General features: G+C 31.9%; 10 protein-coding genes and 1 long non-coding RNA gene across 22 annotated transcripts in view; 8 read left to right on the top strand and 3 right to left on the bottom strand.

Annotated features, from left to right (window-relative positions):
* LOC102664053 (protein HUA2-LIKE 2) overlaps positions 1-2,158 on the top strand; it is a 12,018-nt gene extending 9,860 nt beyond the window's left edge. For 2 of the 4 annotated variants that reach the window (XM_014767331.3, XM_006575024.4), the window contains 5 exons: positions 1-385; positions 481-919; positions 1,043-1,210; positions 1,312-1,364; positions 1,456-2,158. The exon at positions 1-385 is cut by the window's left edge and continues 81 nt beyond it. In XM_014767331.3, coding sequence (XP_014622817.1) covers positions 1-385; positions 481-919; positions 1,043-1,210; positions 1,312-1,337 — 1,018 coding nt within the window. In that variant the 3' untranslated portion in view covers positions 1,338-1,364; positions 1,456-2,158. Of the gene's footprint in view, positions 386-480; positions 920-1,042; positions 1,211-1,311; positions 1,365-1,455 lie in introns of those variants that run through there. The other 2 variants (XM_006575025.4, XM_041007010.1) reach the window with 2 other exon arrangements.
* Positions 2,159-3,817: 1,659 nt separating this feature from the next.
* LOC100527283 (uncharacterized) lies at positions 3,818-6,799 on the top strand. The gene is given in 6 exon segments (NM_001250593.2): positions 3,818-3,947; positions 4,152-4,228; positions 4,383-4,444; positions 4,536-4,654; positions 6,000-6,167; positions 6,564-6,799. Coding segments are annotated over 6 exon segments (513 nt in total). The 5' UTR covers positions 3,818-3,893; the 3' UTR covers positions 6,597-6,799.
* Positions 6,800-10,351: 3,552 nt separating this feature from the next.
* LOC112999516 (uncharacterized) lies at positions 10,352-10,884 on the top strand. Its single transcript, XM_026125582.2, has one exon. The coding sequence runs from the start codon at positions 10,461-10,463 to the stop codon at positions 10,596-10,598; it is 138 nt and encodes a 45-aa protein (XP_025981367.1). The 5' UTR covers positions 10,352-10,460; the 3' UTR covers positions 10,599-10,884.
* A 3,456-nt stretch (positions 10,885-14,340) lies between these two features.
* LOC100789476 (uncharacterized) lies at positions 14,341-18,759 on the bottom strand. 2 transcript variants are annotated; one of them, XM_006575021.4, is made up of 9 exons: positions 18,673-18,759; positions 18,139-18,213; positions 17,526-17,688; positions 16,650-17,425; positions 16,277-16,450; positions 16,050-16,166; positions 15,616-15,795; positions 15,296-15,342; positions 14,341-14,890 (listed from the first exon to the last, which is right to left on the bottom strand). In XM_006575021.4, the coding sequence occupies exons 2-9, from the start codon at positions 18,184-18,186 to the stop codon at positions 14,584-14,586; spliced, it is 1,812 nt and encodes a 603-aa protein (XP_006575084.1). In that variant the 5' UTR covers positions 18,187-18,213; positions 18,673-18,759; the 3' UTR covers positions 14,341-14,583. The 2 variants fall into 2 exon arrangements, with proteins under 2 accessions (XP_006575084.1, XP_040862935.1); XM_041007001.1 differs by having other exon boundaries at positions 18,524-18,744.
* Positions 18,760-19,440: 681 nt separating this feature from the next.
* LOC102663666 (uncharacterized) lies at positions 19,441-20,911 on the top strand. The gene is made up of 2 exons (XR_413131.3): positions 19,441-19,841; positions 20,431-20,911. It is a non-coding gene; the product is annotated as an uncharacterized lncRNA (long non-coding RNA).
* A 6,393-nt stretch (positions 20,912-27,304) lies between these two features.
* On the bottom strand, positions 27,305-28,745 carry LOC100799145 (adenylate isopentenyltransferase 3, chloroplastic). The gene has a single exon (XM_003518882.4). The coding sequence runs from the start codon at positions 28,593-28,595 to the stop codon at positions 27,612-27,614; it is 984 nt and encodes a 327-aa protein (XP_003518930.1). The 5' UTR covers positions 28,596-28,745; the 3' UTR covers positions 27,305-27,611.
* A 6,468-nt stretch (positions 28,746-35,213) lies between these two features.
* Positions 35,214-37,708, bottom strand: LOC100788949 (transcription factor bHLH7). Of its 5 annotated transcripts, none has more exons than XM_041006988.1 (8): positions 37,577-37,708; positions 37,005-37,375; positions 36,830-36,904; positions 36,555-36,695; positions 36,377-36,442; positions 35,994-36,059; positions 35,709-35,771; positions 35,214-35,576 (listed from the first exon to the last, which is right to left on the bottom strand). In XM_041006988.1, the coding sequence occupies exons 2-8, from the start codon at positions 37,365-37,367 to the stop codon at positions 35,385-35,387; spliced, it is 966 nt and encodes a 321-aa protein (XP_040862922.1). In that variant the 5' UTR covers positions 37,368-37,375; positions 37,577-37,708; the 3' UTR covers positions 35,214-35,384. The 5 variants fall into 5 exon arrangements, with proteins under 5 accessions (XP_040862922.1, XP_040862921.1, XP_006575082.1 ...); XM_041006987.1 differs by having other exon boundaries at positions 37,455-37,695; XM_006575019.4 differs by having other exon boundaries at positions 37,458-37,695.
* A 4,410-nt stretch (positions 37,709-42,118) lies between these two features.
* Positions 42,119-44,425, top strand: LOC100798090 (uncharacterized). The gene is given in 6 exon segments (NM_001254038.2): positions 42,119-42,199; positions 42,299-42,502; positions 42,697-43,008; positions 43,336-43,497; positions 43,961-44,044; positions 44,129-44,425. Coding segments are annotated over 6 exon segments (906 nt in total). The 5' UTR covers positions 42,119-42,163; the 3' UTR covers positions 44,237-44,425.
* Positions 44,426-49,245: 4,820 nt separating this feature from the next.
* Positions 49,246-52,888, top strand: LOC100797560 (uncharacterized isomerase BH0283). Of its 2 annotated transcripts, none has more exons than XM_003518879.4 (7): positions 49,246-49,337; positions 49,743-49,813; positions 49,898-50,122; positions 51,164-51,478; positions 51,782-51,943; positions 52,280-52,363; positions 52,434-52,888. In XM_003518879.4, exons 2-7 carry the CDS (start codon positions 49,784-49,786, stop codon positions 52,539-52,541), a joined length of 924 nt encoding a protein of 307 aa, XP_003518927.1. In that variant the 5' UTR covers positions 49,246-49,337; positions 49,743-49,783; the 3' UTR covers positions 52,542-52,888. The 2 variants fall into 2 exon arrangements, with proteins under 2 accessions (XP_003518927.1, XP_006575078.1); XM_006575015.4 differs by lacking the exon at positions 49,246-49,337 and adding an exon at positions 49,371-49,504.
* Positions 52,889-60,677: 7,789 nt separating this feature from the next.
* On the top strand, positions 60,678-62,311 carry LOC100797018 (probable aspartic proteinase GIP2). Its single transcript, XM_003518878.5, has one exon. It carries the CDS (start codon positions 60,750-60,752, stop codon positions 62,055-62,057), a length of 1,308 nt encoding a protein of 435 aa, XP_003518926.1. The 5' UTR covers positions 60,678-60,749; the 3' UTR covers positions 62,058-62,311.
* Positions 62,312-67,069: 4,758 nt separating this feature from the next.
* Positions 67,070-70,658, top strand: part of LOC100787886 (F-box protein At2g27310) — a 3,740-nt gene continuing 151 nt past the window's right edge. Inside the window, exons 1-3 of one of the 3 annotated variants that reach the window (XM_006575013.4) lie at positions 67,070-67,458; positions 68,934-69,056; positions 69,665-70,658. The exon at positions 69,665-70,658 is cut by the window's right edge and continues 151 nt beyond it. In XM_006575013.4, coding sequence (XP_006575076.1) covers positions 69,047-69,056; positions 69,665-70,658 — 1,004 coding nt within the window. In that variant the 5' untranslated portion in view covers positions 67,070-67,458; positions 68,934-69,046. Of the gene's footprint in view, positions 67,459-68,933; positions 69,057-69,641 lie in introns of all 3 variants that reach the window. The other 2 variants (XM_026125577.2, XM_003520164.5) reach the window with 2 other exon arrangements.

Below are 70,658 nucleotides of genomic sequence, written 5' to 3'. Positions count from 1 at the left end.
TGGCGGGAACTTTGAGGCTGTCACACCGGAGCATACACTTGAAGTATATGAAATGACTTCTGCAATTGAAAAACACAGACATATTTTGGAAGATGTTGATGGTGAACTTGAAATGGAAGATGTGGCTCCCTCGAATGCAGTAGAAATGAATTCAATTTGTAATGTCGATACAGGAAATGCCAAGCAGTGTGAGAAGAATCTGCCTCTGTCCTTTGCTCCTCTACATCAGGATGTGCGATCTTCTTCCCCACCCCCACCATCATTCCTTCCTCCACCCCCACCACCTCCTCGTCCTCCACCCCCACCTCCTATGTCACACCACATGCCGTCCACCTCTGATCCATATGACACCGTAGTTAATTCAAAAGGTTGTACTGTTTCACAGGTATGTTTCTCAACTTTGTAATGATTTTCGGCACCAAGTAGAAAATGACTCACGGTTTTACTTTGTCCTTCCATTCTACTTGATCTCATTTGCAGACTCTGAAAGACAACCCCCTTCACTCTGTGGCTCAGCCCATGGCTGCACCAAGGCATAGCCAACCTATCAGTGATGCAGTGCACCATCTGGTCCCTGAATACCGAGAAATGCAGATGCACATGCCAGAATCTACTTGCTGTTTCAACAGTTTTCCTGTGCCACCCCCAGACAATTTTCGACATACTGATGGTGTTACTATGCATAATAAAGGATACTCTATACGGCCACCTCAACATGTGCCATCCAATCAGTTTTCTTTTGTTAATGGGGAACAGCATGTGAAACATCAAAGGGAGGTTCCACCACCCCCTCCTTACTCCAGTAGTCAACACTTTGTGCAGAACATGGAGAGAGAGAACTTCTATAATAATCATGAGAGATTAAGGCCACCTCCTTATGTTTACGAAGATAGATGGAATGGTCCTGCATCTTATCCCGGTAGGATTAGCGTAGCTGATAATTCTTATGATATTAGTCATGTCTACTCGTATTAATCAACCATGCCCTGGTTTCATTGGTTTGCCGTCATTTAGAGTGAAATCAATTTTCTTTCTTTGGTAGGTCCTCGGTATCAGGAAAAAGGTGTGCCTCCTCCTTATGTTTGTCATCCATGTGAATCAAGTAGAATACCAGATCATGGGTGGAGATTTCCTCCTCGGTCTATGAATCAGAGGAACTCAATGCCATTTAGACCACCCTTTGAAGATGCAATTCCAGTTGCAAACAGAGGTGCTTTCCCTCTTAACCCACCCTTTTCCTTCTAGTGTGAGAAGTTTTTAATTTGGTGATATTTTTTGCCCCATTGAATTCTCTAAATATTTCTATTTCAGGTCCGGGCTTTTGGCGGCCTAGGTGATCAGAAAATTCCCAGAAACCATGGCTGGTATACTTCTATTTTTCCTCTAGACTATAGTAGTTGTCCTTCAATTATTAGCGTTGAAGTTGGTACTCATGTTTCCCTCGTGGATTGCTAGGTATAGCCCACTTTTTGGGCTGGGCTCTGGTCTTGTTTAGGAAAAGGTGATTTATGGTCCTTCATTCTTTACATGCAAGAATCCTTGGAGGGGGTTCGGCGGAATCTGCACAGGACATGTGAATGATCTGCTAGGTTTTGTACATATGTATTATAGCCTCTTCTGCAGAATGCAGGGCAGGAAGTGTAATCGTAGAGTTTTTGGAGAGGGGTGACCTATTTAGGTTGTCATGTGTCAAAATTTTTTTGCTCCAAATTTTATAATTTATTTCATGGAAGCCCTTATAGAAGTTAGATGAATATATATATATATATATATATATACAAATTTTCAGGGGATGTTTCTTGAAATTGTTCTCTTGATATTTGGAAAAACTTCCTCTAGCATTTTCGGTCAACTTTGATTCACTCTTTAAATGCGTTGTTTCCGCGTCGAGTGCATGGTCTTAGTGGCCATCAACTATTGGGATGCTTGGGGCCCCTCTCATAAAAACGTGCTGGCCTATGGCAGTGGTTTGTTAGAGTTTGTAGGTAGAGTTGGCGTGTTCAACTGTGATGACAGCGTTGAGAATGATGAAGGGTGCATGGCTATCTTAATTCTAAATTTCCAGTTATAACGTGTAATACCACTAATATTCCTTTGTATTTGGGATAATTGTCTCTACAATGCCAAATTATATAAAAAAGAAAGAAAACTTTGAGAATTTTTTTTGGAGCTACAGATATATCTTATTAACATTTAGTATACGGGAATGAAGACACTAATCAACATTGATTAGGTATTGTTTGGTTTAAAGGGGTGAATTTGTGCTTAAAGTGAGTTCAACTGAATTGGAGAGAAATGGGTGAAGTGATGAAGTTTGGTGGGTGTGATAGGGAGATGAAAGTTTTAAAAAATTGGTAGGATGTAAGCTTTTAAACTTTCACCCCAAATTGAGATGAAATGGGGTGAAAGGCGTTACTCACTAGGGGTATGGGAGAACAACTTCTCACTTGTAAAAATTGGTCATCCCTACATCTTCGTGATGGTTAGGTTGTTACATAATTATGATGTTAGTACAATTAATTATTTATCCATTGTATTGTTTAAATTTGATGAAGTTGGTATTGGGTTTATAATATTAGGCTTAAAACATAGTTGATTAGGGTTGATCAAGATGTATAATTGATTATGTAATTTGCGTAATCGACTAATAATGGTCAATTAATTAAAAAGGAAAAAAAATTATGTTGCACCTTAATGAGGTAAAATGAACATTTACTCTATTTCTATTTTATTTGCTTTTTTATTTTATATTTACCTACAACTTTTATTTAAATCTTTTAATTGTTTTAAATTTCCTTTCATCTCAATCAAACAACTTTACTTTACACTTTCTTTCCACACTCTTTATCTCTTTTTATTGATTTTCATTTCTCCACTTTCATCATTTTTTATCCCTCTACCAAATACACACAGAGAATGTGAATTCTTTTTTTTTTTTTAGAGGAAGAGAATGTGAATTCTTAGAGAACTAAAACTAACAATAAAGAAAGAGAGGAAGAAGAATATTGGGTAGTTGAAATCAATATAATAGTTCATATCACAACTTTTATATATTTATAAATAGTTTTAGGAAAATTAATATTGGAGTTTTTTTACCAAATTAGTAATGGAGATTAATTAGCTCTATCGTCTTTCTATTTGCTGGGAACATTGAGCTAATAAATAAACCATCATAAATTAGAAAATTTTGATGATATATACATAATTTCAAATATATTTTTCTCTTTTAATCCATACTTTTAGTTTATATTAAATTATCTTTATCGTCATCTTATATTAAATTATCTCTATCGTCTTCTAATATTAAATTAAGCATATCTCGTTTATAATTTTTGATATATTTTTTAATTTTTTAGAATAACTTTTATTTTACCCAAATTCAAATATAGCTCATGTAGTGGTCTTTAGCTTTTTTTTTTTTAGAGTAAATAAAATTCTATATATCATTAAAAGGAACTATTTTTAAACTAAATTTCTTTGTTCCCAGCCCGTAATACAAGATCATGCAAGCCATGATATGATTCCAGAGTGTAAGCTGATGAGTCAATGGTTTAAAAAAATTGAAGTGCGCAACATTGATTCATTGACGAGTTGAACATATTCGTTATAGCCGTGTTAGAAAAAGAACGCATTATTAAAATATTGGTACGCGTAGATTTAGTATCTGGAATCATGTTAATCAATAGAAAAAATAATGTTCAAATGGAATTTTTGTTCACTTCATTATCAAAGAGAAGAGATTTTGTGCCAACAAGTTGTTGAATCAGAATCCAGAATGAGAACACTATAAATGCTTCAACTCCTAAATTTGCAAGACAAACATAAAACAGACTTGCCTGTAAACCAGCAAAAGTGGTAGGAAGAGTCTTGAACATCTTGAAGACAGACAGAAAATGGGTGCTTCTCAATCAATCTCAGAAAAATCCTTTCATGAATTCACTGTCAAGGTACAGATAGTTAAACTACAGTCTCAAGAAACAAAGTCTAAAATCAGGGTGAAACTCATTAAATAAGTTGTAAAATCGACATAATTTTATAATTTTCAATTAGTAGAAAGTGTGTTTAAAATAAAGTACTATATTAATAGCATTTTTCTTATCATTATTATCTGGAAAATGTGTTAACATATTTGTTGATTGTGGGTGGCACAGGATGCCAGGGGCAAAGATGTGAACCTCAACGCCTACAGGGGGAAAGTTCTTCTTGTAATTAATGTCGCTTCAAAATGGTAGTTTTCATTTACTAACTCAACTTTCTTCTAGTGTTTCCTAGTTCCTTTCTTGATGACCAAAAAAAGAAAAGGGAAGAGAAAAAAATAGACTTCTATTCTTCTCCTTCTGTGGCTAACTGAACTCATACTCTTGAAATAAAATATAAAACAGTGGATTTGCGGATGCCAATTACACCCAGTTAACTCAGCTTTACTCCACGTACAAGAGCAGGGGTATGCTATTCATTTTCAACTTATTTAGATTGGTGGGCCTAAAATGAAATTGATCATAGTTGAGAAAATATCTTTTTTTTGGTGATGTTAGGACTTGAGATATTGGCATTTCCATGTAACCAATTTTTGAAGAAAGAGCCAGGGACAAGCCAGGAGGCACAAGACTTTGCTTGTACAAGATATAAGGCTGAGTATCCCATTTTTGGGAAGGTATGTTGTTTTTGTTTGTGTAGAATCGCATACTGACTTTATAATTTATGTCTACTTTTCCGTGAGATTTACATTACTGGGTATTTTATAGAAAAATGAATGAAAGGCAATAGCATAGAGATTTCTTGGTTCGATTTTTCTCATTGAGTGCAACTTGGTCCAGATATTTAAGAGGATGAGGATGTTATACTGCCAAAGGATAAGTTTGTGATATCTCTGCTGGACAACACTATATTATAGGAATTTTTTTAAGTATTATAGGATGTTATTTAAACCATATATATATATATATATATATATATATATATATCCACAACAGAAAGAAATTATAGGTATTTAGTTAGCCTTGGACTACTAAGAATATGTTTGGAAACCTTTCAATTCACGTTTAACAGAAAAATATGACTTTTTGAGACACAAAACGTCAAAGCAACATGAGAAATTTTTTTCCTTGAACGCCAATTGTGTTTGGTTGAACTCTTACGCAAACACACTCTAAGTGTTTATAGTCCCGACTAATCTCTATATAAATCATGTATATTCATAATTTTTTAATTTATAAGAAAGAGATAACAACATTTGATTATACGTGACAAGTTCCAACTTTTAATTTGAGTGGTAGACAATTAGAGAAATATCTTATTCTAAAGATATCTAATTATAACATTAAACATTCTGTTGCATGCCTTACTACTCACCTGTTTGATCCAACCCTGCAATTGTATTAGAAATTGAACCGACCGACACGCACACATGAGCCAATAATGTTCGATGTTTGTCGGAAGATTAGATGATATCGTCTGTGTGACAGTAACGAATAACAACAATTATGTAAAAGAAAAAAGAACATCGTTCATTATCTTTCCCGTCTAAACTAAACAGAGGCTAAAAAAACATAGTAGTTTTTTTTGTCAGTGAACACTAAACAACGTGAACAATACCCTACTGAATCTAGCAATTTTTGGTTAATTTTTTATAATGCTTGTTATGGGTAATCATATCCCTAATGAAATACCATTGACACAGTTACGTTCCAATTGCACCATCAAATAATTGATGAAAACATTTTGTAGTTTAATGATTTTCCTATGAGGAATGTTAATAACATTCTTTTCTAAACATATTATTTAATGTTAATAACATGTTAAAAAAAGTGTGTGAGAGCATATAATTTATATCACATTATGATACAAGTACCACGTGGGGCAGCAGTTTTACCCGTAACTTTTTAATCACCTATCTATTTTTTTTTTTTTTTTGGATACTTTTTATCACCTATCTATCTATCAAACATTGGGTTATTAACCTTACCATACTCTTTAAATTTGTTTTTAATTATATGTAGATACGTGTGAATGGATCAGATACTGCACCAGTCTTCAAATTCCTGAAAACGCAGAAATCTGGAGTTATGGGGTCAAGAATCAAATGGAATTTCACAAAGTTTTTAGTCGATGAGGAAGGCCGTGTCATCCAACGTTATAGCCCAACCACCAAGCCATTAGCCATTGAAGTACTCTCTCTCTCTCTCTCTCTCTCTCTCTCATGCATGTGAAATACTAGAAGGGAGAACGCTAATTATTAAGAAATTAAAAATATTTTTAATATAATACGTAAAGTTATTAATATACTTTACCATAATTTATAATATTTTTTTGAGTAAATAATTTATGTTCTAATGTAAATTTTTTTATATTATTATTCAATCATAAATTATTATTTATAGCAAATATTGCGTAAAATTTTTATATTGTTAATATATAGAAATTAAACTCTAATATTTTATTTACTAGCTCTTTAATATCAATTAAACACTTGTTATTAGCCAGATTCATATATACCGAAATGTGCTTATTATCCTTGATACTTGAAATTAATTGGCAAGTTGTTGTGTTGTCATCTTTGACAGAATGATATCAAGAAGGCATTGCGGGTGGCTTGAAAGACGACTGCACAATTATTTCAAGCCATTGTTCGTGTTGAAGATATCTGAAACCAAAAAGAAGTAAAAGAAAAGATTATGTGATTGATGTTTATTCTATTGATTATTTAACGCATATTTATGTCCATGGTTTTATTTGTGATGTTGTATGAAATTTATTTTCAGCCTCTCGATATCAATTATCTGTTAAAGTGGATTCCAAGGAAATTGATTATTCAATTTTTTGTCAAGTAAACGTATGTCACTATGGGCATGTTTTGTTGGGGAGGTGCTATCTCTAAGTAGTTGCATGTCAACAAAAACTCGTGAAATAAAACAGTGCTTCATTTTCTCTTTTTTAAAAATAATTTTTTATTCTAACCACACCCTAGTAGAAATATGAATTATTTTGGCTGGAGAATGCAGTATATAATTTTCTTTATCAAGATTGCGGGGGTATATCTTTCTCTTCTTTTGGTGTGAAATTAGTTAACTTTAACCGCGTGGTATTTATATTGAATTTTGCGCTAGTATAGTATGCCCTCATGAAACTTTTTTTTTTCTTATTTCTTTTAAGAAATGGCCACATGAACCTTAGTTTACTTGTTTATCCATTCATATATTTGGTTTTTTAGCCTTTTTTATTTTAAAACTTTGGTTATTTTATAATTTCAAGATATAATTCTACATTTTTTTTCAATTATACCATTTCATATAATGGAGTAACTTTTTTTTATAAATACATATAATGGAGTAATTAAAAAATAAATTAATAATTTTAATATCACAAAAGCATTTATATTATAATATTAATACTTAGTAGTATACTTGACAAAGACATGATTCTCGTAATGATTGAAATACTTATGAGGCGTAGGTACGATTTCTTTATCAACAAGTTTCATGAAACCTATGCATAATACTATTGCAAGTGATGATTCAAGCATACATGCAAGATATCGTTATCTTTATGTGAGATAATATTCCTTCTCCCTTATTTAATTTTGTTTTATTTTCAAGAGAGGGATAGCATCTCGGCCGCAAATGGAAATTCCCTTGAAATCTACGTCCATTAGTGTCCTCAATTATTTTGTTTTCTTTTCTTGAGTCTAGAGACAATCTTTTAGTCTTCTATGTATCAAGACAATCTAACTGTGACTTTAGACCAAAGTTATAGTTTTCACCCGGCAAATGGGGTACACAATCACACGGCTGAACCACAAATATCTTATCCTTTCAATTTTTTTTACTCATCCACTCAAGGACATGAAAAGCTTTGTTTGCACAATTTCTCTTACTATTTTTTTTCTCTTTACATTACTACTTTTGGTCTTTTTATTTAAAAGATGTTTTAATTCTTTTTTTTATAAGACCGTCCAAATAATCTACAACATTAATTACCTTTTTTTTAACAAAAATATTCTTAAATAGAGATGCATCATTAATTAAGTGCAAAGAAATGAGAGAATGGAATCTCAATAGTTTTATTTTTTAAAGATAATTCTGAATAAAAATTATATAAATTGTTGAAAATTTTTATGTTACCAACTGATTAAGCAAATTTCTTAATTTAAAGTAGTTAAAATGATGGTATATATAAGATTAGAAGTAATAACTCAAATATGTACACTATGTTTGTAGTGAATGGAAGGAAAGAAGAGAGATAAAAAGAAAAATAGAGAGAGAAAATAATAGATCTAACAAATGACATAATGAAAAATTATAAAAAAAGAAATAGAAAAAATAAGATGAAAATGAGACATGAAATAAAATAAATGCATAATAGTAATAACCCTTCAGATATTAACAAAAAAAGAAAACTAATGTATGCATGACAATGTAAGTAATGAATGGATTAATTAACAATTATTTATTGTTAATTGATCAACATCTTGACTTACTTCGCCAATGCATAAGTTTTTATTATTATTTAGAATGAAATGTTCTTATATTTTAGGCCAAGGAAACCTACTTGAATTTTCGAGTTTCTTCCCCACACGAAAAATCAGAAAAGAGTGTTGCACGTGGGCCGGGTCCCGTGACAGAAAACTCATAGCCAGAGACACACGTGTAAGTGTGAAGACGCATAACCCAATAGCTCAATCTTATCAAGGCTGGCCCAATAACGTTCACGATGTCTACTTTTGGAATAGCAGACACAGCGATGTGGGACTTAATCTATTTAAATGTGAGAATGATAACACGTTTTTGGAAGATGAAATTCACCACGACGCTCCTCAACAACATTAAGGAATTTGACGTGGTTCATTGATTCCGGCAACGACAACGACTTGGTTCTGCTTTGAGGCAACACAGTACACGTGATCATGGCCACTACTAGAGGGCACAGAAGAATTTGGCTTCAACAAAATGTTCTTTGAGAACACATGATTATGTTATGGCCTCGTGTGGAAAAAAGCATGTTCTATTTTAGGTGTATTCAACATCAATATGAGGACTAATACATTAATTGTGTCACCAGTAGTATCCAAGTGTATGAATGTTATTCACCCCAACCAAATTTTATGTGAAATCTCTCTCAAGTTCTCTTCTTTTTCCTTTACTTTTTCTTTTTCCGGCCGGGGGGTAATGTGCTATGCTAGTAAAAGCTAGTGCTTTTGTGTTTGGATTGTCCTTCACTGGGGTTATGATATCTGAGTGATGACAGTGTTAGTTAACTACCAGTATATGAAAAAAATGATATTAAATATCATATGGAATTTGAGGTCATTAATTTTAACTATTCCTGAGAGGGGGAATATTTTAACATTGGCACAAGGGACAAAAGGCAATGTCGTCAGTATTCTACAAGAATCGTGTACAACTGTACATGAGTCAGCTTGTTCATGCAGAATAATTGTGGTTTGTCATGAGAAATTGAGAATCATGTCAACCATGGCTTGGACTTAAACACTGTATGTAGCATCATCATGTTGAGAAAATTGTTATATATATCCTTCTGGAGTTTCGTACTCTAGAAACAAATTTCCACCTTTAGTTTTTCTTAATCATTCTTACTTTTCCACACTTAAAATCAAGGGCTAAGATATTTTCGTAGAGGAAGAAATTTCTTACTCCTGGACCTCTTGTGCCACATGGGACAAGTGGCAGCTCCATTTAAGGATCATAAAATATTTCTTTTGCATATACGAGTCATATGCCTTTGAGCCTTTTGGTAGTAAGATAATGTTGTTATTTAGTCATGATGACATCTACCATATTTCATCCACCGACTGGTTTAATATTTTATTTGACCCATAAATGGGCAGATTAAGAATGGTTAGACCTATAACCTATTGTATAACAGCCATTAAGAAGAAGAAAAAACTGTCATTAAGAATGTCTTAATTTGCAACCAACTTACCACACTGAATGTATTCATATTATTTTACATTATCACCATTCATTGGTCATCCTTTTTTTTCCATATAGATACAAGGGGCTCCCATTGATGTCTTATTTAAATACGCAAAAGAAAATAAAACAAAAAAGAAGATAACATACAATGTAGCAAAGTAGATGCAGACACATCCCACAAAAGAGATAGGCATTAACAATGGGGGGACAAAGGGTGACCCTTGGGTTAGTAATAGTGGATGAGTAGTCCCTCTCAAGCGTGTTTGGCAAAGGAGACAAGCTCATGGGTGTAACTTTGTCATCTTAGGTGGATTAGTGGGACATGTCCCAATGCTGCAACCATGGGCCAGAACATACCATCCACCACAAATTTGCTTCCTTCATATCTTCAAATTCTTCCCCCTATATATATGTGGTTAAGTCTTCCCCCTTGAGAGCATTCAGACCACATACACACACAGGTTTAGTTTCCAATTAATTATAAGTCCTGAGAATAACATCACAGTTCACACAAATTAACAAAAGCAAATGGCAGCTAATATATTCTCTGTTAGGGGTTCAAAGATTCGGTCATGGGAGAGGTGTTCAAAACAAGTTCGGCAGCAGAGGACAAGGCTTTACATAATCTGGAGATGCACTGTGTTACTATTGTGCTCGCACGAGTGAATTATCATTAATCAGAGCTTGGTCTTGGGTGGTGCCAGTGTGCCACACTATGCTCAAGCAGAATTTGGGGTTCGTTTTTGCTGAAAACCATGCTGAGAGAGAAGAGATAATTGTACCCTCAGGGAACTTTTGGGGTGTCAGTACAGTAAAAGAGTCAAAAGTGGCATAGTTTATGTTAGGGATAGGGTAGGTAGGTAATTAAAGGGGCTATATGAAGCAGGTGTTCCTGCTGAACATGTATATTACAAATTAGCCTTTTTATAATTCAAGTTGAAGATACAACTCAGCCTCTCATGTCTAATTTTTTTTGTTAGTTAATCGATAAAGGTTAGTTTATTAGTTTTGTTAGAAATATCATTAAAAGGAATTTGATCCTGTCACCTCTCCCTTCTCCCTTCACACTTAAGCTCTTCTTTCAAACTATCAAGCTAACATTATATCTTAGAGTCTCATGTCTAGTTGTTTTTGATATCACACACTTACATAATGACACACAAACACAACCTTACCTTTGCCTTTTAGTTTTATCACTTTTGTGCGACAACATCATATTTCCCAGGCTTAATTTTTCTAGAGTGAAAAAATTACAATCCCTTAATGTGACTCTGAAACTTGTTGACTTATTCAGAGAAGTTTCTTGCTGAAATAAATAATAAATCAATCCATAAACCAGTTGTCCATAATTATTTGCAACTGTTTGGAAGTCAATGGATTGGCAACAGTTCCTTACCAACCCATGACTAGGGATCACGTACCACTCGAGTCACTAGGCCAAAATGCTGATGTTCAAAGTTCTCTAATGAGCCTTCAAGTCGGATGCACAAAAGAAGTTGTTACCTGCAAAAATTCCAATGCTCAAGTCACTGAGTGTGAAATTACAGTCGATGAATTATAAGGTTTGTTTGGTGATTGAAAATAAAAGGGGGAGAGAGGTCATTAGTTTGAATTCCTCTTGCTAACATCCTAACAAAACTAAATATTAACATTTGTCGATAAAAAAAATAAAAATAATGCAAGAATGAAAGTCTAAGAGGTAGTAATTGGGGTTCAAATAATATCTCCTTATGTGTTGTTAGGTCACTTTTATTGGTCTTTTTACTTATGTTGATAAAATTTACCCTTAAGCGAGAAGGTAGAAGGCTTGAGTTATTCCAAGGTTGTTTGACGGCAGTTCACCTTGTGTTGCTTGGTTCTGGTCTCAGGCGACTTGAGCTTATTGAGTCAAGTTGGACATGTGCTAGGTCAGGTTTGGAGCACCAACAATTTCTAATGACACTAAGTCAAATATAATGGATTAATTTGCAATTGCATTTTACCTTCAGTTTTGATATTCAAATTTATTTTGTAAAGTGTTACTGAGCTTACTAGGAAGGAGGAAGCTAATAAAGTTCATAACTTTCAACACTAAAGTCTTGTTTAAATAATTTTTTTTAATAGATATTTATAAGAGAAGAAAATAAGAAAATAAAATAAATAAAGTTTTTCTCATAAATTAAAATTAGCTTAACCACGAATTAATTTATAGAAATTCACTAGGGCCGGCCTAGTGATAAAAATTTGGATAATTTGTACAAGCTCATTTATTCAAATCAAACCTTATTGTCACCGTTTGTGCACTAAAAGAACTTAACCTATAGAAAATTTTATTTAACTTTTATAAAATTCAAATTTAATTTATATAAGTTAATTTTAACTTATCAATAAAAAGACTTAATTTATTTTATTTTCTTATTTTGGTTTCTGAAAAATGATTATTAATAAGTTTTTATAAAAAGACCTGAAAACTAACCACTTTTTCTAGGAAAGGGAGAGACGGGGGATTTAAGAATCTAGAACAATTGATATAGCATTTTGTGTCATTTTTCACGAGCAGCCAATGTAACTTTAAAGCTAGCAATAAAATATATACCAAATTACTTTGGAATGGAATATGATGGCATCCAAAACATAAGTAGCAAATAGCCGAATAGCAGAAGGCATGAAAAACACGAATGTATATAAAAAGAAAACCTGCTCTTTGGTCACACACACGAACCGGTGGTGGAACAACCTAATCATCCACACACAAAATATCTCTTACCTGACCTGCAACAATCTTTAATTCCCTTCTGTCTTTTTCTTTCAGTATTTCATTCACAACACAATCAAATGGACATGTCTGATAAATGATGTTTTTAGCTTCGCATAGCAAGAACTTACTTTGTCAGAGTTTGCAACTAAATTCCACTCCATGTTAGTTAAAGATTGGCTTGATTACAATTTTGTTCTCCTTATCATTCTCAATTTGCTCCCTCTTTTCTTTTTCTTTTTCCCAAAATGTTATTTCAATTGTGCAATTTTAATTTATATGTTAACTTACCACATTATTCTTGATATACTTGCATAATAGTTCAATAGAGTATCCCTCCAACATTTTCATCAAATATTAAATGTCAAGTTAACGCATGAATAAAAATTACACGATTAAAATAGTAGAGGAACAAATTTTTGAAAAAAAAAAAGTGAGACTTATGAAATGATGATAGTTAAAAGACTGTCTAAAAATAAAAAAAAATAAAGAAAAAATATTGGTCGACACCTCCAATCTACATAATTCCCAGTGAGAGAAAAGGGATGCTATTTTCTTTTTGTTACACGGATAAATGTTATTTATACAACAAACTTTTACAACTAAAAGAGAGAAAATGGAGAAATTTGAGATGCCAAGCTGCCACCATACCAAGTTTGAAGCAAGCAAATTTCAAGTTCAATCAGATAGCCAAGTTAAGAAAAATTTGTTTTAGATAAGCTTAAATATTTTTTCATTTTTAGAATTTAATGTTTTTTTTCATTTTTATTCTTGTTAAAAAAAATTATTTTAATCCTTACAAAATATGTTTCCTTTTTTTTTAGTTCTTGTTTTAGATATTGTAAAAAAACACTATACATATCATTTTGAGGAAAAAAACAAAACAAACATTTTGCAAGAATTAATACCAAAAAAAAAATAACAATAAAATGAAAAAAATACTAAATTATTATAACGAAAAAAATATTATTTAAATCTTTTATTTATAATCATTTAACCGAGTAGATCAATTCGATTCAAGTCTTTAAAAAATAAGAGACTCATTGAATTGACCGAATTTGCAGTTTTCCAATGTGAATCAATCCGAATATTTCTTTTTGAATCGGTTCAGATCGATCATGTTCTCGGTTGATTCAGACCCATGATCACACCTGCCATTATATACTCAAGCTATGACAGTTCTATATGAATTTGACTAACGTAGGCTCATGCACCAACCGGATCCAGATCCTCTGCAATGAATCTTAACAATTGATCATTGATGTATATTTTTACTTAAAACAAACATTGATAAATAAAATTTAAAAAAAGTGCATTCTCTGCAGTTACTTTCCACCCGCAGGAGTTTCGCACGATTCTCTCTACAGTGATATAAAACAACGGCACAAATTATTTTCATATAATTTATATTTTTAGCAATAGTTGGATGCAACTGCAAGATGGTTGATCCTGCATAATTCACTAGTCACATGTTTATTTGGTTTATCACGACGTTTTGTAGGTACACTTGGGTCACCAATTATTCCACATCGATCATTCACATCACCCAAGTTTTCTGAATAGATCTTACTGCTTAGTGCTTAGCAGCTTATAAACCCAGAATAGATCATTCACGTCGTTCGGTTGTACAGCCGTCTCAGTAATTAAATGAAGATAAAGATAAATCAATCACCATTACAGAAGAGAAAGAAGTAATCTAGTAATTCCCTGTGACGTTTTCTATACAAAATCTGGAAAACAATGAGAACCCAACCTCGAGAACGTATATAAAAATTGTATGCATGCTAGTATGCTACTGAAACATAAAGCAAAATCATCCAAGGATTCTAAGGTTTTATTTTGTTGTATAAACAATATAGCATTAACTCCTATGTTTTTCCACTCTCAGCAGAACAAATAGTCAGTAAACTCCGGAATTCAGTCCGACAAAATATACCACCCATCATCAAGAAGAGCATTGTGATCAGCTTTGGATTTTTCTTCCTCGTCGTGCCCACTCTTGGAAGAAAGGCTTTCAATTGAGGCTGTCCGGCTTGTCTTCCGTATTTCAGATGACTCACTATGCTCGGAACCTGCATCAGATGCCAATGTTTTGTGGGAAGATCCTGATGAAGCTAACTTGCAACTAGTCTGGCTTGAGGTGAAGGATTTACTCAGTGGAAGATTTGCATCAAATTTCTCTTTTAGAAGCTTAATATCCTGACATATAACAGAGATTTCTCCTCTGTAAAGTTAAATGAAAAGTAAATATTAGATTGGAAAGTACAAAAATATCACAACCACAAAAAGTCAAATTTCATAATATAGTCACAAAGATATGCATGCTGAGGGAAGAAAGGAAAGAATCCTTAAGTCCTAGTTAGGCTGGAACAACAAATTCAGAAAAATTAGGTAAAAAAATTGCCTTCCAGTACAACAGAATGATCATATAAAATGTAACTTCACGGCCATAATGAAGATTAATTTTTACATAAAAAAGGATGACAAACATTCCTATAATAATCTGAAGCCGACAGTAAGTTTCACAAAGAATTAACAATTAACAGCAAAGGCAATTGGATTAAAACAATATTAATACCAGAAACAGGCAGAAAAATGCAACTACATTTTAAACAGAAAAACAACTTACTGCAACATATCAACAACCCGCCCACGATCAATTAGGAACTCCTGTAACTGAAGATGGAAAGGAGGAAAAAATCATAAAATATTAAAAAATTAAAGAAAGAAAAATGGTCTCTAAATTGAGTTTGCCTCTAAAGTGAATTAGGGTGTACCATTCCTTAATTTAATTTAAAGTGAATTATGATCTTAAGTTCTTAACCCTCTACTAAAGATTTAAGGGTTGGATGGATATACAACTCTTCACTATAAAACAAGCTCACATTAAAGGAGTTTTGTCCAAAATATTACATGAAATGGTTTAGAAACCAGAGAAACACTAGTAACCTTTGAATTCTCCTCTGCCTCCTGCTGTAGTCTTTGTGATTCGTGTACTACCTTCTCCACCAGTCTCTCCTGTTCAACAAGAGCCTTCCGTGCAGATTCCTCCTTTTCCAGCTTTAGTTGCTCAGCTGCTTTCCTCAGTTCTTCTGCTGCAGCTAGTCGCACTTCAAGAATGTGGCGGATCTGGAATCAGGAGATGAACCACATAAGTTGCTAGTAATTTTATTTCTTTAACATCAAGTTAAGAAATTAAATTGCACAACGAAATAGGCTTTCAATTCATAACCAATATTTTTAAATTGCATGCTTTCTAACAGAGATGATTATGATTATTAACAATAGTCAGGAAGGAGTTCAAGGTATTCTGAAATGCAGGAATATGTGCAGCAATGGTATGTTGATTAAATTTCAAATGAACACACTAAATTGTAAATTACCTCATCGAGAATTGCAAGAGACCTGTCCCTTTCATCAGACAAGCCGAGCAAGCGTGATTGAAGTTCCTTCAGTTCAGTTGTGAGAATTGCTTTTTCCCCATAAACTTCTCCAGAATGCTGTAAGAAAATGTCAAGGATAAATATTTTTTGTTCATCACATAAAAAAATAATGATGCCAAAGATTTTTGTAACTTTTAGATCTATAAATTTTGTTAATATATACAAACCATGTCATTCGCTTCGTTAGCTTGCACCACCATAGTTTTGTACTCTTCTATCCTGGCCAGAATATTAGACCCTCCAGTAGCAGCTTCCATATTAGCCTGCTCTGCAGCTTTCTCCTGAAGTTCCACTTCTCTCATTAAGTTGATAAGAGATTCCATTGATGAAAACAACATTTTCTGCATCAGTGACAAATAGTCTTAAGATGGCAGAAGTATTAATGACATACACATAGATACTCTATCATCTAATCATCAATAAGATGCCAAGTTATCATTTAATATAGGAGCGATTTTAATGTCACCTTCACAATTTCTCCCACATATGATATATCATTATAAATAACATCCAAATATAAAAATCTAGGACTAATAATACCTTGTTAGTTTTTGCCTCATCAATGATTTCCTCAAGCAGATCAATCCTGCATACATGACTATATTGGCTACCTGCATTCTTTGCACCAATATCATCTTCGACATCACTAGTATTGTCACCAGTACTAGAAGAACCAGCAACCAATTCTGATTGAAGACTATCTTTATAATTTAATGCATCGCCTTGAACATGACAAACTTTTGGAGCCTCTGAAGTTTCCAACTCAATCAAGTATGTTTCACATTCTTCCAATCTGTGACTTGTAGTGGCATCATAATCATCAACTAAAGAACTTACAACTTCTAACCACCCCATTTCATTTGAATCGTTTCCAATTCTATTGCCATCACCATTATTGGAAGCAGCCTCCTTGCTAAGGTTATTATGCTTAGGTTCCATCTCTTGACAAATACCAGAAGATATCAAATTTTCACAATCAACATCAACAAATCGTCTCTCAAAATTTTCATTATCTTCCTGACTAAAGCCATTTGACATCTCCTGAGCAATCTCATTCAAGGTCTCTCCACTGAAGTTATCTTCAGCATTCTGGTAAATATCTAGCTCCTTAATATCATTCATTTCAAGAAATTTATCAGTACCATCATTTGACATTGTAGACTTGTCCAGAGCCTCATTCAGATCTGGTACAAAAGAATAATCAGCTGTTTTGATAACTTCTACAGATATAGAATGTGGAGCAGAGGAAGGCCCCACAGTTACGTCATCAACAAGCTGACGGTGCCTCAACCTATTGCCTTCCTCCTCACTTTCAACTACAGATTAAACATGTCATGAGAAATATATCAGTAAACAAGTTCAATGCAAACAAGGTACAGTTACATAGAAATGAATGTAAGTAATAAGCAACTGCACCTTCAACATTTAGTGAGGCTACATAGTTATTGTGCTGTGGAGGAATTGCAGCAGGTAATTTTTTGGACATGAATGGGATGACTTCTGCAATAACTATTCCAGCCGCTAGATCAGCATCCTTTGGGTGTTCAATAGCCACAGCTCTCAGTAGCCTGGGATCAACCTGTTTAGTGCAAAATGATAAAACACATGCATCATTTAGGATGAGGTATTCATATCAAGTCAGTCACATTCCTAGATTAGTACATCTTTTTAAATACTCTTAAGATTTCAGAAAGTTCGATGATTTAGATAATTGTTGGCATCTGGAAGCTCATTCATGACATATTTTTTTGCTGATCATGTTTTGTGACGCAACCAATTACCAGTCCCTCCCACCAAAAACAGGAAGTAATAGTTACAATAGAAACAATATTCGTTCATCCAAATTATACCTGTTCATGCACATAATGATCAGCTAGAGAGTCCAATTCAAAATCTTTAATTTTATTTGATTAATTTTATATTTGAATTCCCTATCAACTTCACAATTCATAACTATAATGCAAAAACACTAGATCAAAGAGCAACCAATAAGTATATTTCAAACAAAATAAGAAGTGAAGAGTTATACCTGCGGAAATATCTCCTGCAAGCTTCTATAGACAGAATTGAAACCCATGATCAAGATTGGCTGTCTGCAAAGCACCTGAAAAAAAAAAGAGATTTTTATTTTTATTTTCAAATCGATATTTTAATTGTATAAACAATAGAAACACGTAAAACGATTAAAACCGAAAAGCGATGAAAAATTAGGGTTCATGAAATCATGCATTGTGAATGGAATTCGCGTAAAAAACGACACTCAGGAACCCTAAGTTAGGTGATTGAATATGCAAAATGAAAAGTTCTTTCTTCACTCTCCCCCCCAAATAGTTTCTCGTTTATTTTGCTAAACCCGTTGTTGGTAAATAAAAAAATCGCTTGCTAATGTTAAAGTGAAAAACCCTGTGACTCACGTAAGAAAGGAAAAAAAAAACGAAACCCTCAGAATCGGATAGCTTAATTTCTAGTATATGGCTAAATATGATATGAGAAGCAAAGAAATTGGGAAGCGAAGATCGAGAGAGAAAGAGAAATAGAGAGGGTGGTAGAGAAGGAGAAGGACCTTGACCAGTGTAAGAGTGGAATTGAATTAAGGAGCACACGTAAAATGCGCAATTTCCTATTTCTCTGGAAATACGGAAAGTTACCAAGCTAAGGTATTGGATATTTAATCTGAATTTCATCAAAACGGAGGGTGTTTCAGTCCAAAATATTGTTGCATGGCCAAAAAATACGGGGTCAAATCAAAGCATGGTGCTTTTATTTTGATTATTTAAAATAAAGATAAGATATAGAGATCGTTTATCTTTTATTTAAAATATATTTTATTTTTTAGTTAAAGCCTATAATGATATTGAATTTATCTTTATAGTATTATAATAAATCTGATTTTTTCTTTGCATTGAATGAGTGTGTTTGCGAGAGTCATTTTTATTTCTAAGAAACCATTTTTATGAATTTTTTCTTAAATGAAAATGTTTGAAGGAATTATTATCACTTATGCATATTGTTCTAATATCAGCACATTTGTTTTTTTTTTTTCATTTTTTTTTCTTTTTAAATACAGTATTACATTTTAAGATTTGTTTGAGAATGGTAAAAAGTTGGGCGTTTGGTCTGGTCATAAATTTGAAATTATACCTGAAATAAATATAAAAATAAAATCTTAACGAATTAAAATATTTTTTTGATATATAACAAATCAAATTATTATTTCATTAAAATTGAACTATTTTAATCTAATGAGATCTAATAAGTTACCCAATTAATTTTGAACTAATATAAAACAGATCTATTAAACTGAACTAATTATGTGTTGAAAATTCAACATCAAAATCTCTTATCTCTTATCAAGTTTTTGAAAGAATGTTTCTATCATTCCCATTTTCTTCTGAAAATACGTGAATTAGTGACAGCCAAGCCCATTTCTCTCTCAGCTTCCCAGTGTCGTTTCTGGAGTTGGTCAATTGAGCGAAGGGCTGAAGAGGAGAGTGGGCGTTTGGGGATTAGGGTTAGGCCTAGTTTCAACGTGGAACTTCCACCGGGGTTTGTGTTGAAGAAGGAGATGAGGATGTGTCTGATTTGGACCAGGCTTCTAGAGAGAAGGAGAAGAGGTCCGTTGGAGTGTTCCATGAGCTGTTCTCACTTTCCTTGCACAAGAGGATAGGTTTTCGAATGCGTTTTCCACCACTTTTACTAGGAATTCGGGGATATTCTATTTGTCCTTGAAAGGTTGTATGATTGTTAGTCTTAAGATGCATGAATTGTTGCAGAAAAATTGCATGGTTGCCTCTTAGGACTCTGTTATTGAAAAATGCTCCAGTAACAAGTTTTTGGGTTAGTAATATGTCTAGGGATCATTTTTCCCCCATGTTTGCATTGTTGAGACCAATTTTAAATATGGAGGGTAGGGAGGGATTGTTGTTTATATAATGTTCCCTTTTACAGTTTTACTTGTGATGGTGGTTAACACAGTTAACATAATGTCAAAATGTCAGAATCAGAAATCAAAGTATTACATTGTATTCCTTGAAATATTTTTTGTTTCAACTTAAAAATATTCCTTGAAAATGTTGGTAGCTTAGTATTTTCAACATATTCCATCTTGTTAAACTGCACTTATATCGTAAATTTGCCATAGTACTTGAACTATTTGACAACCAACTTTATCAGTCTTTGAGATGCATGATAAAATATCTAAGTTGGACTTGCTAGAAGGAGGTTGTGAATGAACTTGTATTTACCTTTATCCAACTCATTGGGCTATGAAATTTACGAATTTAAGAATACAGTACACCAAATAATGCTTCTGGTCTCACAGATCAAGCCTGCAGTATATCGTTGGAGGTCACAAATTGTGGAAAACGCTGAAGTTCTGCTGGATGTTCCTCTGATAATTCAGAGGGTAGGAATACACATTGTATATCTGCTAAGGATGGAAGAAATGAATTGCATTATTGGAAGATGATCAAATTCTTCTACCAAATTACCTTGAGCTGCAATGACGTATTTGCATTTCATGTTTCAAGAAACAGCTGGAAACCGGCTAAGGAAAGTGTAAAGAATTTAAATTTGCCATGCTATCATGCATGTTACGTAATGGTAAAGTTATTGCCTCGTAGCTTGGAGGTTACAAGTTCAAATCCTAGAAATAGTTTGGGGATAAGGCTCTGGATTACCCTGCTATATGTTACTTCAAGAACGGCTGTTTCCTAACTGTCATCTAACTACTATTTGAAGGCTCTACAATAACACTTCTTTTGTTTGTGTGCTTGTGTGTATTAACAATTTTTCTTTCAAAAGGATATAGTTAGAAATCTTCTCGTCTTTCTTTTGGTTTATCTTTGTGAAAGTTATGGTTATCAGATTATGTTGAAGTACTTCGTACTTTAACAGACACTCTGGAAGTTGTTGGATGAAGATTTTGGATCATCAACAAGGAGTGTGCAGGTGAAAGCAGAAAATGGTCTTCTAGCTCTCAATCATTAACCCTGCGACTAGCATGAACCTAATAGGTTACAAGCAGCAGGCAAACAATTTTTTCGTGAAGGCTCTATGTATTTTCATCAGTTTGTTTCTCACATTAAATATCTTCAAATTTATAGGACCTGCTAGAAAAGTCCCTGTCACTCGTATCTTCTGCATGTTATTAATTTGCGCATTATCTAATGCACCTCTCACCTTTGTGAGATGAGTTGTTTATGATATTTTTATTGAAGTAAAAGTAAAATTTTCATCTCCCTTATTGAAAAAGTTTTTGTGGAAAATTTGTTGAAAAACATTCCCAAGAAACATTATTTTTCAGGAATTTTATTTTTTAAAACTGATGTGAAAATGGAAAATTAAGATTTTCAACGCAAGATTTTCAGAAAACTCAACTTCTCCCCTGCAAAATGCCTCATAGTTGTCACCTACAAAGTCATCACACTAAATGGATGACAAATAATGAAATAGCAAAGCAAGCAGGTCCTCCACGTATTCTCTCATTTTATATTATCATAATTCATCTAAATAACAACATACTTGGAACAAGCTTATGAATCTGCAAGTATTTAAGCGGTTCTACTTCTAAGGGGCCATATATGAAAATTAACACGCTTCTGGGGTTCCTATGCATTAACTGAACTGAAGAGAAAAAGAAGAGATACAAAATGAAGAGAGTCAAGATTTTCAATTTAAAAACTATGGCTCTGACATTTGTGGCATTTGTGCCAAAGATGGAGAGCCAGATCATGCCACCAGTTATTCCTTTTCCACCACCATCTCTTCACCCACTTTGTTTATCCCAACTAGCACTAGTAAGCTATGCTTGTGCAATGTTGCCTCCAACCACAACACCACCACCTTCACCACTCACATCTCCACCCTCTCCTTCATCCCCAAGTGATGATGAGGGACACAGGAATGACCAAAATCATGGTCACCACCAAACTTCTCAAGAAGAAAACTGTTGCCGGTGGGCTAAGGAAATGGACAACCAATGTGTATGTGAATTCCTACTTCTATTGCCTCCCTTCCTTACTAGACCTTTGCATCAGTACTCAATCAGCATTGGAGAATCGTGTAATGCCACTTACTCGTGTGGTGGGCCTATATGATAGACAAACTTGCGTTTTGATATCAAGAAATTTTAGTTGTGGAGAAGAATAGAATCTTGTGTTCGGTTTTATGGGTTGAACTTATGGTTATCGTTCCTGATTCGTTATGTCATCGGGTGTTAGAAACAAAGTGTGCTGTAGCACTCTAAAAAGAGTCGAAAAAGAAAAGGGCAATTGTAGGCCTATAGCACGGTTCGTATAATTATAATTACCTGAATTTATATTTAATGTGAATAAATAAGTACTACCGCATCATTTTTAGTTTTTTCTAATAAAGTTAAAATCACCAAGATATATAGCTATTGGACAAAAGATAAAATTAGTTTCTTAATTAACAAAAACCCATTTCTGTGGCTTGATTACTGATTATCTCTTTACCACAACTTATTGATCGGTACTATTATCATCTTATGAAAAAGTTCCCTTTCTACATGTAAATCCATCAGAGAAGACAAAGTCAAACGCATGCAATTGGTAGAAGAAAGGAACTGTTCTTTCACTCATACCGGTTGGTGTATTTACCAACATTGTTTCGTGTAAACAAATAAGTAAAAAGACGTTTACATTTCCAAACAATAATAATGCGAATGATATAATAACCCTTCCTAATAGTGGAAAGGAGAGAACAAAATAAAGTATCCACAACCCTTTTGAAATCCAGGGATCCATCTCTACTTTCCTAAGCGAGTATAAATTTAGATTGTGCTTTAAACTAAAGTTTGAGGCTATTGGATAAATCCTTATATAGAAAGCATTGTAGCGGCGAAGAGTGACTGAGACAATGCCAAGTGCTTTCAAAATATATTATAGGACATCGTGATTACTCTATTATGATGATAGTGCTCATAGCTAGGCAGTTACGTCCTAAATTCGGTGTTCACTTTGATCCATTACGAGTGGACACTTTCCTCTTTTGTAGTCCTCTATGATTAATAACAAAAAAAAAAAAGTATGAGTACCACCACACCATGGTCGAATGAAAGCCAACTAGGTGCAAACTTGAAGTGTAAAATATAGTTTATTATAAGCAAGTAAGATACATGAATGTAGTAATAATTACTCCCTTTCTATTTATAATTATAAGATCTTAGTTTAAAATGATTCTTATTCCTTTTTATAATATTTAATTTATAATGTTTTTTATATTAATTATTTTTAAATTAGAAATACTCTTAAAGAAGAGAAAAAATATATTGATATACAAATAGAAGAGAGGAGAATATTAATAATAAGAATAATTTTAAAAAAAGTTATAAATTTGAGATGAATTTATCATTATTAACTAAATTAATTATGTTTTTTAATCTTAATAAAGTAGGTAATTGGATCTTATATATAAGAATGAAGGGAGTATTAAGTAAGAGAATTCAAGGGTCTGACTGTTTCTAATATTTCTCTTCTCGTATATCTCAAACTATCAATGATAATTGTAACAAGTTATTTGATAAAAAGTAAAATAAAAAACGTAAAAATGAGAAGAAAAAGTGAATATATTTTCATTTTATATAATATATTGAACGTTGTTTGCCGAGTGATAATTTATTAACACGCCAAATAACACAATCTTTAGTTTCTTTTTTAGCCTATAAGGTTTTTTTTTTTTTTTGAATTCAGGATATCTCTTGACTCTAAATCAGTGACTAATATCTTTTGAAGTATTGAAATTTGTTAAAGAGGTGTATCTCTCTTAACAAATGTTCTTTTTTTTTTATTAGGTCAGCTTAACAATGTTCTTTTACACACATAAGTTTGAGAATTGAACTCGCACATTGATGGAGCAAAATATTGACAAGAGGCATATCAAGTGATTTGAAGTTAAAGATACCTATCGTTAAATATATATTAATATTTTGGGACAGTATTCATTTGCAAAACTAATATATGGCTTTGGAATGGTAGTGGGACTACTGCTTAGACCAAAAGCTGAGTTAAAGACGCATATATGAGAATCCAACCCAACGGGGAAAGAAAAAGCAATATCTTAAAGGCATTGTTTGAAAAGATGAACTGTCTGGACCATTTGATCGCTTGGAAAAAGAAAATCATATCATGGTCCTTTTGTTCCATTAAAGCTAACAAAAATCACATCTCATATCAATTAATAACAAAAATCAGACACATATTAATTAGGTTGGATTAGTTCATGGTGTTGTCTTAAAAAATCGAAATAATAGTTTGATAATCTGAAACTTTGAACCAAAAACTTGCGTTAAATTGAAAAATAAATATTTAGATTGCACATGGTGTTATTTGAAGGAAGGAGGACACATGTGCTGTGCGATAAGACGTACGGAAAGAGAAGAGCGGCGATTCGTGAAATCCAAGATGCCAGGCAATTGTACGGACTGGATATGATTGGAGAAGAAGCACTTTGAGTGGAATCTATAACTATTCAAGGGTGTGCACCATTCTTCGTTTTTTTAACAGTGCATTGTCTCCACATGCAAAGATGCAATTGCATTAGAAATCTCGAATAATTCCTATGTATGCGTCTTGCTTACCAAAGCCAGGGACGCTCGAATCATTATTGTTTTCTAACCATTTTTCTTAAAGGTGAGGAAAAATAATAACAATCCGATCTTAAGATTTAAGAATGTGTTCGTTTGATTACAGATGTATTTTCGGGAATTTAAATTTAAAAATATAACACTTTTTATTTTGTTACAAATTTTGATTTTTGGGAAAGTGATAATACCATGTTTTACTTTATTTTTATTCTCACGACGAGAATAAGAAAGTGATATTTTATTGAGAATGTATTTTTTAACACACTTATAACTTTCATTTCTACTTATTTATTATTCAAAAAATATATTAAAAACTAATTAACCAAATATGTTTTTAAATTTACTCAGAAATAATATTCATAAGAGCTGTGTTATTTAGCACGAAAATAAAAAAGAATTTCGTGAAAATCACCATTCATGTGTTTTTTCACGAAAATTGATTTCATAAATTTTAGCATTTTCCTATTCCTAATTATAGTATTTTTGATGATATCATTCTTGAAAATGTAAAATTGTATCTTGAACTACTCTAGTTCTAAACAAAAAATATTTATTTTTTAAAATTTTAAAATATGACTTTTATTTTTTGTTTACATAATCCCCATTTTTAGTTTTAAATTTATTTTTTCAATAAATATGATTACTTATTTGTTAGGTCAAAGGACATTTAATAACTCTCATTTAGTTTTGCTAAAACATATAAAGGAAAAAAGTTAGTTAGAAAGATTAAGTGTGTTTATTTAGTGACAAGGCAACTAATGTTTTTAGAAGGATCTAATGCTTCTTCTAACAACTTTGAGGAAGATCTTTTTGCCCTAATTTCACCAAGTCGATGTTACCTAAGTCTTGTGCACCATCGTTTGTGTCTTGTCGCTTAACTTTGGTAGGGATAGATGCTCGAAGGGTGGCACTAGTGATGATAGATCTAGACGACTTTGAGTTTGAGGAAGAAGAAGACGATTCATCTATGGAGGAAGACCCCAAGATGTATGAGGATTATCCCCGTAGAGAATCCATCCATGGAGGAGAATCCCAAGATGTATAATAAAAATTAATGCTTTTTTTAAGGAAAAAATTAATGTCTTAAAGAATACATGTTAATTTTTATGCTCATCAACATTATACCATCACACCAACTAAGGTATGACATCAATTTATTGTCCTTATTATTTTAAATGGATGCACTAAAAAAAATTCTAAATAAAGGAATGGTAATAGACATCCTAAGACAAATCATGGACACTAATATATATATATATATAGAGAGAGAAAACATCTAACGGCAAATAACAAATAATTACTACCTCTTTTTTATGTATTTTTAGATATTTTAACTTTTCATTTTCTCTTCAAAATAATTGATACTTTAGAATTTTAAAGTCTAATTAATATCATTATTACTATTAGTACAAGTATGAAACATCGATGTATTTAATATATCATTTTTTAGTTTATGTGTAATAACCTTAAATATTAAAAAATATGGGAAAGAGGTAATTAATACTTATACTGATAAGGTAAGCTATTTTGATAAATAAGGTTTATTCGAGCTAATAAAAGTTATTTATGTTATTTTTATAAGATTTTTTATAACTTATTTTAATAGTTAGGGGGAAAATTATTAACTTAAATTTTGATAAAAACTTATAAATAAGTGCTTAATTAAAGTATTTATCCAAATGTACCTTTAGTTAATTAAGAACTTATGGTATATAAAGCTTATTTACAAGCTTGACTCTTGAGTTTTTAGTATATACTATTAAGTTTTTTTTTTGGGAGGTAAATTTTTTCAAGTCATGTAAGACTATTGGCAACAAAATTCTTGCTTAAGTATTTAATATACATATTTAAAGTTTAAATATAAAACCAATAAATAAGTTAAAGTAATCCCGTATTAATTAACCCACACACTATCTATGATCCCCTAAGTTTATTAAAATTGATATAAAAAAAACTTATGAAACATTCAAATTTCATTTTCTAAGACTTCAAATAAGCTTTTTTAAATACTCCGTACTTTTTAAGTTTTACACACACAAAAAAATTAAAATAAACCTTTTAAGAGAGCATCAATAATCGTTAACTAGGAGATGAATAAAGATATTGAAAATATGAGAAAGGGATCAATATAATTTCACACCATATGACAATCAGATGCTTAAGCGAGGACCTCCTGATCATGATAATATTTTTCATACTCATGAATTTCAAATTTGAACCAAAAACCCATTCTCACTTCCCTTGCCTCTGTCCCTACCATTAACTACCTCCATAGATACACGGGTCTTGTTTTAAGGAGTATGATAGGTTTGAAAAACACCATAGACAAAAGTTGTTAATCAATTGTTATTAGTTTTTCAGTTATATATATATAATAATAATTTTTTTATATAACACTTTTTACGATACTATTTTTTCTATTACTTGATTTATGTCACTCTTTCTTTTCCTCTATCTTATGATTGCGAAAAACAAAATATGACATATATAATCCAAAAAATATAATTCTAAGCATTGTTGTTGTAAAGGTTTTTTATTCCTCCCGATTTTTAATCTCATCTAAATCGTTAAAATATTCAATGTCAACAAAGCTTAACAAAAACTCATTATAACATGTCAAAATGACAGTTACACATACACTCCCATAAAAATTGAAGGAGACCAGATGCTTGACTTGTAGTATACTAGTATCGAATTAGTAGCAGACAACTTTCATAAAACTTTTCATCCGCAGTGATTACAAGTCCCTCCCCACAAACTAAAAAATAATAGTCTTGGCTGAACAAAACGACACCTTAAAAACTAGCAAGTTACCACATCAAACACATAAATTAAGTGGTGTAAATTGTTTTAATTTAACCAAAAAGATTGCGAGTGCGTAAGCATGTTAAACAGTACTAGCAAGTTGCGGCAGCGAGAACACTCTCTGAAGCAGCTGGTTGCACTCTAAGTCCAGAACCAGAAACAACGTTGGCATTATTTTTGGAGTTGTTATTATAGAGAAAGCGAGCAACGATCAAAGCACTAGGCTTTGCCACCAGCCTCTTCCAAGCATCGTTGGCTTCTTCCCCACGCATTCGGAAGACGGGCGTAGCATCCAATCGATGAATATGCCATCTCTTAACGTTCCTGAGCCTACGAATCTTCCCCAACTGCTTCATCGCTAGCTTGCACGTGTTCAGTTTGATTTCCTTAACCGCTTGTTCCAACAACCTCTGTTTTGTCTCCTCGTCAGCAACCTCTTCCCTCCCAAAATACTCGTGGAACTCGGGCACCCCAATTGCCCTTTTCACCCCTCGCGAGTAATCCCCGTTGGGACTATAAAACGGTCTCAGCTCATCGACCATTCCTTTATAAAACATGTGGTCGACACGGTCTGCCACGTAGGACTTAAGCACGGACATTTCCACGTCAACCCAGAGGCAGAGAATATCGTAGCGCGATCGGAACTTGTAATCGTCGTCGTCCATGAGGGCCTCCAGATACGAGTTTGAGCCTCCAACGACGATTGGAAGCTTCTGGCACCTCGTGATTGAGTCAATGGCCTCTGATGACGTGTCACAGAAATCGTTGACGCTGAAATCCATGTTGGGCTTTATTGTTCCTAGTAAGTGGTGCGGAACCCCGCGTTGCTCTTCCTTGGAGATTTTGTTTGTGACTATGTCTAGACCTTCGAAGACTTGGATTTTGTCGGCGTTTATGATTTCTGATGGAAAACATGTTGCTAGGTCAATTGAAAGCCTTGACTTCCCTGCTCCGGTGGCTCCCATTACAACCACTACTTTCTCTTTCTCAATTTGCCTCACGATCAGTTTTTTCCCACTGCAAGGAACATTTATTATGGGTTGTGTTACTCTGCACATAAACAGTGAGATGGTCATAATGACCTAAAAAACACCAAGACTGAGAAAAATTAGAATCTAGTGGTGGGGTGGGGGAATTTTATTTTTTTTCTTTTGACACCAAAAGTGGAGCTGGCTAATTAAGGTCAATTGAGGAAGGGCTTGTCGAATTAAGCTAGCTAGCTCACACTAGAAGTGAAGTAGTAAATTGAGAAACAGAGGGGTGTGCGTGGAGTATTTATAGCGTAGACAAAGTGCGAAGAGGTCAAAACTGTCACTCTCTGCAGCTCTGTTCATGAATTTAATTATTGATTGTCAACTTGTTGTCGTCAAATATTCTGCCAATATTTATATAAACTTTATGCCATATAGAAAAATGTTAATGGTCCACTGAAATGCTCAACGAAGCTCTTCAAAGTCATCTTGTTTCTGAAACCAGTGGGCACGGTAGGTTCTATCTTTAGTGGGTTATAGGGCAAGGAGCGGCAAATTGCATAAAGAATATTTGTATGATAAGGTCTTTCTGATTATTCCCTAATTTTTGTTCGTTTTGAATTTGTCTATACATGTGTGTGTGGTGTTTTCTGCTAAGAGGTAGCTAGCGTTTAGTGGTTAGAGCAGCTTTTCCACTCATCTTGTCTCACATAATAGGGTTAAATATTCTCTTACTTTACAATAAAGAGAAAAATATATTTAAATTTGCACCAATATTTTGTTTTAAGATATCTTTAAATTAGTCTCATATTTTGATAGGCACAATACATCATAATATTAAAATAAAGTTCTTTTTTTATAAGTCAACTTATATACAACTCTAGGTTGACTATATTTTTAATTATGCCCGCATTTGGATTAGTTTATTTTGATGAAATAATTATTTTTTAACCACATTTTTAAGATAATATTTTGTAAAAATTATTTTTTTTTAAAAAAAATATGTTGCTAAAAATGGACTATTTGTTTGTAATAAAAACCAATGTTATGTATTCATACAAATAACGTTCGGGCCAACTTGATTTGGCATGTATGTTAATGTAGAGCAATTTAAGGCATGATTGTTTATTTTAAATTTGTGAATCCTATCATTAGATAAATTTTAAAATTCTATAAAAAAAATTACTTCAATATCAAAGTTGTTGAAGTAAATGTTTAACTTTTTTTTTTTCATTTTTCTACTAACTCTTAGCCTAGAAAGTATCTTTTTTATAGATAAAAAAAAATAATTAAGCAAGTTGCTTGTATAAGCAACTATATATGTTTGAATAAGAAATATCATGTTAAATGCTTTAGTGATAACAACACATCTTATATTTAAGGAACTAGCATAAGCAACTGTGTCATAGATGCTCTTAATTAATAAATCTAATAGTAAGATAAGAAAAAGGTTCGAGTTTCATTAATGTTGGATGCGACAACCTTTTCTCCATTCAAACATTCGTGTAATAAAAAAATGCATTTTAAAAATGTTAAGGTGTGTAAGAATTCAACTAGGGATATGGTCACAGGGTTTAAAATGAATAAAAAATTTCAATATTAAAAAAATATATTTATTCGCTTCAACTTTATTTACTTTGTGAATATTCCTTTTTTGCCAGCACTATACAAATAACTAGGCTAACTTTACTTAGTATCAATGTTCACTTAACTTGTAAATCAAATAGTACGACCCTAAAGAATTATGAGTTTCATACTCATTCATGTTGGACGGGACAACCTTTCCTCCCTTTACAAACGTTTGTGTTGGAAACAATATTTTAAAATGTCATTGTGCGTCAGAATTTAAGTAAAGATTATAAGATTCAAAATGCATAAAAAATTTCAATGATAAAAAAAATATGTATTATTCGCCTCAACTTTAATTTGTTTTCTTTGTGAATATTCCTGTTTGGCTCCTCGCACTAATTAGCATGGTTAACATTTCAGTATTAGATAAGTAGAGAGCTACTGTGCTAGTAACATAATATATTTCTTCCAATATACCATCTCTTTTGTTTAAAATTAATAGGAAATAACAAACTTATGGATGGAGTTCATTAAATAAAAATTAAAACTCTTACTTTAATTTAAGAGTTTTACTTTTAAAGTAAAACTTCCTTTAAAAAAATAAAAAAAATAAAGCTCACAACATTATATGTTTTTTTTATAAATTTCATCTAATAATAATAATAATAATAATAATAATAATAATAATAATAATAATAATTATTATTATTATTATTATTATTATTATTATTATTATTATTATGTTGTTGTTGTATTTAAAAAGATGTGTTGTATAATTTCTAAGTAATTTTGTTTTTGATAAATAATTTTCTTAATATTTCTATATGTATATGCATGTAGAAACTATTCTCATAATTTTGTATAAAATTTAAATATGATTTTGATTCCTCAAATTAGGTCATTGTTTTTTTTGCTGGTCACTCAAATTTAACTTTGTTTTTTTAGTCCTCAATTTCAAAAAAATGTTATTTTTAGTCCTTTCAATAAAAAATGAAATAAATTATACATCCAACATATAAAAAATCAGTCACCAGAAACTAAAGAATATTTTTAAAAATTGAGGAACTAAAAAATCAAATTTAAATTTAAGAAAGTAAAAATAAAAGTAACTAATATTTGAGAGACTAATAACATATTTAATTCTTTTGCATAATGTATTTATTTGTTAAAAATTGAAATCAAATAAGGTAATCCGTCACATGAAAATATTGAATATATTAATTACAAAGTCACTTGTATCAATATGTCATTAATAAGAGTGAAATTGGGTTCAAATTTTAAAGTAAAAAAGCAAGATATCGAATTTGAGTAATGTGATTAAAAAAAACATCATTAGAAGAATTTTTTTTACTAAATCTAATCAATCAATTTACTTGATATAGATTAATTATCAACAAAATCATTAAATATTTTTTTAAAAAAAGAAATATTTGAGAGAGGATCAAAGTTAAAATAGGTAATTTATTTATAATTTAAACAAAAAGAAACAAAAAAGTTATCTAGATATTTCAAAATTATCTTGGGCAATTTAGATATAAAAACTCATACACTAAAAATGTCCTCCGTCATTCATACGCACGTGTTTCTCGTAGTGACCAAATTGATTAGTGCCCCATATTTATCTTGCTATCTTCCATGCATAAGCATAGAATTGACGATGTGAAATCGAACCATGACCTAAGCAAACTGCATTTGTTCCGATGAAATGTAAGGAAAGTACTGGTTTACTTTCAAGGATTGAGAGTGACCATGTTCTTAATTTTATGCATGACATCAAAGGTTGGCCATGGCAATATGGCTTGAGATTCGCACACGATAATTGTATGGATCCTTGTTCGAATTGATCCATGCAATTTAGTATGGAGCGTCATTTTCCCCGCCAAACACTATTTTATTCTCCAAATTCAACTTCCATTTCAATGAGCACTTCAATTTTGCTAGGCCAAAGACCTATATAATTTGTGAATTAATGAGCACTTATTTTGTCCTATACAAATACAATGATAGAGTGATCTCCAACACAATCGAATCTACAATTTTTACAACATACCTTGAGATTTTTGCAACAAGTGTGCAGGAGATCGTTTTCCTAGTTGATAAAACTCGGTTACGTAAGGTACTTTCCCCTATCCAAAAACGGATTCCTATTCCCTTACGCCCAAGTGGGTTTAAGGTCTAATTATATATGTACAGATTATTACTTTGGCTCAAATATCAATATTCACATAAATCAACAATAAACAGGAGAAAGTATTTGGGCATATAAATAATATTCTTAATACTATATATAATGACAGCAGAAACCAATACTATTCTCACATTTTTAACTATATATAAAAGAAATGAGTGTTTTGGTTTATATATTTTTATGTCTATTTTATTCCTATGATTACATTACATTCATGAGTTGTTATTTTATGGTTATAATTATCCTTATAGATTACTCACTAACTTTTATTATATTTACAAAAAAAAACATGAAAAAAACGTTAAACACTGGTACCGATTTTCCCTTTAATAATGAAAACACTTCATAACAAAAAATAGTTTAAAGCAACTGATATTCTCAAACAAAACTAAAATTACGGGTTCAAATGAAACTCCCAAAATTTCAACTAATTTCAGGAAATGAGTTAGTAGTTAGTTTCACTGAGTGTGGTTTAGCTTCTTATGGACGTACCTTTGATGTATGTCGTTGTTGATGTTCTTCCCTATTAGTGCGGTACATAATTATTAGAATAGTACATATTCCATCTTCAAATTGTCAATACTGTATGTAAGTATATATTCACTGACACTGTCTTCAAATAATATTTAGTAAATAAGTAATTGCTTTTTTACCAGAAATTAGGGTATATATATTAATAATATTAAATATTATTTTTTAAATATTTTTTATTTTTAATTATTTAATGGTTAAGAAAATAAAATAATTTTTTTACTAAACATTACGTAGATTATATTTAAAATATTAAATATTATAATTTTAAATAAAATATTCTACTCTTGATTTCTTAATTATTCTTTTCCCTAAGGGCAATAAATACTAAAACTATTTTTTATTGTTAGACCAATTTTATGTGAAGTTTATAAAAAAAAATGCAGAGCTAATTTTTTAGTAAAACCCAACAAATTCATCTGAAAAAGGAACTGTATTAAGCAGTGTTTTATTAATATTATTTAAAAAATATTGCTTCACTGGTAAATTTAGCGGGATGTGTTGTTTATTATATATGTATAACCAATAAGAACTTTGCTATTTTTAAATTTTTATTTTAATATATATTGAGTTTTTATTATTAATTTTGCTCAACAGACATGCATTTGTGCTAGACTAAGGGTTTATTTCTTTAAACTCAAATGAGAATGTTGATAATTAAATGATCTTTGAGCATGGTTAAAGAATTATATATGTGAGCATGGTTAAAAAACCTTTTATTTACTAATTTCTTAATTAGTTACAAACATTGGTTAGCAAAACCCAAACTTAAAAAAAGTAATTTCGTAATACGATATCTTTTAGGATTTCTTTTCAGAAGTTAATATTTTTAACCTATAAGAAAAATATACAATTCTTTTTTTTTCAAGAACAAATGTAATTATTATGAAACTTATAATTAATTAAACAGTATTTTATTTATAAGAGAGAAAAAATAGACAAATGCGTCTTTACTCTTACTTTACAGTACTTTTTTATATCTCTTTATTTATACTTTTTTATATATATAATATAACTAAATGAAAAACCAAAATCCTACTCATTTGATTGGTTAAAAGGATAAGATAAATAGTATATTAAGTAGATTTTTTCTTTTACTGAATATTAAGTAGATTTCTATTATTTTAGCAATATGTATCATTGCTACTCTCTAACATGACACTTCATCCTACTCTCAAAAAAGCATGATACTTCATCCTTTTAAAATACATTGTCATTTTTATAAAATCAGGTAATAAATTTTTAAAAACCCAAAATAAAAAGGAAATTTGATACAAGTCACTCTTCCATTTATTCTCAAACATTCATGCTTTGGATATTTCAACGCACCATTAATAACAATAGTCGACAAGTGACAAGACATAAGTGAAAATAATGCGTGATCATATATAAACAATAATGTATTGAAAAATGAAAATAAATTTAATATAGATAAGAAGATTAACATTAATTTTTTACTACATTTATAATTATCTTAAACGAAATATAAAATGCAACGGTAAGAGTAACTTTTTTATTTTATTTTCTAAAGTAACAAATAATTTAAAATAAACTAAATCTTTTAAAGTGTCATCACCTAAAAATAGAGGGACTGAGGAAATAAAATGTATACCCCTTCCCATTTCAAATTATTTGGTTTGCTCCATTTGATATCTTCAGTAAATGAAATTAAAAAAGTAATAATATATCTAATGAACTTTTTTTTTTTGAAGGAATATATATCTAATGAACTTATGTTCTATCATCTATGTAGGTGAACGTACTTGACGATTTAGTTACTCTGTAAAATGATGGTTATTTTTAAATGAAATGAAATGAAATATATGCTTTTCTTAAGAGTTTGTTGCCCATTAAGAAAAGACTAAATCTATGTTTGGTTTAATTATTTTGAGAAAATAATCTATTGTTTTTAACAATTTTTTAAGAAATTTTTTAAAAAATGAACAAAACAGTTCTTAAAGATTAATCATTTCCGATCAATCAATTAAGATTTGTCAATAGAGACAATTATTATAAAGACGAATGTCCACGGGTACTACTATATAGATAATCATTTGCTCACAAATTATCATAAAAAAGTAAATAATACTATTATAAATTAAAAAATAATAATAAAACAAAAACAACATTTCATAATGTATAGGCATGTGCTATAATCTTTCCAGTTTCACAGAATTGATCTTTTAGTGGATCAAAACTGCTGACATTAGTTCCCACTTAGGAACCAATTTGAGGTGTGTCGTAAAAAGGTGACCAATTGATATAAGTATATTTTTAATGATTTAATTTACACTCAATTCAAGGGTAAGAAGAGAAGCCATCTCTTTACCGCTTGAATATGTTAAACACAGTGACTTAAAATAGATTTCTGCAGGACATGAAAGCAGTTGCCCCCAATCATTAAACATAGTAGTAGTAGAGATTTTCAAACAATAATAATCGAAACTAGAACTAGTGGAATCGAGTTAGCTGAGATTTTGATAGTTTGTAATAAGTCATAAATGTTATTGTTGTAACATCAAAAACATAAACAATAATCATACTACTGCCACTGTCTAGAAATGATCCATAATGGAGAATTTGAAATAAATAAAAGAAAGCTTTTGTCAGACAAGTGCACTCCCACCAAACATTTGCACAGCCTCACTCAACTCATCAACCAATGCCATAGGCAGCAGGAAAAGACCCTTACTCTCTAGTAGCTGAACAGCTGCTGCTGAATCATCTTCAACTAGTTTCCCCATTATCTCCTCAAGGGGTTCATTCAGCATCTTTTGGTTGATATAATGGCCGTAACCCTGCAATATAAGGCCATGCACTCAATGATTTGATTTGACAGTGTGATGTGGGAAACTATTTGCTTGCAGCACATGAATAGTATTATTCACAGTGATTCTGTGTATCTACTGAAATTAAGTATAAATGTGCACCTCATGAAAAACTAGTGGTATAGCAGTTGAGTCCGCTTGCAATAATCTACTTCCACTTTGTTCCTGCAAGGAACAATCTCCTCAGTTATTGCAGTTCCTCTATCTTGTCCTAACTTATTGTAGAATGTCTATCTAGTCCATGTTGCCATTCAATACACAAGTAATATGACAAATTGACAATAATAATCAGAAGCATACCCCGGTAATGTATGCATTGGGATTCCTGAAAAGAGCATGCATTTAGTATAGTTGTAATTGATAATAATATAAGGAGTTAAAATGTACCTTTATTTGAAGCTGCAAATATTTGACATAGTCAATTATGTCGTCCAATACGTAAGCTTGACTTCCCTACAAGTTAAAATTTAGTTCACGAAGTAAATGCAAGATTCAATCTATGTGAATGCAGCTGTGAAAGTATAACTACAAACTGTACTGAAAGCAAAACTTTCTCACAATATTTTATTTTCACTTATGCAAGAGTTTATCATAATGACACTGTCTGGACATATTCAAAGTTTAAAACACTAATGAAAAGGTTTATTACCATGTCTAGTGATTCGGTTTGAGTAGGCAATCACAGTATCACACTATTAATGATAAATTGACAACATAGTAAAGGAACCTTCTTTTGGTTGACTAATGTTTATTCATAAACAACAGATTACCTCTGCTGGATTTGGAAGCAATTCATGCAAGGCTTTGAGGTTATCAGCGATGCGTTGCCTGCGTTGCTATATTGAAAAGCACATTGTAAGGAACCCAAATTATGTTCAAGAAATGGAATAAAATTGTTAAAGCTAAATTGGCATTGGTGTAGTGTGGCCAATGGCAGGTTTTACTTACACGTTCAGTGACACGAGCTTTCTGTTTTGAGGAGCTGCATCCTGGTTTGGGAAGTAAAGTAGGTGCACCAACCATGAACATTGGATCATGTGAAGCATTATGCTTATCTCCAACAGAATCTGATGTCCATGATGCATGACTCTGTCACAAAATTACATTAGAAAGTAGAAGCCATTTCATAAATTTCAGAATCTTTAAAACATTTAAACAATTGCATAGACACACGCACAATTCATGTGACATATGCATGCTGGAAAGACGTTAACCGACCTCACCTCAGCATAAACAAGATTCTGACTACTTTCAGTTTCAACTTTGATTCCTTCATCAGCTCTCCAAAACCCCACCTGCTGAAAACACAGCTTCATGAGGGTATCTGTGCTATGAGATTCATTTTCGCTAAATTTACTTAAATCGATAGCTTTTATTTATTTTGTTCAAAGGGCTTACCTTACTAATGTCAAGGTCATTACTTGAAGAACCAATAGTCTTAAAGGAACAAGCTTTTCCTGGATCATCACTGTAAAAGAAGTTTCTGTCTGTTCCACTGACCCCATAACCATCACTGATGTTGCCAACAGGTAGATAACTGCTCTTCATCATGAATTCGGTGGAAGTCTTTGGAAGATTATAAGTTGAGGATTCTGAAAGATACTCAACATAGTTATGGTGAGTTAGTTTTGGGAGGCAAGTCCTGTGGCTTCCATTTCTTCCAGAAGATGCTGCAATGGCAACTTTTGGGATTGGAAATTGATGATGAGAGACACCACTGGTGGTTCTTCCTGGGTTCTCTTGGTTACTTTGATCTTCCATTATACTGTCTGCAAGTAAAGCAAAATGTAAAATAGAATATATGTTACGTAACTTCAAAAAAAATGGTAAAGGAAAGAACTTTCTCACTACCAACTGAAGGGAAAACGGTATCAAGATTGAAATTTTTTTAACAGCCCAAGATATGGTTTTGATTTTGTGAGGGAAAAAGAAAAGGAATATATTGTAGAAATAAAGAGGTGAAGGGTGACCAGGGTAGGGTTTGCAGTGAGAATGTGAGCGTGCTCTGTTTCTTGATGCTCTGTTTATCGCCGGCTACGTACGCACGCAATGTGCATTGTGCAGTGGTGGCAACAGACAATAGTACTGTGATTCTGGTGGCGCCTGCTCCAGAGGAAATACCCAATATACCCTTAAATATATGTTGAATTGAAATTAGAGATATCTAAATTTTTTGTGTCCGTAGAAAAAATATATTTTAATGAGAGTTGTCATTTATGACAATAGTGTATGTGGAAAAAAAAATATTCAAGAGAAAACAAGACTATAAGGACAATGTTTTTTTTTTTTTTTACAAACAAGTAACTTCTTTCATTAATAACAACCGAGACAATAATAAAAGTTAATTGTAAGGAATGAATTCATATTTTTTTAAAAATAATTGAGACAATACAATTTAGTATAATTACAAGGACAATTTTTTTTTTTGGAAAGATACAAGGACAATGTTACAAAAGTTATTTCTGTGAAAATATTTTTGGAATAGTAATTACTTTATTATCTTCTTTTAGAGGCAATTATTATCTTTATTGATTCTTTTATTTACTGAATTGAATATTTGAATAGTATATATATATGTCTGGAGACTTTTAGTATGCTTGGTTTTTTTTAGTAGTTTGGTGGACTTTGGTCAGTGCATGTTGGAGTGGAAATTCTACCGTTTTTATGATGTAGGAGTTTAAGGAAGAGCAAAACATTTGATGCCATATCAGTGGATGATCACGATAAAATAACAATTTCCTCCCAACAGAGTCTTTGCCTGTAACCAATGATCGTCATCAGTGATTACCATCCCCGACGTCTCGCAATATCCCTCCATCTACCATGCACCCAAAAAGACATCGTACGGATATGAATATGTTTGGGTGCTCCAAGAATGTGTTTCATTGCTTTAAAAAGCGATGAATGGATAATTATTTTTTTTCTTATTACATCAGATTAGATTAGGCAATACTACTTTTATTAATGATGATAGACAACATATCATAAAGAATCATTTTAAAATAATATTTTGTGGTGTGTGATGATGGATTTTTCATCGAGTGTTTCTTATATAATTTGATTGTTTAAGCAAGTCTAAAACTAACTAGTGAAACACTTAAAATTTGAAGTGTTAAATACTTTAGAAGATTCCCTAAAGAGAAAAAAAAATACTTTAGAAGAACAAATGAAAGGATGGTCATATTTCAAGACCATTTATACGATGCAAGAAAAGACACAATCATTTATTTGAGATCAAATGTATCAACAAGAGGAATTCAACCTCTTAATACTTGAAAGTACAATTAATTATTAAAAACTTTTGACATTTTTCAAGTGGTCGATAAGGGTTATAAATATTTGTTCATATTTAGAAGAGTATGGATATACTTGGATACTTTAACATTTTAGTTACTTATTACCATTCTTTTTATCTTCTTTTTTTTACATCAACTACTTATTATTACTTCTCTTTGTTATTTCATTCTCTTTCAAGTGTAGATTAACGTATGGGATGTCCAACTAATAGTTTTCTATTTGAAAATAATAGTTGTGTTATTATGTGAATTTTTTATAGTTAGAATCTAAAACATGACATATAATATTTCTATAGTTTAATACAAGCTAGAACAATTGGCCTATAGAATGAAATATTTAATAATTCTATTAATGATTGGGCAATTTATTGTAGTTTTTCTTCTTATAAGTAAAAGCTACCCGCATAATTTTTAAAGTAGGACAAAATATAATCTTGATCACTTATCTAAATTTTTGGTTAATTCATTACTCTAACTTTGTCAACTTGGTGACATGTGACAAATTGTGAAAAAAGTCACTAAGCCAAAAAATTATATTGCTAGAGCAAAAATATGAACACTTTAAATGATCATACTAAAACTTTTAACATTTGATCTCTATAATTTTATGATTCGTACATTTTAGTTTCTATAGTTTGAAAGTAGTTTTTTTAATCTATAGTTTACATTTTAATTCTCTTTTATTTTCTATAGTTTAAAAGTGGTTTTTTTTAGTCCTATACTTTACATTTTAATTTTCTTTTATTTCCTATAGTTTAAAAGTGATCTTTTTAGTCTTTATAGTTTGTATTTTAATTCTCTTTTAATTCCTATAATTTGAAAGTGATCTTTTTAGTTCTTATAATTTGCACTTTAATTACCTTTTAGTCCTTACTACAAAAAATATATAAAAATAATTAGCTACAAATTAGTTATAAATTATCAACTATTTTTTATTATAAATTATCTTGCGATAATTAGTTATGAATTACTTGTTAATATTTTTATAGGTAATTATAATTGATAATATTACTCATATTTTGATGGTAAAGACTAAAAGAGAATTAAAATATAAAGTAAAAGAACTAAAAATATCACTTTCAAATTATAGGAACTAAAAGAAAAGGACTAAAAAAATCACTCTCAAACTAGAGGAACTAAACGACAACTAAAAGGTAAATGATAGGGACTAAAAAATTTACTTTAAAACTATAAGAACTAAAAGGTTCAAATGATAAAACTATAAGAACTAAATTAGTAATTAAACTAACTTTTAAACTTAGGAGACTACACTGAAATCTAAAATTCAAATTAGAGATAAAAAATCTATTTTAGCCTTCAAAATGAGATCTTAAAAACACAATTAACTTACTTTTAGAAAAATTACATTGTTTATGATTTTTTTATGCTTGTTTATAATTTTTATAATAAATATTTTTTTTCATTTAATTCTTTAACCAATGCTCAACAAGAACCTACCTAAAAAATAAAACTAAACCTAGTTGTTTTCTCTAGGTATTTTTTTATCATTTTTTTTGTATTTCATACCTTAAAACTCTTTATTTTTTAATTCTTTGATATTCGTCATATTTGTTCTTGAGCTTGAATTTGAAAGCCGAATAGCTGGCCTGGTCCATTACTTGCACCCCGTGTTAATGGTGAAAGCTCGATGTGCTATTAACTTTGTTAATGCCCCGAAAAGTAAGAGTTCGAAATACTAATAACACAAATAGAAACACTTTGTTCAGGGAAATCCTTCATTCATGTGCTGTGACCTGGAATTTTTCTTCTTGATTGTTTTCCAAAACATCAGATGGATTTTTATTTTTTTTATTTTAAGACCAACAAAAGAAAATGCCTACACACCAAAAAATCAGAAAACGTTTTCCATCATAAAAAATAGTACCTGTGTTTCAGGTAGATGGTTACATCCAATTAATTTTGTGGAATATTACGTGAACAGTTCTACAATCTGGTGTCGGCTACAGTGTTTATTAGAATATCACTGTAAATTAGTTCGATTACCTGCATTTTAATTGGTTTATACCATCGGTCAACGCAAATTGTTGATTGAGTAGCCGATTATTCTAATTTTAACAAATATCATATCTTAAGGTTGGATTATCAGATCTATACAGATAAAGTGATATGGTAAATCACTACATATACATAACAGAGATATGGAATCAGGGTCCTAATATTTTTCTTACAAATTAAATCTATAATTATATGTTTAAGGGATAAATTTATTTATCATATCACACCTTTGCGCATACTAATTTTTATTGACTACAAAAATTGTACACATGAATTAGTTGATGTGCAAGAGCCAATTTGTCAAAGAAATGTAGTTGTATCATGACTTTGCTTGCCGATTTTTATTGACTATGAAAATTCTACATATGAATTAGTTTTTAGTTGAAGAGAAATTTGTAATTTAAAAATATAATTTAACTAGTCTTTTAGGCTGGCTATTGAACAAGATATATGTTTATTTTTAATATAATTAAAATTCATAATAAATAAATATATAAACACACGAATTGTTTTGCGCCCAAGAGCCAATTTGTCATTTTTGAGAAATATGGTTGTCTAATAGCTTTGCAATTGCATGCCAATTTTTGTTCTGAAAATTCTACTAGTTACTCCTTCCATTCCAAAATAACTATTGTGAGAAGAAAAAAAAAATCTTAAAATAATTGTATTAATTAAATATTTTTTTCACTTATATTCCTTACAATATTACTAATGAGCAACAAAAACTAAAAGTAAATTTATCATGGAAGAATTAATCTTGTAAAATTATCATTTTCTTTAATTTATTTATTATTTTCTTAATTTATGTAAAAAAAAAACATTTCAAGGATGAGGAAGTAGTTTTTCACAGAGCTAATTTGTCACCGATAAATATGGCAGTACGTGTGGAATATAGTGGGTTGCACGTGTTCCGTTAGTCCTTAATTTCAAGGATGAAAGTGACGGGATAATATTAATCAACATTTCCTTTTGGGCAACCAATTTTCTATTCTTATCAAATAGAAAGAATCCTTGATCGCCAGGAAAAAACCGAATATTTAACATTTCTTTGATTGCAAAATGAAATTAATTTAATGATGAAATTGGGTGGTTTTATTATTAGATTTAAAATATATATATTTGACGTTGACTGCTTAAAAACGTATACATTATTTATGAAGCGATAAAAATCCAAATGAAACACGTTAGGTTGGTGGCGGTGAGTTGGAGCTTTGACCAGTTTGAGCACACGAGAATTCAGTGGGCATGTCAATGGCAAAAAAACCTGTGAAATACTCTCTGGTATGTTTGTGAGTGAACTGAGTTGTTCTGTTCGTTAATACATACTACATAGTAAATATGAATTAGACAATATGCGCTGAATTCGAGTTAGATAAGCAGGTTGACGCGTTTACTGAGTCAGTGTTCAAAGGAAACCCTGCAGCAGTGTGTTTCTTAGAAGAGAAGAGGGACAAAAAGTGGTTGCAAGGAGTAGCTGCAGAGTTCAATCTATCTGTGACATGTTACTTAACTCGCATCACCGAGTCCCATGGAACAACCTCTTATCCTCGTTTTGATCTCAGATGGTTCACTCCTGTTAGTGAGGTAAATCAAATAAACTAGCTTGGCCGGAATGACTATATCCTTTCTTTTTTTTTCTTTTTTAATCGGAAAATATTAATTTGTTAGAAATGTCAATTGGAAAAATTTGAACATGTGAGCATGAACGAATAAACTTAATTTAGTCATAAACTCTTAATTATCTTGACTTATTATGTGGATCATGTACCATTATGTAGATTAACCTTTGTGGACATGCGACCTTAGCTGCTGCGCACACAATATTTTCATCTGGTTTGGTGGACACCGATGTTGTCGAATTTGTGGCTATATCTGGAATATTAACTGCCAAAAAGATCCCAGCGATCAATATCACTAGTGCCTCAGACTTGCAAAAGGGTGAAGCTCAGGATGGGTTTTATGTTGAATTGAATTTCCCTGCTGATCCTGTTGTAGAATTCAATTTTGATGAGACTTCACAAATTTCTGGGGCATTGAACGGTGCTTCCATAATTGATATAAAGAGGACACAAGATGGAGGCGACTTAGTTGTAATTCCCATATCTGCTCTATTGGGTTTCTATTATTGTTATTCCCACACTTCACTCTACTTTCTTTCTTGTTGGTTAGAACCCTCAATTGGTTTGTTACCATAAAAGCAATATGATATGTTATGCTGTCTGACGAAGTCCATTTTTCATAATTTTTATTTTGGGATGCATCGTCCATATATGTTAACCTGCTTGATTCTTGAAATAAGAACAATAAATATCTCATGATAGTATGTAAGTTAACTTTACTTTTACCTGCAAAATAACAAGTATGCGTTTTAAGCAATTTGTGTGCATTGAACATTATGAAACTTGCAATTTTCCTAGGTTGTGGTCACTTCCGGAAGAGTTGTCGAGGAACTACAACCACAACTTGATGCAATAGTTAAATGTCCTGGAAGGGGGTTAATTGTTACGGGGATTGCTCCTCCAGGCTCAGAATTTGACTTCTGTAGTCGATTCTTCTGCCCAAAACTTGGAGTCAATGAGGTAAGTGCCTGAGATTTTTTGTTTTTTAAATAAAAAAGTGGTTGAGAATTTAGTCTATAATGTTCCTCCAATTGCCTTGGCAATGTCTCCTTAGTTATGCAATAAATGAAGACAAACAGTCCAAGCATAGTGTGGTTAAGATTTTGATTTTGAACTCATCAATGTTGAAGTAAATTTGGAACTGCATAATCCCTTAAAAATTGCCACTTAATGCTGTTCTTTCCTTTCGTTTTACCCTACAATCTACAAGTCTGCCAGCAAATCTGAGGTCAAGTCTTACAACAAGCAGTTCATCATTTTAAACTATATTAGAAAAAAAAAATCTTAAACTGATGGAACATTGTTTGATCAGTTAGAATAAAGTAAAGGATATCATGGAAAGCCAATCCAGTCTTCCATTTCACTTGAATATATGAAAGCAAAATTAGTGAGATAATATCAAATAACTTGTATTTCCATTCAGGATCCTGTTTGTGGGGGTGCACATTGTGCATTGGCACCCTACTGGAGCAAGAAGCTAGGGAAGTGTGATTTCAAAGCTTATCAGGTACTCTCCTTCTCCTTATTGGGATTAAGGATTATCTCTGTCACTAATCACTATCATACTAACATGTACATTACATGTGTGCAGGCATCAGCCAGAGGGGGAGTTCTCAATGTTCATCTTGATGAGCAGAACCAAAGGGTGCTTTTGCGTGGGAAGGCTGTTAAAGTGATGGAAGGGTGTGTTCTGGTCTAGTCCTGTTCTTAGCATTGCAGATTATATTATTGCATCAAAGTATGTTTCAGATGACTAGAATTGTAACTGAAATTCTGAAGTGTTACGACACTTTATTTTATCACATAAAATAGGCAACCTCCGAGCATTATGTGTTTCAGTGTTTGATGTCCACAAACATGGTATAATAATAATACTTGTTGATTTGAATAAGATGGTCAGGTCAGTGCTTTAGTTTGCAGGCCCTGCGTCTGGTCTCATCAGTTCAAATCAATGCCAAATTGGGAGAAAATGATCTATGGTTATTAGTTTTATTTTTTTATTTTATTTTTGGTCTTAAAATTTCAAGTTTCTCTTAAAGGCTGTAACTATTTTGCTTAGTTTTTAAATACAACTACAAAAATCCAACTTCACATTGTTTTCAGAGTGTTGTACATATTTTTAGAAAAGAAAAATGTTTCAATGGTCATGTGTCAGGAAAAATAAGCATATATGTAAGGCTGAGTATGCATTACTGAAAACGTACCAAAAAAAAAAAAACAATCGTGAAATATAAAGTCTATATATTACAATTCTCCGTCATCCAAGAACCGGGTTTCATTTGGCATGTATCCTTGCCTCATTGTATTCAAGAGTTCTTCTTATTATAGATTCTGATGGGTTTTGGTTTGGTCCCCCTACTTTTAGCTTTCGGTTAAAATTCATGGTAAAAAGATGGAAAGAAGAGAAAAGAAAGATTGAATATTATTTTGGATAATGCTCAAAATGAGCAAATCAATTTTTATATAAGTAAATCGAGTCTTATATAGTTAAACTTATAACTAATTTGTAACTAACTAAATTAATTTGTAACTAACTAAACTGATAACTAACTAAACTAATTTTATTTCTAATACCCGCAAGCTGGAAAGTGTTGAAGACATCATCATAACAGGAAATGAAAATAAAGTTTGAAAACTTAGAATATAGCTAAACATGTCGGAATCAAAGTTTCGACTTTCTCAAACTTCTTCCAAGAGTCCAAAGCAAGCATCAAAGTTTAACTATCAAGCAAAATCAGCAACAAGACCATTTGACAAAAAGCTCAAATCATTATTAATCCATGAAACTATCAAAGCTTAACCACCAAGCAGAAATTAAACCTCGAAGTTTATCCACTTGGCAGAAACAACAAGGCTTAACCATCAAGAGCAAAAGCAAAACAATTCAATGCTTAACCATCCATGGCAAAAGCTTAAACAATGCTTAATCACCACAGACAGAAGCTTACATTAACAAAATAGAAGAGTCACAAAATCTGTCTTCTATGAGAACTGTTCACAAACACTTTATGAACCAACAATAATCAAGGTTTAACCACTTATGACAGAAGCTAACAAATGAACAATGCTTAACCACCACACATGGCGGAAGCTAAAATCATCAAAACAAGCCTAAAAGGCTAAAAACAATTAGCCAAAATCTTCAAAAACATTTAATCAAATACCTTGTATGCAAAACATATCTAACCTTCTTGTAGGTTCTGGATTAAGGATCACATTCATTTGTTGATCGTGAGATTGCATTACTAAATCCAGTGTGTGTTCTTGTTGCATGTACCATGGGCGATCAATAAATTCTCCATCAGAAGAAAAATTTACAGTTTGGAAAGCATCTTTGCCCAACGCATCCAGTTTCCTGACATTGTGTTATACAACCCCTATAGCGCGGATAAGCATCACCAACACTTGCGTCAATTACCTCCATAGACCAAGAAAGCACCAAAAAGGAAAGCACACACCCAACCATCTAACATAATGGCCGACTAAGGGTGGCGGTGCAGTGGCGAGGTGGCACGGCGGCGCAGTGGCGTGGTGAAGAGAGACCAATGGCAGCGGCGAGGACACTGACGGACAAATTGGCGTTTCTTTGGCGGCACATTTGCTTGAGCCGTATCGCCGCTGATAAGCCGGCGGGACCGGCACCGACGATGACAACGTGGTACTCGATGGAGTCCCTGTCGGAGGACATGGTGCAGAAGCTCCAAGAAGTTGGAACCTTGATCTGCTCGTTGATTGCAGATTCAGAAGCACACAGCCTCGAGTTCCTGCTTCCACCAACACCTTTAGAAAGACCCAAAAGGAATAAGAAAAAAAAAAGAGCTTTTTTAGAACATCATCACCACCACCCACAACGAGCGAGAGAGAAAAGCTTAAAACTTTGGAGCAAGAAAGGGCCATTTGGGAAGAAAAAACGAAATGGATATGCAGTGAGCAGAAAAAGAAAATTTTGTAGAGTGAATAGGCAATTTAGTCCCTGAGATTGTACTCATTTTGCATATTAGTCCCTAACTTAATATTAAATTCAAAATAGTTTCTATCTTTGCAAAAGTGTTGCCAAATAGTCATTCCGTTAAATTTTAAAGTAACGTCGTTAATGAGGTCAATTTTAGTGCCACGTGGACTATCGAATGTGGCACTAAAGGATGACGTGACATGACACGTGGACGTGCCTCTTAAAAGATGTCACGTCATTTGATGATAACAAAATGAGTAAATAGGCAATTTAGTCCCTGACTTTGTACCCCTATTGCATATTAGTCCTTAATTTAATGAAAAATTCAAAATAGTCTCTATCTTTTGCATAAGTATTGCAAAATAGTCCTTTCATTAAATTTTAAAGTAATGTTATTAGTGAGGTCAATTTTAGTGCCACATCATTTGATGATGATAGAATGAGTGGCTTCTTCAAATTTGATGGTTCTGAACCAATTGAGGCATATATACGAAAAAGAATCCACACACACTTGCACAAATAAAAAGAACCAAAAATCCACAGCAACAACCTTATCTCTGTAACCGTCAACACCAATGGGCGAGGTCTACATAACCATTCTTTTTTCCTCTTTTTTTTTCTTCAATTATCATCAATATATCATTCCGGGTTCTGATTTTTTTTGTGTGTGTTTTGAATAGGAAGAGAAAAAACCAGAGGAAAACAAAGTGAAGGAGAAAAAAGCAAATGAAGAAGAAAAAAAAGAAGAAGAGAAAAAACCAGAGGAATCAAAAGATGACAAGGAATCCAAGAAGGAATTTGCGCCGTCAGAAATCGTGCTAGGCACAACCTTTGCAATGCATGAACACTTTAAGCACGATTTTCGGCATCTTTTAAGTTAGGGACTATTTTGCAACACTTATGCAAAAGATAGGGACTATTTTAAATTTTTCATTAAGTTAGGGACTAATATGCAACAAGGGTACAAAGTCAGAGACTAAATTGCCTATTTACTCATTTTGTTATCATCAAATAACGTGGCATCTTTTAGGAGTCACGTCCACGTGTCATGCCACGTCATCCTTTAGTGCCACGTTGGATAGTCCACGTGGCACTAAAATTGACCTCACTAACGGTGTTACTTTAAAATGTAACGTAAGGACTATTTTGCAACACTTTTGCAAAGATAGGGACTATTTTAAATTTAATATTAAGTTAGGGACTAATATACAAAATGAGTACAATCTCAGGGACTAAATTGTCTATTCACTCAAATTTTGTATGCTCTCATCCCATGTTAAGATTTATGTAAAAAGATGGAAAAAAGAGAAAAGAAAGATTAAATATTATTTTAAATAATATTTAAAATGAGCAAATTAATTTTTATCTGAATACACTAAATTTTATATAGTTGAATTTCTAATTAATTTATGACTAACTATACTAATAAATATCTTATAACTGACTAATTTAATTTGTAACAAACTAAACTAATAATTAATTTCTAACTAACTAAATTAATTTTATTTCAACTGCTTTCTTTTATGTATATTAATAATTAATTTCTAACTAACTAAATTAATTTTATTTCAACTGCTTTCTTTTATGTATATATAAATGTGTTCGGTCATCAGTAACCACCTTATCTAATATCTATAATAGCCAATTGATGCTAATGTTGCCATGCTATGTGAAAAATGGGAATTGAACCAAAGCACTAATGAGCAAGTTATAGTGATGTTTGCTCGAATCATAACTGGTGATCAAGGGTACTCGTATGTATAAATAGATTCATGACATCAATTAATTATTTAAAAGTCTTCAATTATATCTCTCAATTTTTAAAAAAGTTTAATCAAATCCTCTAATTATTAAAAACACTACAATAATTAAAATTGTGACATAAAATTATTTAATAAGCAAAATCTCATTAATAAAATTGCTTAAATTAAGCACAAATAATGTCTAACTCAATACTTCATTACAAAAGTAACAAGACAGGGAAATTGAAAAAAAAAAAAAGGCATATGCCTTTGTTAAGGACAACAACCCAACCAAAATCAATACTCTGGAAAGCGCACATGCACTGACCCACATCCCCTGGAAGTATAGTTTTCGAGAGCATTGAAAAGGCTAAATTCAGACCCACCACCTAAAGTAGAAATGAACCTCACACGGTAAGCTTCTTTCATTTGCCACACCTTTAAAGTTTAAACCAATAGGTTGTTTCCTTCGAGACTCATCTATGTGTGCTACCAAGTAAATATGAAAGTAGTGTATGAAATGCACATTTTGAAAAAGAGAAGAGATAATATCAAAAATATATAATTAAAAAAGTAAAAAGTGTAAGAATTTTATTCTTTATCGTATATTCTAATTTATAATATAAAAATATTAGACAAGTTATGAAATATTTGAGAGTACCATAAACTATAACATTGAGTATAGTAGATTTTCCACTATTTTAGAATGATGCATGATGCTATTTGAATCTCTGATTCGTATCAAAACAAATTCACGAGTGAATACCTTTTATCTTAAAAAAATATAGAATGACCAAATACCTTTAATTTTAAAAACTTTTATTTTTAACTTTAACTATAGTAGTATAATTTTTAATCTCAGAGTGAGATCAAACTCTACAATATATATACTGGTTTGTATAATTGGACTAGGTTTATCATTGTTGAATTAGGTAAGAATGTTGTTGGAATAAGCATTGACCAAAAGGCTTATATAACTCAAATAACCTTAACACCATCAAATCTAACTGGCTCAACTCAATAAAATTTGAGAGAAGAAATCTCGTTTTAACTATTTGTTTTGCCGTGATATTCAAGAGGAGTTAAAGACAAACTCTATTCTTCGGGTTTGTTTTTACCACGTTTTTTGTATTTTGTCATGGACAAATGCATTTTACTGTCAAGGGCTAAATGCAATGGTAGTCTAAAAATATTGATTTGCGAAGAGAATGGTGATCTTTCTGGTATAACTAAAAAGTATTCTCTTGGAAAAGATTTTCCAAAACATATTGACGTAAGTGGATATTTAGAAGATCCTTTTCATTTCATTATATTTTCATGTTGCAAACATATTGCTAAGAAAATATTTTGCATTATTAATATGTTCATGTATGATTCATTTAGTTAAATAGATGTATAAAAAAGTGTCGGTGCATAATATAGGCTTATTAATTATACCTGTACATTATCAGCATTATTCTTATAAATCCTTGTGGAACTCGTGGTGTTATGGGTGTGCTGACCAATTTCAGGAGTTGGCTCAAGTACTCCTTGGCTTGTTCGTATTTCAACAATGGCTAAGAAATCTGTGAAGTACTATGTGGTATGTTTCTCGGTGAACTTCAATGTTTGTCATTACATTATTAAAGTGAATTAAGCGTGTTCTGAATCTGGGTTACATATGCAGGTTGACGCATTCACTGATTCAGCGTTTAAGGGAAACCCTGCAGCAGTGTGTTTCTTAGAAGAGGAGAGGGATGAAGAGTGGTTGCAAGCTGTTGCCACCGAGTTCAATGTCCCTGTCACCTGTTACTTAACTCGCATTGCCGAGTCCCATCACAACCTTAACTCGTTCCGTGGAACCTCTAACATTCCACGTTTTCACCTCAGATGGTTTACTCATACTAATGAGGTAAATTTTGGACAAAATATTGATACAATTTTTTCAAGTGTTATTAGTACTTTTCTTTAATTAGAAATGAAGTTTCACTCAGAGAACTCATTTAATCCTTTTGGGACAATTTGGTAGGAGGAAGTTTTTTTTATGCTTGGGGATCAAGATGAATCTATTGGAAAAAGGAGAAGGTTATAGGAAATATTTGAGAGAAATGAAGGAGGAGAGAATATTTGAAAAAAGATTAGTTTTTTATTACTTGAGAAATGTTTTTGTTTTGACTTCTTTTTTGGATCCATTTATAAAGACAACATTTTTTTTTATAGGCTTCAAGTTAGAGTTGTATATACATCAAAAAAGTTTTCATACACTTAAGGGAGTTTTACACACTTCTTCCTACACATTTTTTTAATTAAATATTACTTCTACTTATTTTTATATTATTCTAGAAGTTTTTTTAAAGTAGTAGCACAAATTTAATGGACCTCATATTTGATTAACGGACTAAATCAAGTTTGTATTATCTAATAGGAATCTTATTTTCTCAAACCAAAGTAAAATTTATTTAGTTAACCATAAAAAATATTTAAACAAATTTGTTAGAAATTAAAGAGTGATGTGATATTTTTATAGTTGTTAGAAACTCTATCATGATGGAAAGTTTTGTCGGAAACTCGTTAAAAACCGTTATTTATCAGGAATTTTATTTTTTTTTAAATGGATACCATGAAAAACTATAATTCCCAAACCAAAATTATCAGAAAACTTAAAATTTCTTTTCTATTAAATATCTCCTTAAAGTATGTCCTGTCTTAAGGTGAAACTTCAATTCTCACTATAGCACAAACAACACTTAAGAAATGATATTTGAACTTTATCAGTAAAATTTTGCCACCACAGTGCACTCGTTTGATTTTGCCATGATGTTTTCATTTCCATAACTGGTAATGAAGTTTTCACCAATCTTGCCTTGTTAGATGATATTCAATCTTTGAGCTCCACGTGCATGTTATTAAATGCATTGATTAAATTACTAACATTATCTTGACCATTATGCAGGTTAAACTTTGTGGCCATGCCACGTTAGCGGCTGCACACACACTATTTTCGTATGGTTTGGTGAATTTCAATATTATTGAGTTTTTTACTGCATCTGGGGTACTAACTACCAAAAAGATCCCACCGATCAATAACTGTACCAGTGGCTCAAACTTGCAAAATGGGGTGGCTCGGGATGGATTTTATATTGAGTTAGATCTTCCTGCTCACCCTATCATAGAATTCAACTGTGATGAGTCTTCACAAATTTCCGGGGCATTGAATGGTGCTTCCATTGTTGATATAAAGAGGACACTAATTGGAGATGACATACTTGTAATTCCAATATCTGTTCTCTTCCATTTTTATTATTTTATAGTACACATCAGTTACAGCTTAAGCTTAATTACTTCCCGGCAAACAACATATGCTTACGATACCGCTGTCTGGTGAAGACATTTTTCAACTATTAATGTCTTCCAGTATCTGTTAAGCTGTTTGATCCTTAATAAAAAAAAAACAAAAAAAAAACAGAACAGTATGTGTTTCATGCTAATTTTACCGGCAAAATAGTAACAAGTATGTGTTATGAACAATTTGTGCACATAGAACCTTATGAAGCTTTATCATTTCCCCTAGGTTGTTGTCACATCTGGAGAAAATGTGACAGAAGTACAGCCACAATTTGATGCAATAAGTAAATGTCCTGGAAGGGGGATCATTGTTTCGGGGATTGCTCCTCCAGGGTCCGGATTTGACTTCTATAGTCGATTCTTCTGCCCGAAAGATGGAGTCAATGAGGTAAGTGGTTGATTATTATGATTGCAATGTTCCTACAATATCATTGATCATGTCTCCTTAATTAAACAATATATAAGAAGACCTCCAAGGTAAAATTCAGATTTTGACTTTGATCTCAATAAATAACTGCCAGTTCTTTTTCATGTTGTTTTACCCCTACAATCTACTGCTCTGCTAGCAGATCCGAGGGCAAGTTTTTAAACAAGTACTTCACCATTTTAAATTATAAAAATATACTAACTTATAAATCAAGGCCAAATATGCTATTACTACTACCTACTTTTGCAATGTTAAATAGAAATGACATAATCTTAAATAAATCGTATTTGCTTTCAGGATCATGTGTGTGGGAGTGCACATTGTGCCTTGGCATCCTACTGGAGCAAGAAGCTGGGGAAGTGTGATTTCAATGCTTATCAGGTACTTTCCTTCCCCTCGTTGGGATTATTTTTGTTATTGTTGAACTAACATGTAAATTACATTTGTGCAGGCATCACCCAGAGGGGGAATTCTCAATATTCATCTTGATGAGCAAAACAAAAGAGTGCTTTTGCGTGGGAAGGCAGTTATAATGATGGAAGGGTGTGTTCTGGTTTAGTCCTGTTCCTAGCACTGAAGAATATGAAGTTGTGAACTGTCTTGGTTGATACTATAGCATATAAACAAAGTGACGTGTAAACACTATTTTGTCTCTGTCTTTTTGTTTTTTCTTTATTTTTTGGGTCTTGAATCATTGGATGCTGGACTTGTACCCCTGGTTTGAATATTTTAGGCATATTTTCGTTGGGGTTTCATTATGGACCCTCTACTTAGTTGGGGAAGGAGCTCAAAGCTACTATAAACAAATAAAGTTGTTGGATTCTTGTCTCCATGTTTGGAAAACAATAATGATATACAGGAGGAAAATTGTGTGAAATAGCAATGAGAATTGTTCTATTTGTATTAGAAGATAATTTTTATTCAATTATCTCTCTTGAATGATCTATCCAAATAGCATAGATGTTTGAAAATTTTAGTTGAATCTTTGAATTGCCAAAATTTTGGGCTCAAAAAATAGGAAAGAAGACTAAATCATAGTAATATAAATGAGATTTTGGGCTCAAAACTTTGGACTGAAGAGTTGATGTATTTTACGGCTAGTTTATGCCTGATAGGAATATATACGTGCAAAGAGCCACTAAGGTAGTGTTTGTTGGTTTGTCAAATTATTATAGCCATTCAAAAAGTTTGTTTTATAAAACAAAAAAACATCATCTAAAAATATGGAGACACACGACCCGAACTGCACTGTTGCAGTTGGTTTTTCTAACTATAGAAATAGAATATCCACTCGAGTGTTGGAGCAATTTTTAATGTTTGATTTGGGTCCCAATGCAGAAGGTTCCTACATACCCAAGATTATTTTTTTTTCTCCAATATTAATATAATATTTTTGCGGTTGCTGCTAGAGCGTTGACCAGTTTTATTTTAACAGTTTCAGTTTCATTTTTTTCTCTTCTTCCTAATATATTTTGTTGCTGCGTGTCTTCTATATGGCTATCAAAAACTTTGTGGTATGTTGGTGCGTGAAGTGTGTTTGTTTGTTTGTTATTACTGCGTTATTGTGAACTAGGTTGTGTGGTCAAATCAAATGTTTGAGTTGATATTTGATAAGCAGGTGGACGCATTCCCTGAGTTACCATTCAAAGGGAACCCTGCGGCAGTGTGTTTCTTAGAGGAAGAGGAAGAGAGGAACCACCACTATTCTTTCCCAGTATGCTTTTAAGGATTTAATTATGAAATTCTATCATAACACTAATCTGAGTCTGCTTTGATAAAGATAAAGTTGTTTTTTTTTGTTGGTCTAATAACTTTTTCTTTTAGAGCCACGATTTCGTGAATACGAATTTGCGGAAAAATATATATACCTCAGAGGAGTCGGGGAAGGAGAGGGAGAAGGGTTGGGTGCAATTGGAAAGTGAAGGAGGAAGGTTGGGAAAGAGAGGAGTAGGGGAAGGGAATAAGAGGAAGAGAGAAGATGTTGGGAGGAGAAGCTTTGGGGGAAGAGTGGACTGTTGGATTTTCTTAGACTTTCTTCCCATAAAGGTTTAAATAAGAAGAATAATTTTGTCTTACTTATTTAAGTGGAGACAGGTAAGATTAAGAAGAGAGACAATATTAGGGAGAAAGGAAAGTGAAAATCTAATTTTTGCACATCTATTAAAGAGTATTTTTCATATTACAACTTCGAATTTATTCAATGTTAGATCAGACTAATTTTTGGAGAGTAGGTTCTATACACGTGATATTTTCAAATTGTCAGGTTTGATTGTCAAAAAGATATTGGAGAGAAAAATACATATTTCGCATTTTCTACTCTATATTTTGGGGTTTCATCTTTGTGTTATAACATGATCGTTTTAATTTGGCTATTTGTATACATTTTCGAGACGGTCTTTTATCTTCATTGATTATAATGGAGTTATTTTTATGATTTCGACTCTTACATTGAGAGATTTTTTAAGAGTTTTCAACATTAAACAAATTGTATCTCTTTTATGTGATTTTTCTTAACTTGTTTGTTATTATTATGTTGGTCTGTTTTCCCATCAAGAAGAGGGAGTGAGGAGAGAAGAGGAAAGATGAACCAGGGGGGAGGAGTGAGAAATTTAAAATGGAAGATAGAAGGGTATTTTTACTTCATGGGGCCAAAAGCAATTTACTTAATAGCAACACTCCCATAATAACGATTCTTGTTTTTCTTTTTACTCACTTAAAAAAAAGTAAAGCCACCAAGCCCTCTAAATATTGGAGCTGGGACAGGACACATTAATATTAGTAAAATCCTACTAAAAAATGTTGTCAAAATAATTTAAAATATTATGAAAATGATCGATGAACAATATCCATAATATTTGATTTTAAATTATCTTTATTTTTTATTAACAAAATCAGAGTAAACAGTCTATTAATTTAAAAGAAAGCATGCTCTGTTATATGTAATAATAACGTAAAATCAAGAATTTATGACCTGAATATTTGTTTGGTTACATATATTACGCAACGTATATAAATAGGACTCTTCAAAAAAAAAAAACATATATAAATTGGAAGATTATTCATCTCTACATACAGGGCAGTTATTTGTGTACTTACATCCTAAACATTCCTGCAACATATACTCCAATGGAGAAATCCAATATTACTTTTCCACTGGTACATTCTTTCACCATTTATGAACTTCTAATTTGTTTTATGACTTGAACATAAATAAAGTTTAGATCGTATATCATACTACATGTACCCATCTTTTTCTTATTTCTTTTTTATTTTTTCATATACATTTGTTTTAAATATACACCTCCAAATTAAAAGGGCAATATTTTATTTTCCCAATTAATTTTGTGTTCACCAAACGTTTTGTTTCTGTTATCCTCGAATTAACTATTCCCCGTTGCAGACTTTCAAAATGAAACCAAATTGCTCCCAATGTAAGAAGATGGTGAAGAGTGTGTTCTCAACAATGATTGGAAGTACGGTGATATTTCTTTACTTCTTTACTATTTTCTAAATATACGAAAATATTACTATCAAGCTAATTTTAATTTACATATAGGAACTTTGCACACAAGCTAATAAGTATTTAAGTAGTGCAATTTTGTTGTAGGTGTTACCTCCGTCAAGGTTGAAGGTGAAGGAGTAAAAGTGACTGTGACGAGTACAATTAGTCCTGATCTGTTTGCTGCGATTATTGGACAAACCGTGAAAGAAAATTCGCATAATAAAGACAAGACACGAGCATCAAATGCAAACCAGGAAGAAAATAATAATAATAACACTGACGTGTCATATGGTCAGAACATATTCAAAGGTCATCGAGTAGAAGGAACCATAAACCTACAAGAATTGATTAAAACCAATAAAATGAAACAACTGGAACTTGTGCAAAATCTGAGAATCAAATTCAACCACGAAAAAAAGGATGATGATGATGATGAAGCTTCCCAAAAGGAAATCCCACCACCACCACCACCACCACCACCGGAGCCACAGGAATTCCCTGACCCAATTGATCCTCCCAGTGTTCCTTCTTCTCCTAGTGAATGTAATTACCAGTTACCAACAGCAAAGACCATTAATGTCAGTAGTTCGTCAAAACGCATCATAATGCGAGGTCATAATAAGTAGATGGTTTCCTTCAGACGCAAGTTACTATTTTACATAGTTTACCATGCTGAGGTTTTGTGTTTATATAGCATGCGGTTCCTGACATAGTATATCACTGTATGGCCATGCCAAATAAATGAACAAGTTGAGGAATGAATATTAATATATTTTCACTTTCTCTTTTATAGTCTTTTTTATTTATTTCATTTTTTTTAATCTTTTTTTTCTTCTTATTATCATATTATTTATCATATTTGATACTGTGTAATAATACATAAATACTGGCACTTTTTAAATATATAACAAATACTCATAATTCCTTTTTATCTTTTTCATCATGTCACGTTATAATATCTATAATATTTATATATATATATATATTTTTTTTTATCTTTCATTCATTAGATGTATAATGACACATGGGATGCCTATGAATACTTTTCTCCTTTGAAAGGAGTACTCTCTCTCTCTCTCTCTCTTTCTCTCTATATATATACATTTTCAGTTTCCCCAAGGCCAACGGTATTGATGAGGAGGTGAGTGTAGATAAGCGATTTAGAGAGGTCAAGTTTGGAAATGGCATTGTAGGGCCCAGTGGAGCCGAAGGACGCCACCCCTGAGGCCTTAGAAGAAGAAGGAAAGGAGAGGTAGGGCAAAGCAGAGCGGAGATATTGAAACCACCGAGCCTATGTTTGGAGTGCAGTTCATTATGCAGTTTTGAGGATAGGCACGAAGCCATGCATCTAATAAAAACGAAATTACGTGCACGTGGTTAATGTGAGATTCTTCCCATGCATTGGCATGGATTTACTATACTCATACTTCAAACCACCAAAAGAATGAAGTATGAGTATAGTTTATGACAACGAAAATTTGTACTAAAAAAACTAAGCATCCCAAAGAATCTGTTAGACAAAGGCATTTGTAAATGATCTCGCTCTCTCTTTCAATTATGATCAACAACACCCACCAATCACCATCGGTTGGCTCCAAATTGAACTTAAAAGGTTGATTCCTCTCAACTGCATGCAGTGCTCTTCAGCATCGATCCATCATTGAGCACAGATGATCACCACTGCCAGCTCGATATTAATATGTACTGCGGTTTTTTTTTTTTTTTTTGGTATAGCATCTTATCCCCAATGACGTAATTTTGTCATAGTCAGGTTTAAGCACATTAATTAGAAGAGTTTAGGGGGATCAATATTGCAAAACTTTATTGTATGGTCATAATAAAATGAAAGAAAGAAGGGGTCTTAATTTTTTAGAATGTATATATATATATATATATATATATATATATATATATATATATATATATATATACCATGATTTCGGTCCAACTCCTTGATTTTTTTTAATTTAACATTTTTCCAATGATATATAAACATGTGGATGTACCCAAAAAAAAAACATGTAGATTTTGTATTCTTTCGTGTAATAAAGATTCATACCATATAACACTACTGCAATTTATAAGAAACTATAATTAATTGAACTAATTGTGCCTGAGGCTATTAAATTTGTGTATCAAAAATCAAATTAAAGAATATTGAGGAAGATTAACTTAGATGTTTAAACATGAAATATGAGTAATTGTAAATCTTTTGATAAATATTTTTAATTTTTATGGATAAAAAAATATATATGTATCAAGGTAAGATTTACAAGATTATTTATATTTCAATCCTTATAAAAAAAATGCAATTACGGAAAACTACAACAAAGATTATCACCCTGGACGTAACCTTTCAGACATGACTTATGATTGTAAACAATATTGAAAATTCAAACCAAAAAAAAAATCTTGCAGTTGCGACCTTTGATATATTATTGAACAATAGTTAATTGACGTGTACGTAGTATGCTATACGGATATAGATTCAATTATTGACAAAAAGATAAGATTGAGATTTGAAACTATAAGATACGTCTCGAAGTCAACAAATCAAACTGAAAGGTACGCGTATTTCATTTCTAGACAAATCCAGTCTAGTTAGATACGATGTTAAAACTGCGACCTATAAACAGCTGGCTAATTGAGTTTTATGCAACTGGGTGGATTGTGCGTATGGATTAATTCCAATTTTATTGCAAGCATTAGAGATAGGTAAGGAATAAAAATATTAAGAGAGATTAAAAATAAACCAATTTAATATTTATAATTATGTGAATAAATCATAATTTTATCTCTTTTATATATATAAAAAAAGAGTCTAGGCACATAAATATTTTAAAAAGAATAAAGAGGGAGTGGTCTAAATCCATAACTACCTCTCTTTAGATCTGTACTTAATTAAAAATATAAATATAAAATTCATATAATAACACGATATAAAAACGTTTCGTTATTAGGATTTTTCCGTCCGTTTCTTTTAATATTAAAAGTTAAATTTTAATAAAGCTCTCAGCAAAAATGTATAATATTTGTACTATTTTTTCAACACATCATTCATGTTGTTTCTTTCATTCCTTTTTTTGTAAAAAAATTTCAATCAAGATAATATTATTCATTAAATTTTTTTATCTTAATCCTCCAATTCATGAAAAGAAAATGATATCAATTAATTCAAAATTAGATTAGAAAGTAAGTAAAGTCTAATAAAAAATTATTTCGATCAATAATCAAATTTAGATAATACCTAAATAATTCAATTTTAACTTGAGGAGATTAACTACTTATATCTAATCATAAGCAAATGAGAAAAATTAAGGATGTAATGGCAAATGTTGAAAAACAAGTTAGGAGGTTAATGATACACTTAAAGAATGCAAACATTTATTGTGGTAACAACTTTCGCTTGAAGATGCCGTGCGTAGGGGTTTGAGCCACTCCTTCATTAACAACAAAAAAAAAAAAAACAAATTCTTACACATTACATTTTATCTGAACAACTTTATCTTCAAGAAAAATAATAATGTTTTACTCCATTTTCTTACAAATTCTTCTATTATCTTTTATGATAGATATTTATATTTCTTACATATTAAACATTTTTACTTTTCATCCCATACTTATCATAAAAAGTAATAAAAAAAAAACTGGTAGGAAGATATAGAATTGTTAAGAAGTTAATCTCATCATGTCTAAATAGGAAAATAGTTTTTAAACATCCTAACCAATTAACGGAGATAGAAAAAAAAAACATTAATATGATAAGATATTGATGATGGAGTATTTAATATTTTATTGAAAGACTAAATATTATGTCGCGGATGATTATTTTTACTTTTTCTTACGATTTTCATGTTAAATATTTTTTATTTTAGTTTCTCAACAAATATTGTAAGGTACTGGTTAACAAGATCCTTTAATATTTAAGGGTGATAAAATATAAGGGTGTGTTTGGTTTACATTTTTATTTTCTGTTTTCATTTTCCGTTTCCATTTTTTGAAAACTGTTTTCATTTTTAAAATATTAAAATTCTAAAAACATATTTTATTTGACTTCTTGAAAATTGGTTTAGGCATTTCATCTATTCAATAAGAATATATGTTCTGAAAAATTGGTTTAGGCATTTCAACAAACACCTTATCAACAACAAAAATCTTTTTAACCCTAGCACACAAGACTGTACCATCACCACCCTCCACTGTGTCGTCGAACCAACCCTGTTTGCCGACATTACACCTCACCACTAACAAGCAGTTGAGGACACCACAAAACCTACCCAGAAGGGAACAAAATCATTGAAGCCCCAGCATAACTACTAACTAGACTAATTTAGGTTGCAATAGGATTTTGGTGTGATAGGTGACGGTGCATGACGTTTTGATAGTGGAGGTTGGGTCGCCGACATTTGGGTTGATGATTGTGGGGGATAGGGTAGTGCAATTGGTTTGAATTATGGTTTGGTGTTTGGAGGTGTGGGTGGTGGCCGTTTGAGGCATTGATGATGGAGTTTGGAAGTAGGTGGTGGTGCGTTTTGGACTGGTGATGGTTTCGTTAGACAAATGTTGAAGGAAAAGAAGATAGGAGAAGGGTAGGTCGAGAGTATCGAAGACGAAGCTGGTAACAAAGTTGGTAGTAATTACAACTCATGTCACCACGTTTTTCTTTTAGAAAGAACATTGAAAACGACAAATCCTTATTTTCAGTTTTCAGTCTTTTCTTGAGAATATTTTAACTGAAAATATTTTCAAAATTTAAAATACACACATTTTCAAATGTATTTTTTGTTTTTATTGAAAATGAAAACAGAAAAAGAACACACCAAACACCCCCTAAGTATTCATCCAAATAATATGTTCCATCCATTCTATTATCATTGTTATTCTTTTATACAAATCAAGAAAAACTAATAAATAAATTAAAAACAAAAATAATTTTACAAAATTAACTTTATGAATATCATTAATTTATTTTTAGATTTTTTTAATTCATATCATTAATATTATAAAAAATAATTAATTAATATTACATTAAAAAACTAAAATAATAATTATTTAATTTTTTTTACACAACCATTATTATTAAAAGTAAGCAGCATCCATGGTTTTGACAAAAGTTAGATGGTTTGACTACACGTTAACATGTGAGTTGTCCTCAACATATATACTACACCTGCACGAAGGGTTCAAAGATGGCAACTCCAATCCGTATATAAAAGAGAGGTCCCTCCAAGTTCATTCATACAATACTTGTCATAAGTCACAACCATGGATAATTCCAACCTTCAACGTCTCTTCACTCTCTTCCTTTTTTCCCTAATTGCACCCTCTTTGGCTCAACAATCCTTCAGACCCAGAGCCCTCGTTGTCCCAGTTAAAAAAGACGCTTCCACCCTCCAATATATTACTCAAATCAAACAAAGAACACCACTCGTCCCAGAAAACCTAGTACTTGACATCGGTGGCCAATTCCTGTGGGTCGATTGCGACAACAACTACGTCTCCTCCACTTACCGCCCCGCACGGTGTGGCTCCGCCCAGTGCTCCCTCGCCAGATCCGACAGCTGCGGAAACTGCTTCTCCGCCCCAAAACCCGGCTGCAACAACAACACGTGCGGCGTCACGCCAGACAACACCGTCACCGGCACCGCCACCAGCGGCGAGCTCGCGCAAGACGTCGTCTCCCTCCAATCCACCAACGGTTTCAACCCTATACAAAACGCCACCGTTTCGCGCTTCTTATTCTCCTGCGCTCCAACCTTCTTACTCCAAGGCCTCGCCACCGGTGTCAGCGGCATGGCCGGTCTCGGCAGAACTAGAATTGCTCTCCCCTCGCAGCTCGCTTCCGCTTTCAGCTTCCGTAGAAAATTCGCCGTCTGCCTCTCATCTTCAAACGGCGTCGCTTTCTTCGGTGACGGACCCTACGTTCTTCTCCCCAACGTCGACGCTTCTCAGCTACTCACCTTCACGCCGTTATTAATTAACCCCGTTAGCACCGCCTCTGCTTTCTCCCAGGGAGAGCCTTCCGCCGAGTATTTCATCGGCGTGAAATCGATTAAAATCGACGAAAAGACAGTGCCGTTAAACACCACTTTGTTGTCCATAAACAGCAAAGGCGTTGGTGGAACCAAGATTAGTTCCGTTAACCCTTACACTGTTTTGGAGGATTCTATCTTCAAAGCGGTGACGGAGGCTTTCGTGAAAGCTTCTTCTGCTAGGAACATAACGAGGGTGGCTTCTGTGGCGCCGTTTGAGGTGTGCTTCAGTAGGGAGAACGTGCTCGCCACGCGGTTGGGGGCGGCGGTGCCAACTATTGAGCTTGTGCTGCAGAACCAGAAGACGGTTTGGAGGATTTTTGGAGCGAACTCGATGGTTAGTGTGAGCGATGATAAGGTGCTATGCCTTGGGTTTGTGAATGGAGGTGAGAATCCGAGGACTTCGATAGTGATTGGAGGATATCAGCTGGAGGATAATCTTTTGCAGTTCGATTTGGCTACTTCAAGATTGGGATTCAGCTCTTTGCTCTATGGAAGCCGAACTACGTGTGCTAACTTCAACTTTACCTCCGCTGCGTAGAAGGAAAACGTTTCAATAATTAGCATTATCTCATTCTCTCATTCATAATAAATGCCGCCTGCGGAATTTAGGTTGAGCTTCGCAACTACGAGTTTCAAATAAACTGTTAAACACAAGTATTTTCTATTTCCTTTTGATACATACAGGGTTCATGTTTTTTAATTTGGATAAGCCCCTACATGGTTCATGTATCTTATAAGTTTGAATATTTGTTCAGAGACAAACGTAATCCAAGTGTGGGACACCTTCATTGCTCTTTGTCTTGCATTATATACACATTTAAATGCATATTTTTTATTAATAAATATTAATGCTTAGTATTGCTAATTTTTTTTGTTAGCGAAAGATTTGAGTTTATGATTGTTTTTTATCATTAAATCAATTTTATATTTGCTTTTGATAATACATGTTAATATTAGCTTTTAGATAAGATTCATTTACATGTATATAAATGGATTTTAATTTAATCAATCTCTTTTCAGTAATTAAAATACTAGTAATAGTTTTCTTAAAATATGTTTTCCTGGTCAACTTCGAACACACTTCTTGACACAACTTCATGACACGGATGAAAGATACGTCACTTATGACTTCATATGGCCAACAATGTTCCCAACATCGGAGTCAATTCAACCTCAACTTGACATGACTTCATCACCATTCGCCACAGCTTCAACACTTCACCGAAGCCCAAGGTTGTACGCTCTTCGAGTTAGATTTAATTAGTTTATTTCACAAGGTTAAACGTTAACTTAATTATAGTGGATAGTTTATTGGATTCTCAAAGTAATTATACTGGGATTAAATAACTCTGATAAATTATTAATGTAATTAAAAAAAATTATACCAATCATCTTTAAGTATATAGAAAATCTCATTTATTAAGAGTTGTTTAACCTTATTTTTAATTGAGATAAGATAAACAATGCCATAACTTTTTACATATAAAATTCTTTTATCAATATAAAAGGGCATATAAAGAGTATCTTTTTAGAATTGGGAAAATGGCCCCCCATTTCCCATTGGGCCAAGCATATAAAATTGGTTTCCCCGGCCCAAATTTTCTATGGGCTGTATTTTTTTTTTTTGCCAGGACAAGTCGGTGGTTTGTTAATCAAGATTGAATTGATTTATTTTTCTTTTTCTTTTTTTTTCTAAATTTGTATAAATTAAAGTTTTTTCCCCTAAAAAAGTGGACTTATATTTCTTGAGCCCGACCTGGCCCATTTTGTCATTTTACTTTTACAATTAATTTAACCGATAGTTTTACAAAGCTCTTTAAACTTCATTAACTTATTCGTTATCAGTAGTCATAAGCTATAGGTTTAATTAACCCGTTTGGAGTGGGCTAGCCCATTTTAATGACTCTATTTGCACCGATATATATGGAGTTAAAGGCTATGGCATCTCAAGTCATATTAACCCAACATATCTTCCCTTAATTAGGCCTATTTTGGTTGTGTTTTTATTTTTTTTACAATAAGTGGTAACGAGATTTATATCTAACACCCTCGTACAAACTGCCCATCATTTGTTCACAATTCTAGCTCTCACTAACCTTATCATTCCTTGTTGTGTTGTCCGAATAAAAGACATCCCAACGTTGACTCTACCTTTTATGCTTCATAAAGCTTGGAGTTAGGACACTATATATATATGCATAATAGAGTCAAACTTAATACCATTAAGCACGTAAATCAATTAGTATGTGAATGTTCTTTTTTAATCATAATAATTTTGTCTGAGTTAAATATAATTATCTTCAATTAAAATACATGTGGTATAAATCAACAAAAAAAAAAGATATTGTGAACCTCAATAGAATTAATTGTTAGTGTGACCTAATTAGCAATTAATTCTTTTAATTTGTGCCCTAAATCAGCAGCCTAACAACCATTATAAAAAGCCTCTAGCAGTTGCTGGCATATCAATTTTCTTGAAGTGTAAGCTTTTCTATTTTACTTTTCTCTTTGTTTCTTGTACTTTTTTTTTTTAATTTCTTTCCTCGTACAATCGTGTTTCATACTAACCTAATTGTTTAACATCCATCCGACCACCAGAAACTAACAAGGTTTGGTACCATTGAAGAGGAGAGAAGGGGCGAGGAGGAGCGACAATTTGTGATTGTGACAATTTTGGATGCGCAGAATAGGACGGAAATTTTCAAAAAAATATGGTCGAATCCATGGTTAAAATTATCCACTCTAAACTCCGAAGACTACCGAAGAAATGCGCAGAAATTGACATCCTTGGTCCGTTTTTGTGTTTTGGACGTGCCATCACTTGCAGCCTATTTTCTCACGTCTGTTGGAATTTCTAACAACGTCTTCTATAACAATATTATAATATAATAAATAATATTAATAATCATAATAATAATATATTTTTATTTAATATTAATTTCTCTTCTTTTATTTATTACTTATCACATTACTTTAATTCAAATATTTTTCTTCCTATTTTATTTCTCTTCAATCAAATTATCATTATTTTTACTCTATTTCTTTTATCTATTTTTCTTTTTTTCTATTCTCATCTATTCTCTTTTACTATCTTCTTTGCTCTCCCTCATAGCCAATCACATCCTTAAATATTAAATATTGTTTAAGAATGATAAAATTTTGGTTGTTTGGTTTGGTCATAAATATGAAACAGGTACACAGGTACAATCATTAACATTTCACATCCTTATTTAGTTGGTGCCTTGAAGCTGTCACCCTTTGCATTTATTTAGGTTTTGTCTCCTAAACCCTAAACACTACTATAATTTTAATTATTTCAATAAAACTACTTTGGTCAAGAATTTACTTTTTTTTTCAGATCGAAGTCAATTTTTTTACTTACTTTTACCGTGAGTTTGTGATTTTATATTAATGCAATAATGTGAAATGATGTGTGGTAAATATGATTTATTGTAAGTATTTTTATTGTTTTTTTAAGCAAAAGTGATGGATCGGAGAGGTACCCTAAATTACCACCTTGAAGATGAGATTTCATACTAGATTATTGATCGATTAGAATTGAAGATGAAATTACAATTTTATAATATTTAATATATTTTATTCAATTAATTGAGTTAGACTTATTGATATATTATTAAAATTCAGGTATAAGTTATAATATAATAACTAACTGTAGAAGCATATATAATATGAAGTTTTGATGATGACTAAGATGAGCACGATTCAAGTCAAGAATCTAGAAATGCAAGAAGAACGATATACTTAGTTAGGATCTTAAAAATAATTTCTTAATTGACATTGCACAGGTTTAGCTAAAGGAAATATTTTACAAAAGTTTTTTAAGAACAATTATCTTTTCAAAAATATGATATTTCCTCTTTGATATTTTAAATTTAAAGCTGAAGAGTTATAACTCTTCATAAACTAAATATGTAATCGATTACCAGACATACAAAATTCAAATTTTAAGTCTGAAGAGTTACAACTCTTCAAAAACTAATTGTGTAATCGATTACCACATTTATGTAATCGATAACTATTAAGGAATTTTCGAAAATAACTCCCAAGAGTCATAATTATTCAAGAAGTTTTTGAATGAACATCAAAGGCCTATAAATAGGTGACCTGGGATACGAAATTCCTTAGAGTTTTTCTGAACAATATTGTCTTATCCTCTCAAAATCAAATTGTCTTATAACTCTCAAAATATTCCTTGTCCAAGACACTTGCAAATTCAATAAGGAATCTTAAGCGATCTTCTATTGTAATATTCTTTTCTTAAAGAGAGAATTATTCTTCTTATTCAAAGATATCTGTTTAAGAGACCGATGATCTCTTTAGTTGTAATGATATCTAAATACAAGGGAATGGTGTTCTTGTGTGGTTTAGAGTTTGCAAAAGGTTTTTTACATGATAATGGAAATCTCAAACGGGTTGCTTGGGGACTGCACGTAGGCACAGGGTGTGGCCGAACCAGTATAAAATATAAGTTTGCATTCTCTCTTCCCTTAAATTTCTTTTATTTATTGTTGTTTATCTTTTATTTTAAAGAAGTTTATTTTATATTTTAATTTAACCCCCTAATTAAGATAAATGGGGTCACTTGTCGAACACTAACATATATTAGTTATTTTTTTATATATAATTAGTAAATTTGTTTATCTTTTTTAATGTAATTATAAAAATATTGAAGGAACAGAAAAGTATTATAAAAGAAAGAATTTAATAATTTAACTTAATGACAATATATAGTAACATTTAAAGTAGTTATTATAAAAATTAAAGTATTTAACATATTATATACTTCATCCATCTCATTATAATTATCATTTTAAGTTGTTTCACATAAACTCATAAAATCTAATAAATAAATGAAAGACTAATAATTTTATAAAATTAACGTTATCATTATTAACTCATTTTTAGTTTTTGTTGTCCATATCATTAATATTATAAAAGATATAAGTAAAAAAATATCATTAATGTTACATTAAAAAATTAAAATGAAAATTATTTTAGAATAAATTTTTTCTTCTAACAAGATGATTTAATAATCATGTTTATATAAGCAATCCAATTTATGTCACATCAATGTTAAACAACCTAATTAATTTTCTCTCAAATGAATATTTTTATTAATTAATTGCTTAACTCACAAATATTTTATTTTTTATATTTACAAATTTAAGCAACTCATGAGTAATAATTATTTATATAAATAATTATTCAATTTTAAACAATTTAAAATTGACATGTGACACATTAAAATAATATTATTATTTTAAAACAAACTATTAAGTAATTCTCATTATATTTAAATAACAGTACATTGTCATTTAAATTAAATTCTAAAAGAAATATGAAAGTAAATATTACTAAATAGTACTACTAAAGAAATGAAAAAGAATTTCTGAACCAATACAAACATAAAATTACTATTATATTTTGATAAAGACTGCTTATTAAAATTCAAATTTAATGAATCAGACAATCTGTCTCTTTTCTAATGATTTCGTGCATACCTAAAATAAACTTGCGTTTACTCAAGATTCTTTTTGCTAAAAGTGGTTTTCGGTCGTGGCAGAATCTGTTTGGTGAATGGAGGGGGCAGTGCATGGCGTCCACCTCAAAAGTTGTAGGAAATCGCCGACCTCGAAACCCGCCTCAAGTCAAGTTCGTGTCTTTTCAAGGTTGAGAACAACCAAGAACCAGAGCGACACAAGCACATGACTGTCTCTCTTCCTAAACCGAATGAACTGCGACCTTTAAACCAATCTTCTTACATAATGGTCGTTTGAAAATCTCGTATTTTCATCTGGGTTTCCTTCAAAATCATTTTTTTTTGTTTCCCTTTCTTCACTTCCTCTGCCCTTCTTGTCTTGGTTCTTCTGTTTTAAGCAGCTTTCTCTTGTTGATCATTAATCATGTCAATATTTAAGGTGACTACTGACAACCCTGTCTTTCCCTCCTCGTATTTTTTATATGCTGAATTAGATAGACATTATCTTTGTTTTTTTCCCATATATCCTCGTAATTTTGACCTGCTGAATTTGACAGGATTTCTGTTCATTTCCTATTTATGAGGGGCGCATTGTCAAGTTTTTGTTTACTTTTATTGATTGTTTTTGTTTATGCTTGATAGAAGGAAATCTTGTTCACCTGTTGTTGATCAGTTTGTAATGTTGAACAGTTGAAGTTAAAGAGCGTTCTGCTGCAATCATATAAATTAAGGGTTTCAGGTTGTTTATTAAGTTCGTGTTTCGTTAATGGTTAAGGCTCCTTAGTTAAATGCTTGTCTTTCATAACTTATATTCAATGCATAGTTTGTAAATCTGGGGGAAAATTAAACACATTATAAAAATTTACTTTCTAAACTATGTATGTTGACTTATGAATTGTAGCTCACCTATACTCAGATTGATTCTTTTTTCTTTTATGAATAAAACTTGGGTGCAGTATTTTTCATTTTTGTGTGCTATTCTCTAATTAAAATTTGAGTTTCGTCCTACCCATAAAGGTCAATCTTAAAGGTTGAACAAGTTACCATAGTGAAACTTTAATTTTGACAGCAGAGCAACGCTAGAATAGCTAAAGTACCGTACTTCAATGTTGTTCTTTTCTTATACTTTTATTACTGGCATCTGTTGGGCGCTAGGTTTGGAATTTTCGACTCTTATAGTGTTTGATAAAATTGAAAAACTCTGCAGTGAAAATGTGTTCTGCTTTTTCTTTCATTTTTAGAGATGAAATTGTAGGAAACTATTTGTATTTAATATAATTAATAAAACAAATTAAAGGAAAATATTTTCATTTACACTATCCTTTCACGTATAGGATGTATTCACCCCATGGATTTGCCACAAGTGCATGCTGATCTTGCTGTTTATATGTGAATTGAATATCTTAAATTATTGGAAAGCTGATCTCCAACAGTCTGTCAAGAATACCAAAGTTCATAGATGATTGATATGGAATTTTCCTCTCTTAGTTTACTATACTTCCTATGCTATTTACTTATTTATACTTTGTACTAGTAATGTCATGACGAATCATCTTTTCCAAAGAGTGAATTTTAGTGCTTCTAAGTAGCTTACCTTGAGTGTTTAGTACTGAATCAGTTGTTATAATCACTCATTCTCTGCTTTGCTATATAGTGTTTTCTCATAGTTAAACCCGGACAATATGGTGAGAAGAATGTTTATTACGAAGGATATAGTACCGTTGTTACTTTTTTATTATTAGTTTAGCTTCTCAAGAACTAATTCGATGCTGATATTATCTTCACTGCAAACTTAGATTACTTCTTAAATGCATTCAGCCGATAAAAAAAAAAACTTCTTAAATGCATAATAACAAGTTCTAAAACAGACTTATGGCTTTACTAGTCAATACACTTATTATTTCATAATTGCAGGCTTTGAAGCAGTATCTGTCACTAGTCTACATTCAATCTGATTTGCTGTACTGGAGTGTCTAGAAGAGACGTTATTTGGTATATTGACAAAAGCAATATCTACAGTTCCACCTATGTTACAGGGTATATTGATACAACATGCCTTACTCTTCTTACTAATCTTAGGTTTTAGAAAGCTCACATTTATTTTGAATTCCAACCTTCTAATTCACAATTAAGTTTCTTAGATGAGAGAGATTTATTAATTTTCACTCTACTTTTAGAAATTTGAGCTGATCAATTACTCTCCCACAATATGTTAGTACCAATATTTTCATTGAAATTAAAATTAAAGTAGTAGTTATTTTAATACGACAAGTTTATGCTATCACGAATCTTATGTAGCTTTCTTCCCTATCCCCGAGTCATTTTTGCCTGTGAATGATGATGTATTCTAGTTCTAGGTAGGGTGTGAAAATTACTAAGATGTGTACGGTTATGGCAGATTTAATATATTATTAAATGTTACATATAAATCTCTACCAGGAAGGGTGGTCATATTTAGTATTTGACCATGTCCAAAGGCACCAGTCTTTACAGAAATGAGATTACCATGTTACCAAAACATTGTATGCCCCATTATTGGCCAATGTATTAAAAAGTAGTAATTCATTCTGTTTTCTACATTTCTGTGTTTGCTATTTTGATTTGAATTATGTTCTTTGACAGTCACAGGATTATTGTTATGGCAGTTGCACCTGTTGAGAGTATAACCTCGCTGAGTAGTGATCTCTTCTATGACATATTACGACGTCTTGATGGCCCAACGCTGGCTAGTGCAGCTTGCACTTGTGCATCATTTTCTTCCATCTCTAAAGAAGAGAGTTTATGGGAAAATGTGTGTTCTTCTGTGTGGCCTTCAACCAATAGGGAAGATGTCAAAAGTTTAATATCTTCTATCGGTGGATACAGAAAATTCTATGCAGATTGTTTTCCTCTTATTGTAAACAAGGAGGTAGGAGAGTATCAATGGAACAACAATCTTCAGTACCCTGATGATTGGACTGAGGCCGAATATTATGGGGACATGATTGAATTTGAAAGCATCTCTCCATCAGATTTTGTTTCCATTGTGGATATCAGGTTTAAGGAGAAACCAATCTGCTCCAAAGTTCTATGGGGAATTCCGAATGCAAATGGCTATGATGAGTGGTTCTTTAACTGTCCTTTCCGGATTGATCTTCTCAGTTGTGCAGATAGAGATGATAATAATGATGGTGTGGTTACCCTTTCAGTATCTGATGGATTGCCACCAATTACATCCATGGAAAGGGAAAAGAAAGATGGGAAACTATGGCAGGAGCTTCGTGATGGTCTCTTGCTTAGTTGGATCATAGTAAACAAGAAAATAAAGCAATCTGCTAATCTTGCAAGCTGGAGCCCTTTAGATGGACAAAGGCATTGGCCTACAGACAAGGATTTTGTCTTTCGTTTTGGATCTGTTCTCTCTGCCAAGGGCATTCTTCCTTCTGAAGCAGTGCAGTGCATCCTCATTATGAAGTTTAGAGTGGTTCACATTGAAGAAGAGGGTGTTCAAACAAATCTTAAGGCAACAGAGCTGAGTATGCAGTTGGAAGACATGGAATGTGCTCATGTTAATGGGAGGAACAGTTTGCTTATTCTTAAGGAAGCACTTAGCTGCCGAAGGAGCAACAATTTTAGTGAAGTACTTGAATCCTGTCTTAT

This window comes from Glycine max, chromosome 2 (assembly GCF_000004515.6).
Source record: "Glycine max cultivar Williams 82 chromosome 2, Glycine_max_v4.0, whole genome shotgun sequence".
Classification (NCBI taxonomy): Eukaryota; Viridiplantae; Streptophyta; class Magnoliopsida; order Fabales; family Fabaceae; genus Glycine; species Glycine max.
The sequence above is the reverse complement of the archived record's forward strand: the minus strand, read 5'-3'. Positions and strand labels throughout refer to the sequence as shown.

What these genes read in the sequence shown, in the direction of transcription:
- LOC112999516 (XM_026125582.2), top strand. Translation starts at nt 10,461, where the DNA reads ATGGCAGCTAATATATTCTCTGTTAGGGGTTCAAAGATTCGGTCATGG.
- LOC100789476 (XM_006575021.4), bottom strand. Translation starts at nt 18,186, where the DNA reads ATGGGTTTCAATTCTGTCTATAGAAGCTTGCAGGAGATATTTCCGCAG. An exon ending in AGCCTCACTAAATGTTGAAG is followed by an intron (nt 17,426 to 17,525) that starts GTGCAGTTGCTT and finishes TTTAATCTGTAG; the next exon opens with TTGAAAGTGAGGAGGAAGGC. An exon ending in CTAACGAAGCGAATGACATG is followed by an intron (nt 16,167 to 16,276) that starts GTTTGTATATAT and finishes ATTTTCTTACAG; the next exon opens with CATTCTGGAGAAGTTTATGG.
- LOC100799145 (XM_003518882.4), bottom strand. Translation starts at nt 28,595, where the DNA reads ATGACCATCTCACTGTTTATGTGCAGAGTAACACAACCCATAATAAAT.
- LOC100788949 (XM_041006988.1), bottom strand. Translation starts at nt 37,367, where the DNA reads ATGGAAGATCAAAGTAACCAAGAGAACCCAGGAAGAACCACCAGTGGT. An exon ending in AGAATCTTGTTTATGCTGAG is followed by an intron (nt 36,696 to 36,829) that starts GTGAGGTCGGTT and finishes ATTTTGTGACAG; the next exon opens with AGTCATGCATCATGGACATC. An exon ending in TGCTTCCAAATCCAGCAGAG is followed by an intron (nt 36,060 to 36,376) that starts GTAATCTGTTGT and finishes TTTAACTTGTAG; the next exon opens with GGAAGTCAAGCTTACGTATT.
- LOC100797560 (XM_003518879.4), top strand. Translation starts at nt 49,784, where the DNA reads ATGGCTAAGAAATCTGTGAAGTACTATGTG. An exon ending in AATCTGTGAAGTACTATGTG is followed by an intron (nt 49,814 to 49,897) that starts GTATGTTTCTCG and finishes TTACATATGCAG; the next exon opens with GTTGACGCATTCACTGATTC. An exon ending in GGTTTACTCATACTAATGAG is followed by an intron (nt 50,123 to 51,163) that starts GTAAATTTTGGA and finishes ACCATTATGCAG; the next exon opens with GTTAAACTTTGTGGCCATGC.
- LOC100797018 (XM_003518878.5), top strand. Translation starts at nt 60,750, where the DNA reads ATGGATAATTCCAACCTTCAACGTCTCTTCACTCTCTTCCTTTTTTCC.